Source organism: Vigna umbellata, chromosome 1 (assembly GCF_029865625.1).
Source record: "Vigna umbellata cultivar VRB3 chromosome 1, Vumbellata_1.0, whole genome shotgun sequence".
Taxonomy (NCBI): Eukaryota; Viridiplantae; Streptophyta; class Magnoliopsida; order Fabales; family Fabaceae; genus Vigna; species Vigna umbellata.
The window spans coordinates 31,919,915-31,992,003 of NC_142165.1; the positions used below are offsets into that span (position 1 = coordinate 31,919,915).

General features: G+C 36.2%; 4 protein-coding genes and 2 long non-coding RNA genes across 11 annotated transcripts; 3 read left to right on the forward strand and 3 right to left on the reverse strand.

The window, feature by feature from the left end:
- Nucleotides 1–9,035: 9,035 nt before the first annotated feature.
- On the forward strand, nt 9,036–12,941 carry LOC148205155 (LEAF RUST 10 DISEASE-RESISTANCE LOCUS RECEPTOR-LIKE PROTEIN KINASE-like 2.3). The gene is made up of 4 exons (XM_088102874.1): nt 9,036–9,948; nt 10,364–10,402; nt 11,250–11,276; nt 11,637–12,941. The coding sequence occupies exons 1-4, from the start codon at nt 9,099–9,101 to the stop codon at nt 12,893–12,895; spliced, it is 2,175 nt and encodes a 724-aa protein (XP_087959000.1). The 5' UTR covers nt 9,036–9,098; the 3' UTR covers nt 12,896–12,941.
- Nucleotides 12,942–15,488: 2,547 nt separating this feature from the next.
- Nucleotides 15,489–17,115, reverse strand: LOC148205156 (rust resistance kinase Lr10-like). Its single transcript, XM_088102875.1, has 2 exons — nt 16,829–17,115; nt 15,489–16,752 (listed from the first exon to the last, which is right to left on the reverse strand). Exons 1-2 carry the CDS (start codon nt 17,046–17,048, stop codon nt 15,656–15,658), a joined length of 1,317 nt encoding a protein of 438 aa, XP_087959001.1. The 5' UTR covers nt 17,049–17,115; the 3' UTR covers nt 15,489–15,655.
- Nucleotides 17,116–18,910: 1,795 nt separating this feature from the next.
- LOC148205157 (uncharacterized) lies at nt 18,911–23,088 on the forward strand. Of its 5 annotated transcripts, XM_088102879.1 has the most exons (9): nt 20,153–20,273; nt 20,418–20,551; nt 20,672–20,744; nt 20,820–20,897; nt 21,332–21,385; nt 21,623–21,712; nt 22,263–22,330; nt 22,442–22,568; nt 22,799–23,088. In XM_088102879.1, exons 5-9 carry the CDS (start codon nt 21,383–21,385, stop codon nt 22,829–22,831), a joined length of 321 nt encoding a protein of 106 aa, XP_087959005.1. In that variant the 5' UTR covers nt 20,153–20,273; nt 20,418–20,551; nt 20,672–20,744; nt 20,820–20,897; nt 21,332–21,382; the 3' UTR covers nt 22,832–23,088. The 5 variants fall into 5 exon arrangements, 4 of the variants coding, with proteins under 4 accessions (XP_087959003.1, XP_087959005.1, XP_087959002.1 ...); XM_088102877.1 differs by lacking the exons at nt 20,153–20,273; nt 21,332–21,385 and adding an exon at nt 18,911–19,769; XM_088102876.1 differs by lacking the exon at nt 21,332–21,385.
- A 34,972-nt stretch (nt 23,089–58,060) lies between these two features.
- LOC148205158 (uncharacterized) lies at nt 58,061–60,601 on the reverse strand. Of its 2 annotated transcripts, none has more exons than XR_015783212.1 (5): nt 60,411–60,601; nt 59,986–60,274; nt 58,790–59,564; nt 58,579–58,708; nt 58,061–58,463 (listed from the first exon to the last, which is right to left on the reverse strand). It is a non-coding gene; the product is annotated as an uncharacterized LOC148205158 (long non-coding RNA). The 2 variants fall into 2 exon arrangements; XR_015783213.1 differs by having other exon boundaries at nt 59,986–60,278.
- Nucleotides 60,602–63,631: 3,030 nt separating this feature from the next.
- LOC148205159 (uncharacterized) lies at nt 63,632–64,615 on the reverse strand. Its single transcript, XR_015783214.1, has 3 exons — nt 64,481–64,615; nt 64,030–64,134; nt 63,632–63,659 (listed from the first exon to the last, which is right to left on the reverse strand). It is a non-coding gene; the product is annotated as an uncharacterized LOC148205159 (long non-coding RNA).
- A 292-nt stretch (nt 64,616–64,907) lies between these two features.
- On the forward strand, nt 64,908–67,026 carry LOC148205160 (uncharacterized). Its single transcript, XM_088103393.1, has 2 exons — nt 64,908–66,864; nt 67,010–67,026. The coding sequence occupies exons 1-2, from the start codon at nt 64,908–64,910 to the stop codon at nt 67,024–67,026; spliced, it is 1,974 nt and encodes a 657-aa protein (XP_087959519.1).
- The last annotated feature ends 5,063 nt before the right edge of the window (nt 67,027–72,089 follow it).

The following is a 72,089-nucleotide window of genomic DNA, read 5'->3' on the forward strand; positions in this document are numbered from 1 at the left end:
GTTTGGCTTCATTTGAGAAAGGAAAGATTTCCCTCTCAAAGGAAGTCCAAACTTAGTCTAAGAGGAGATGGTCCATTCAAGGTGGTCAAAAGGATAAATGATAATGCATACATCTTAGATCTCCCTGAAAGTTATGGTGTCAGTCATACTTTTAACATCTGCGACTTAATTCCTTTCATAGGGAATGATCAACAGGTTGAATCAGATATGAGGACAGATCCTTTTCAAGAGGGAGGGTCTGATGGAAGACCATCTAAGACACACATTGGACCTCTTACTAGAGCCATGGCAAAGAAGATTCAAGAGGAAGAAGGATCACCTACCATTTTGCTTCTATGGAAGGTAATTTACATTAATTCTTCTTTCCAAAATTAAAAGCACATTTTTTTTCTTTGCTTTGTAGGATTAATAAAATTGGAGGGAGCAGCTGCCAACATAGCCTTTGAGCACATGAAAAGAGAGGCTTGGAGGGAGAAGCTTGCTGCCAAAGCTATCAAAAAAGCTCATAACCTAGCTAGCCCAGCTTTCACGTGTGCTGCTGAGTTGGAATAAGAATTCAGAATTGGTGTTGTTTCACGTGTGCTGCTGAGTTGGAATGAGGCATGTTTGGAGCTGAAGCAAATTGGCGCCTTTTCCATTTGCTTTTGGATTGAATTTCATTTCAGATTTGAGGCTCTTATCTTCCTATAAATAGGAGACCTCTTCCTTTTGTAGACACTTTTGAGCTTAGTCTAATTGCTGCATAAATGAAATTCCAGCTTATCTTTGCTCTTGAGTCAACCCAATTCTTCACTTTCTTTCTCCTTACCTCTAGCTTCCTTCCAAAGTAGAAGGCCCTCTGAGCTGAGAGGTTCTAACCCATTCCATTCTTCACTGAAACCATACCATTCTCTACATCTATTTCAGAATTCCGCTACCTTCATTGCTCACTGGAACGCTTGCTGTTTGGCTTTCTGGTTCAATGCGTCTCACCCATAGCAAGCATCCATCACACATCTTTCCAAAATAAAGGGATCTATACACCGAATCTTCTAATTTCTCAATTTCTTATTACTAAGAGGAAAAAGTCTTATTTATAAATACCTAACAGAAGAATGCTTCTCCTGTAGTTCGACTTATCAGTCCTTTTAGCATCAAGAAGAGAAAGAAGGTATACCAAATTTGACAAAGCGTTTCAGACACAAGAGAAACACTTTGAATACATAGTGAATCGAAATAGAAGCAGAGAAGAGTGTTTGTGTCTATTAGTCACTGCCATGTGTGATTCACATCACAGTTCTCATATTCTCACTTTGTCCCTTCTTCCTTTTTCACAGTATCTTTCCCGCATGGCTCAAGTGTTTCTCATCATTTTTCTATCTATATCCATATCAAGGATAAAGGATTTTACTACCAAAACACTTTTTTATTTTGAAATTCTAGAAAATAACTGATGATTGGGGCATGTGTGATGATATTTAGAATGTTAGGCTCTTTAATCATAAGAATGTTAGAGATTATCATTGATGTAATAAGCATCTTCATTGATGTAAAGACGAACCTGGGAGCGTGACCGGGCAGCGGTGGTGGCGGCAATGAACGACGCGCAGGTGGTGGCAATGGCGTGACAACAGCAATGCGTGGTGGCGACAATGAACGGTGCACAGGTGGCAGCAGTGGCAGGACACGCAAGGCGCGATAGCGGCAACCCGTGGTGGCGGCAATGAACAGCGCGCGACAAAGATGAAGAACAAGAACGATGGCGGCAATGAATGGCGAGGAAAAATGCTTCTTGCCCGACGAAAAACCCTAACAATGCTTAGGAAGAAGAAGAAAAGGGTTTTGCTATTGAAGGCCGCGAGGGGAGAAGATGGTGTTTTGCGATTCTAAACAAGAAAGAGAGAATGAAAGTCAAGTGGTTTTGTCCTGGTAGAGCACTTATACACCTCGGTTCCAATAATAACCCAAGCATAAATTGCTTATACGCCTCCGTTATGCCATAACCCAGTACCTAACATGTTCACTAAAAAAATTTTAAAAAAAATTTCACCTTATACGCCTCGGTTTCACGTACAACCGAGTCAATATATTGTTTACGCTTCGATTCCTGGTGAACTGAGACATATAAGTTCTCCGAAATTACAAAAATGATACCACTTTTTGATAGGCTTCGGTTTTGTATAAACCGAAGCGTATTGTGTGAGTTTGAAAGTTAATTTTGCACTAGTGTTACCTACAAATTAAATTCCGTATCTAAATATCGGTAGATAACTCGAATTTTTTTTATAGTTTGTCATTCATATATTGTGTTATTATTGTGTGTGTATTGTGTCTATGTTTGTGTTTTGCGAAAATAGTATGAACTTAGTTATATGGAAGTAAAAAATGTTGGAGATATTCCGAATGCATAATAAAGACGCAAGATGATGGGAAAGACCTGGATTTATTTAAAGTTTTTCTTTTATACCATGAACTTTTGAAATAATGTAATTTGATTGTTTATTTTATCGTTATTTTTGTTAATTTTGAATTTTGGTAATTAGATAATTTTTTTTTAATCACTATGACTTTGTTCGTTTTAAATGTGAGGTTTTTTTTATGAACACGGTTTCCGCTTTATAGAATATTTTGGGCCGGCACAGGCTGGAAGCACTAGTACAAGCAGGAGAAAAGACAGCGGTTGTTTTTCATTATAGGCACCGGTTCTCGAACAGAGGCATATGCAGACGAGGCAAAAAGTGTACCACTTTTGGCCTCGGTTTGAACCGAGGCATAAAGAGAGACGATTTGGCATCGGTTCAAATACAACCAAGGCCGTATGTTCCACCTACTGCTTCGGTTGTAGTCTGAACCGAGGCAGTAGAGGTTTTTTTTTTTTATTGCACCCTACTGCCTCGGCTGTAATCTGAACCGAGGCAGTAGAGGTCTTTTTCTTTTTACGCAATACTTTCGGCCTCTCTTGTGGTCATAACCGAGATCATTCCACTCTACTGCCTCGGTTGTACTCTGAACCGAGGCAGTAGAGTTCTTTTTTTTTTTTTACGCAGTGCTTTCGGCCTCGGTTGTGGTTTTAACCGAGGCATATATCGCTTTTCTACCTCGGTTGTGACACCAACCGAGGCATATATCACTGTTTTTTTTTTTAAAATGAGGTCTGTTTCTGCGACATTCCCCACAACAGAAACAAACCTGCATATATATTTACAGCCAGAACAGTCGAGAATAATCCAGAAACGTATATTTTGAATGAAAATTATAATAAAACATAAATACATTCAATTGAATCATAAATCAACTTCTTATAAGCATAAATCAATCAAATTATAATCCTAAATCAAGTTTGAAGCATAAATAAAACTGAATGTACAATGTTAAACTAATAATAATGTAGAAAAACATCAAACAACTTAGAAACATTAACTTAGAACTTAGTATATCTTAATATCTAGTATATACTATTATATAAATGAATTACATATTTAGCCAGTGCTTTCCTCACAAGTTGAAGTGACTTCTCCGGAATTGGAGCAGTCCTATTGAATTTCTGCATAAAATACAATGATTTAACTTAGTGTATTTGAAATCTAAACTATAGGGAAAATAAAATTGAAACCTAAATAATACCGTTTCCCATCCACTGGTGTAATGTGCACGAATAATGGTCATCATCCAAAACATGACGTAGTAACCACATTCATATGACCCCGTTTGTATATTACACTACAATATATCATCATAATTATAAAATGTTAAGTAACATCAATTGAATGGAACCAAATGTAAATGAGTATGGACTAAAATACCAAACCTTAAGGGCAACCCATGCAAGCTTTTTAGCTGTAGCAGTAGATCTCCCAGATAACATCATATGTGTTGCAAGGGAACTATTAAAAGCAATTCCTTTAGCATACATTTATATATAAAAAAAGTAGAAACATTGAGATTCTTACCAATCTACTACATGTCTAAGAGAGCTGGGAGGAGACTTCTGCAATGAACAAAACCAGACAGCAGTGTTCTCCGGTATGGAGATCACAAGTAGCTGCCAATGACACCTGAAATTGGTAATAACTTATGAATCATATACCAAAATTAATAAATGAATGTGTTGAAGTTAACAAACTTCACTTACCCATGTATATAAGGGAGAAAATATATCTCCTTCCCCATTCCAAAACAGGTGCTGATGTATGTCTGGATATCATCAAATTTATTTCTTTCATGAGTCATAGAGGGGTCAATGAACCCATATACATCGTTGAACCCCTTCTTGTTACTAACATCAGACATATACCTAAAATGAAGAAATAATATGATATAAGTAAGTTGATAAAATAGAATTGTATAAAAAAGTTTTCATAAACTTACATCATCCACAGCTGAATGAGTGTAATATTAATTTCTTCTCTACCCGACGCAAGCTCCCTAACATCTTGATGATGCAAGTACAATGGGATCTGAGTTTCTCTTCCAAATGTAGTAGAATCCCAGTGTACATTCATCGGCACATTTGAAATGATTTTAGCGAGCTCGTCTAACGCACCAAGAGGGTCATCCTCAGATAAATGAGTCTTCTTCGGTGGAGGACTTCCCTCTTTACCTATCTGCTGTTAAATGCAAAAATGGTTATGTTATAACGTCAATTAGAAGTAAATATTAAAATTGAGAAGTATATAGTACAAGTGTTTACCGGGGGATTAGATACATCACCAACCAAATGTCTAGGCCAGGCGACAAAGGACTTAAATGCTTCTTCCACAGTGAAGAACTCATCTGTAGGCACAGGAAGAACAGCATCCGCTATGACAACTTCATCCACCGTGACCTTGACCTCATCTTTTTAAACACTTATTTATCAATAACGTTTTGATAGTATGAATATAAAATTATTTATTAGTCTAATTAGATGTGTTATAACACTTTAATTTTCATCTACTATTTATACTAATTTTTAATAAAATAAGTAAATTTAATGATTTCATATAAATATGTAAGTTGAGTAAAATGCCTTTTATAATACCATAATATATATATATTAAATTGAAAAAAAAATTATCCTTAAATAAATTAAACTACCAATCCTTAAAAAACAGTATAAAATAAACATTTGATTTTATAAAAATTGATGTCCAATTTATATGTTAGTATAAACATATGCATATGAACTTAATGAAAAATTAATTAGAATGTACCGTGACTATAAAGTTTTCGATGCTATCTGCCATTTAATTTTATATATAATTAAAAATATTGAATTTTTACAAACTTTTTTAAGAAATATATTTCTAAATTGATTTTGAATGGATTGTATTTACACTAACATTGTAAAAATTAAAGTCATAAATAAATTACGCAATTATTTTAGTATGAAGTATTCAAATTATTTCTTTCGACCCCTGATCCATTCTTTCAGACAAATTCTTACCGCAATTTCATAAATTAAAGTCATATGTTTATGTGCACTTTGATTTAGAATTGTGGTTGATTGTGTCTCATCCTTACAGGCATTTTCCCATCCTTTAATCCAATAATTGTCCCTAAACAGAGGAATGTTTCTGACAGTGTAATAATTCATCCTAACACCTTTTATGTTTACATATGCTTACTTTAAGGTATCTATTTGTTTAGGCGAGTTAATACTCTACTCTTGCTTTTTGGCATATTATTTCCTTTCGGTTTTCCTGATGTCATTACTATAGAAGATGACAATGCCATTGCAACAAATTAATCAGATTATAGCAGATAAATTGTCGTTAGTTTGTGAATCTTATTAGTGATGCCTCTGCTAGTTCTTAATCTGGTGCCATCAATTATGACAAATGTGATGTTAAATAAGGACAATATATGCTTGATCCAACAAAATTTAAAAAATCAACTCAACCAATACATACGATTTGATTCTCTTCCAGAAACAACAATTATTATCAGCAAGAAACAACAATTATTATCAGCAAAAATACAATCAACTAACCTCAATGTAGACAGGAAGAATGAAACAGCGTTGGAGGCAGTACCGGCGGAGGCAGCAGTGGCGGAGGAAGCACCGGCAGGCGAGAGCACTGGCAGAAGCAGTGGCGGAGACCGGCGACGTACCAATGACAGCAGCAGTGGCGGAGGAAACACCGGCAGGCCAACGGTGACGCGTAGGTGAAGGGCGGAGGCGCAGCCAACAACGAGGCCTGAATGCGCGAGCACTGACAGCAGTAGTGGCGGAGGTACACCTACTTAATATTCAACTCTAAAATTATCATAATAACTTAACATTAGAAGAATTTGAGTCAGAATAATCAACTTAATATTATTACAAAATAAATTTTAAAGAAAAAAATGCAACAATTACAGAACACGTCTAACCTTGCTTTTATTTTATTACCCATCTTGCATTGGCCATAATTTATTACAGAATAATTTATCCAGGCAACTACAAATTCATGCCGATAGCTATCTTAATTATGATAAAATTAAATCAAATTAACTATCAATAATTAAATGACTTTCGTCAAATCTTCTACTAAAAAAAATTTCATGATTTTTAAATCTCAGTTCATTAAATCGATAAATTGAATAATAATAATAATAATAATTAGTTTAAAGAGATAAACTAATATAGATTAGAAAGATTAATATAAATATGAAAATTTTCCAGTGATCTAATAAAAAAACATGTCTGTTCCAGTGCAACCAAAAAGATAAAATGAATCAAAAAAGAAAAAAGAGGGTTTAAATATGACAAACCTAATATACTGGTGTGACAGCTGGGCAGCAGCTACAAGTCCTTTTCAATGTGCTTCCTATATTCATCCAACGTTGTGGCTCCAATACACTGCAAAAAAAATTTCACACTTCCTTACAATAGTTCCAAGTTCCACTAACAGTATGTTTAGTATAAGCATAATTCTTGTACCATTTAACCAAAATTGAACTGCTGACCCTGCAAACGGAAATTTTTGAAGATAAAATTCCAATACTAAATATTAAAAGTTCACATTATTTAATTCAACTAACACGCCAAGAGCAAATGATCATTTATCAGAATTGCTAATTGATATATGAACTTACCAGATCTGTTAGTTACAGTCAGTTTTTAACTACTTACAATTTAAAACAAAAGTACTTAACAACCAAAAGACTAGGTATTCCTGTATCTAAAACAGACTTGCAAATATAGCCTAAATGTATGATTATTGAAAGCAAGTTGGCAACACAGAATAGAACAAGTCATTTTATCCTTTAGTATTTATGTTTCAATGGCAATACATGCACCAGGTATTCTTTTCTCTAAAACATATTTGCAAAAATAGCCTAAATATATGATTATTGACCAGCAGGTAGCAACACAGAAGAGAACAAGTATGCTCCAAATATCAAGTTCAGGGTTCACAAAAAATTAATAGCAATGAGAAAACAATGTAGTAATACGATTAAGTAAATAATAAATAATATCATTCTACAGGAGCTAAGCAACAGCTGGTCACAAGAACAAGCATACAACAAGTGATGCAAAACTACTTTCCATGGCATTCAAGAATATCTCTTTTTTTGGTTTGCAAGGAAAATAGCCAACAACACTATTTGAATTACAAGAATATATCCCACAGATGAAAATAAAATAAAAACAAAACAAAGGAGAATAAACACACAATGTAGTTATAAACCAAGTATTGAATTAAGAAAATCAGAAATAATGAATAGCATTCAAAATCAGCAACAACCAATAATACAACAAATTAACAAACCAGAGATTCTTCGCCTTCTCCATCCACAAGCTCTGCTAGAAGAGACAGAATGTTAGTCTGAGATGGCAAAAACCGCCGACTGTTGCTCCGAACAAGCTGCAAAACACTTAACATCAGAATCAACACATTGCGTACCAAATCAAGGACAGAATAACTCAACAAAATTATCAGCAGTTTAATACAGCAATCAAAATAAAATTAATCATAAAGAACGAAACAGCAACAAACACCTGCTAACAAAACTAATCCAAGACTTCAAATGTGAGAGTCACCACCACAAATGTGAGACCACTGGCAACAGCAGTGGCGGAGACCGGCGACGCACCAATGACAGCAACAGTGACGGAGACCGACGAGGCACCAATGGCAGCAGCAGTGGCAGAAACCGGCGAGGCACCAATGGCGAGACGGCGAAAGCAGGACGCAGGCGAGAGAACTGGAAGCGGTGAAGCGGTGGCGCGGCGACAGAAAACAAAATGAATACGAGGAAGAAGAAGTTGTCTGATTTGGTTGATGAATAAGAGCTACTACCTCGGTTACTTAAACACACGATGCAATAGGTGCTGGTTTAGGCACCGGTTGCCTACGAAACCGAAGCAGTAGGTAGGCGTTCTGAATTTTCAGTTACCAGAAGGGGTTTAAGCTTCGGTCACTTACCAAACCGATGCCGTAGCTACGCCCAACGACCTCGGTCCCTTCTGAACTGAAGTAATAGATGCTGGTTTAGGCACCGGGTGCCTCAAAAACCGATGTCGTAGCTATGCCCAACGACCTCGGTCCCTTCTGAACCGAAGCAGTAGAGCCTGACAGAAATGTCAGGGTGCCGTGTAGCAGGTGCAAGGAGCAGAGTTTTAGGCTTCGGTTGCGTGGCAGAACCGAGGCAATAGAGGCTTATCAAAAGTCAAATGTCTTATCGGACAGAAATGTCAGGGCTGTGCAGAGGTATATGCTTCGGCCTTGTCTTAACCGAGGCAGTATGCGGATTCCGCTTCGGGCTCTGTTGCAACCGAGGTATAAACTGTTATATGCTTCGGTTTTCTCATAACCGAGGCATATATGGCGCGTTTAAATCGGAAATTTTTACTAGTGAAGGTGACTTATGCGTGTGGTTTCGTTTCTTTTGGGAAGAGAGCGTGATCACATACAGGAAGAGACAGATCACGGTCGAAGTTAGTCCAAGCCCGCGTTTTAACTTTTGAATGTTATTGCACAACTTTTTAAAGGGAAAACAGCGTGATCGATGTGGAATCGCACTTTAGTTTTTATATTTGTTGATTTCTTCGCAGGTGTAGAAATTCAGATAGAAACTTGGTCAAAAATACAAGTCTGCGTTTAAACTTTTAAATATTGCCACACAGATAATCCTATGTGATCCAAGTCTTAATGTCTCCAACCATGGTGATATGGAGAGAGATGGTGTTATTGGTGATGTTCTTGCTGTTTCTAGTCCAACAGGTATGTGCTACGAAAGAGCAAGAGCATGCTACAGACTGTCTCCCTTCTTTCTGTGGGAAAATCGCAAACATAAGTCGCCCATTTCGATTGAAAGGTGACCCAATACATTGCGGCGACAGAAGGTACGAACTGAACTGTGAAAATAATGTTACGGTGTTAAATTTGTACGGGAAAAAATATCATGTGCAGGCAATCAACTACGATAATTTCACAATCCGAGTGGTTGATCCGGGAGTTGAAGAACCAAGTTGCTCCTCCCTTCCACGCTATTTCCTGTCTCAATCCAATTTCAGTGATACTTATCTTGATACTTATCTTGCTCACAACGTGGATCCATACCGAGTCACTCAATCCCAATTCTCTGAAGTTATTGGTTTTTACGAGAAGAGTCTTTTCAAGCACATAATCTACCTGAATTGCAGCCATCCAGTGAGTGAGAATCATAGGTACGTGAATACTACTCCGTGTGTGAAGTGGGAGTCAAAGGGGTATATGTATGCCTTCGCCGGTAACTTAACAGCAGCGAGCTTTGAAGTTGGTTGTCGTATAAAGCTGGTTTCTCCGACGTCTTGGTGGGGTTTGGACGAAAATGAATATTCCTACACTGTGATGAATACGGCGCTACTTTATGGATTTGAGATGTCGTGGTTGCATTTCGCCTGTGATGATCGATGTGGAAACTCATATTATGGGGGCGAGTGCTATATGGACTCTTCCACCCTCAAGCTTCAATGCTCGCTCTCCTGCAATATATTGTCATCACTGCTAACTGACTGTGGTAAAGTTGTTCAAATGCAAGTTAAATTAATATTTTAATCAAACGAAACCTTATATATCATCTTCTTTAACTTTTTTTTCAATATTTAAATTTCTTCAATTCTCATTATACGTGATAACTATTTATTTACCAATGATCAGCAAAACCATCTGTCTTTTGTTAACACTAATTTTCCATGCAAAGCTTCCCATGTCTACATTTATATATTTTCTATGATTAATACGTCATTCTATTCATTAAATTAGTTTTTTTTATGCTTTACAAGAACATTGAAGATATATACGCTTTAACAGCTTTAAATAATAGTAAATTTTAAAAGTTGTTAAAGGGTATATAACCTTAGGTCCTGATGCAATATTCTTCGTCTGGGAGTGATAAAAGGAATTCTGAAAATCATATTTTCTTTCACTTTCAGGAAAATCGACATGGTTACAGAGGATAGCTAATGGAGCATGTAAGAATAGTGTCATCTTAATTTACCTGCGCTTTGCTTATGACCATATCAATTGATTTTTACGTGTTATTACTATATTTAACCATATTCTTTACGATAATTTATTAACTCTAAAAATATATATATAATTTGATATTTATTAATCATGTAATAAAATATTACTAAAAATAATAATATATTTTAAAATAAATAATGATAGAATGACACAGGATTACATATATTTAATATAAATTACAAGAATAATATAATTACAAAAAAAATTTATATTTTTTAAAAAATAAATAAAATAGAATAAGGTCAAATAAATATGAAAAATATCTGTATATAAAAATATAATTTTTTTTTAAATAATTCAGTACAATAATTGACTTGTCAAAATTTTAAATTATAATAGTATCGTATTAACCTAATTTAACAATGTCAAATATAAAACAGTTACCTAAAATAAACATAACCTTTCATTTTAACCCTTTATACAACAAAAAATATATTTATACATTATTTTTTACATCTAAATATTAATTTAGCACTAAACGAACACCAATGAAGACATGAAATTTACAAAATGTAGAACCATAATAACTAAATTTATTGATTAAGTTAGAAAGAAAATTTACTTTTTTTAATGTTGTTGTTATTATTATTATTATTATTATTATTATTATTATTATTATTATTATTATTATTATTATTATTATTAAATTGTCGTCTACTATCAAATTTTGGAAACCAAATTCATGTTTTATTTTAACAAATGTATTACTTATTGTTTCTCTTGTTAACTAACTTTCTTATCAAAGATATCTTTTTCACGCTATTTACTTATTCAAGTTTGCTTTTCTTGCAGATTATTTTGTGACTTATGTTGGGGCAGGTGTGTTTTCCAACTTCTTTACACTGAAAATAATATTAGTCACATGCTTTTATACTAAAACATTTATTATAATAGTTTGTATACATCTAAAGAAACTTTGAATCTTAGGAAACTAGATTTCACACTATTTGTGCACTTTAGAAATAAAGTGTACTAATTGATTAAAAATCAACAATTGAAAATTATTATAAAATCCAATGCTCATATAACAAACTTTAAAATTATTTATATAATTATTATACTTTACCTTTTAGCATGCACTCTTCTCACTTTAGAATAGACAAATTCAGGAAGCTATATTTATGTTATTCCACTTACATCTTTCTTTCTTCACAACTATATTTCTGATTTGACTTTTAGGACTGTTTCAAACTATCAAAGGAAACCTAAGATTTGAAGTATACATCTTCAACTTTGAATCAGTATCATGGATCAACTTTGAATCAGTATCATGGATGATTGGAAGCTTTGGTCTACCATTATTCTTGCTAGTCAGGATTTTGTTTGGGGTGACATTACTTATTGTGCTTCTGATATACAAATGGCGGAAAAGGCATTTGTCAATGTATGAAAATATTGAAAATTATCTAGAACACAGTAACTTGATGCCTATTAGATACTCATATAAGGAAATCAAGAAGATGGTTAAAGTTTTCAAAGAAAAATTGGGTGAAGGTGGTTATGGCTCAGTGTTCAAGGGAAAGCTATCTAGTGGAACTTGCGTGGCAATAAAAATGATGGATAAATCAAAAGGCAATGGACATGATTTTATAAGTGAAGTTGCAACTATTGGAAGAATTCATCATCAAAACGTGGTACAATTAATTGGATTTTGTGTTGAAGGTTCAAGACGTGCTCTTGTTTATGAATTCATGTCCAATGGATCTCTTGATAAAATTATTTTTTCAAAAGATAAAACTATAGATTTTGATTATAACAAAATATATCATATATCAATCGGGATAGCTCGTGGGATTGCTTATCTCCACCATGGATGTGAGATGCAAATTCTGCATTTTGATATAAAGCCCCACAATATTCTACTAGATGATAATTTCATTCCAAAGGTCTCTGATTTTGGATTGGCTAAACTATATCCGGTAGATAATAGCATTGACACCATGACAGCAGTGGGAGGAACAATTGGATATATGGCTCCAGAATTGTTTTATAAAAACATTGGAAGAATATCCCATAAGTCTGATGTTTATAGTTTTGGGATGCTTTTGATGGAAATGGCAAGCAGAAGGAAAAACTTAAATTCCCATGCCGAGCATTCAAGTCAAATTTTCTTTCCTTCTTGGGTTTATGAAAACATAAGAGAAGAGAAGGATATAGAAATGAAAGATATCACAGAGGAGGAAAAGAAAATAGCAAAGAAAATGATGATAGTTGCACTTTGGTGTATACAAATGAATCCAAATGATCGTCCCTCCATGAACAAAGTGGTAGAAATGCTTGAAGAAAAGATGGAAAACTTGGAAATCCCTCCAAATTTTTCTTTATATCCATATGAAGCTAGTGAATACTCCGAACAAACAATTGTAAGTGAATTTGTTAGTTCTTCTAGTTATTCTACCAAAATTTCAATAAATCCTACAATAAAGAATAGTAGTTGATTTTGTACGATGGTTATTTATTTTCATCTACCTTATTATATTGAACATTTCCTCATCTATAGTATGTCATTTGAATATATTACCTTTCCTTGTTTTTATAAGTTGAAAAATTGGTTTCTAACTATAAAATTTTGTTCAAATTTCTACTTCAATCTCCGTACTCATTCACATATTTTAAGAGCAGACAAACCGTGATGTCTCTGTTACCTCTTGTTAGTGCAGGTTGTGCTATTATGATAAATCATGTCTCTAAAACGTATATTATTTTCCAATAATATAAATACTTATCCTTCAAGAAATGTGGCTTCACATGAAGTTTTCTTACATTAGAAAAATTGTTTTTGAATATGTTTATTAGATCAAAGCTAGCTATTAATTTATTTAACAAATAAGTTATTTTGATCAATTTAATTTAGTAAGTATATGTAATAACTTACTTCATAAGTCATACAAATAAATTTTGATCAAATACCTACAATATAACATAATAATTAATCTGTAATATATTTAATAAAAAAAGTCATACAAATAAATTTTGCAATTACTACCGGAGATGGTTGAAATATGGAAAATTGTGAAGTCAATGGACCTTAATGATTTTGCAACAAAAGTGTCTTCATTGCCTTCATGATGTCAATGAAGATACCTATAATAGAAAAATTTATTTAAAAAGTAAGAAAAACTTTGCCCACGTTGTACCGAGTGATAACAACGATTATCACCATAGGATCATCCTACTTAGGGTCAGGAACATGAAAATCCTTGTCCGAAAACGTGATTGGTGGCATCGAGCGTTTCTTGACGTCCACCCTATGCATACTTTTCAAATCTCTCAAATGCCTCTTTCTCGACGAGGTTGTTGACCCTTCTCCAGCAAAGCCTCCAGAGATTGTATTAGTGTGATCGCGCAACTGTGGATCTTGACTTCAACTTCTGCTGCGACGCTCAGATCGACGCTCATCTCTACGGTCGTACTGTCCAGATCTTCCTCTTCGTTGCGAGCTTCTTTCCCCCCGCTCGTTTCTCACATACTTTCTTAAGAGCCCTGCTCTTAACAACTCATCAATCTTGTCTCGAAGTGCACTCTTCAGTGGTATGCCCCATATTCTAATGATAGAGGCAGTTCTTACTACCATCCGCATTCTTAGGCATTGGTTTTTTCTTCAACGGGGGAGGAGATCAGCGCCAAAGCTTCCTCTAGAACTCTTGCTCTCGGTGCGTTAGAGGGGTGTACTGATTAAATATGGGTCCTTTCGGACCATCTCTATACTTGTTACCCTTATGGCATTCGTCCGGAATGAACGCGTCTTTGCCCTCCTTTCACTCTTAACCTGTTGAGGATGAAGCATTGTCCTCAATGTGTCTTTTCTGGACAGCACGCAACTCCTCAATCCGGATGAACTCAACAGCCCTCTCCTGCATTTCTCCCAAGGTTAAAGGTGGTCGCGCGAACAAGTTGTTCGCAAAGGAACAAGGCTTTAAGGTTGTGGCCAAGGTGCTCATGATGAAAGTTTTGCCAACATCTTTTACTTGTCGCGCTGCCTGATTGTATCGGTCAATAAAATTCCTCATGCTTTCATCTTTTCTTTGTCTAATCTTCGTTAGCTCCATATAAGTTAAGGTTTGTCCCCGGCTAGAAGCAAAGTGCTGTTCAAACAAAATTCTCAACGTACCAAAATCGTCTACGGTCTAAGGGTGAAGAGAACGAAACGATGCTAGAGCCTCTCCTTTAAGGGATAAGGAGAATACCCTCACCAAACGAAGTCATTTGGCGAATATATCGTCATAGCGTCCACAAACAATCTCAGATGCTCTTTCGGATCCCCCGATCCATCGTATTTGTCAAGAGCTAGAGGCATCTTCTCCGACATAGGCTCTTCCATAATAGCCACTGTGAACGGGTGAAGCGCACAGGCCCGTCCAGCATTAGTCGAGCGCACCGTATGGGTCCTGTAACTGTTTTCCTCTTGTGCAGTTCCCTCGGGCTCAGTTTGAGCAAGCTCCACTGTAGGAGCATGGGTGGGTACCACCGACTGCTGATTTGATTGATCCATCTGCCCTGCAGCACGCTCTGCTCGAAAGGTCAAAATCTCTTCTTGCATGGCTTGCATCTGCCTTTGCATCTCCTTAACTAACGCCAATGAGTCTGATTGTCCTGTCATCCTTATGTTCTCGACTGGGTTTGTTCTGCTATCCTCGGCCCCACGGTGGGCGCCAAAATGTTTCTGCTGGATTAAGACGATGATGGATCCTAAACTCTCTTGTCTTGACGAACAATTGCTCCTCTCTCTACTCCAGATGACCGATCGGTTTGAAAGGGGTGACCTACAGAAGATACTCTGACGCTCAAGTCAGATATCTTTTTTCTGAAGGTCTAAAGTAATTAAAATATGAAAAGTGTGTCTTACCCCAAATTAAACCTCTACTCATAGAGTTTAAAAGAATAAGACCTATTAATCTACCTCTTAATAGTCATTAATGGCACATTGATCACTCATCAATAGTATTGACTACCTCTTTACCTCTACTCGACTGCTATCTTGTCCGATCCACTATGAAGTTCTTTTCCGTTTTAAAAAAATAGTTATTTGTCTTTTTCACCTTCGTATTTGATAGATCATGTAAATTACAACTGTTACTTTTTCTATAGGGTAAAATACAGCTGTTACTTCATCTACAACTTAAAATACTCATTTCCTCCGTATGAGAATAAATCAGCAATGTACATATTTGTCAATGTAACAAGTCATAACTATTCTCTTACTCTTGAATTGCTTCCAACTCCAAAGGTCTTCTTGTTGAATTGAGACTGGCAGTAGCTGAAGTGGTTGAGTGAAATGGATTAGGAGGCACAGTTAACTGGTCTACCTCTTTAGTTTCTAGCATTTGTATAACAGATTTCATGGATGGGCGGTTCACTGGCTGCCACTGAATGCACCAAAGTCCAACAATAGCCAACTTCTTCGCAATTTTAACATGGTCTTCATCCTCAACTTGGATATGTATGTCTCCATCAACCAGATTATGGATCCAATCTGGATATAGAATATGGATATTTTGCGGGGATGACATGTCTACATTCTTCCTTCCTCCAACCATTTCCAGCAACAACATTCCATAACTGTAAATATCTGACTTGTAAGACACATTTCCGAAGTTCCTGGAGAAAACTTCCGGTGCAATGTATCCCAAGGTTCCCCTAGCAGCTGTCATGGACACCAAACTTGGATTCTTGGAACACAATTTGGCTAATCCAAAATCAGAAATCTTTGGAGTGAAGTTGTCATCAAGCAACACATTGCGAGGATTTATGTCAAAGTGAACAATGGGATTATTACAACCTTGATGGAGATACTCAATCCCTTTAGCTATACCAAGAGCAATGTGTTGCATCTTCTCCCAGCCAAGGAAATGGTCCTTGTCATCGGGTGGAAATATGAAGCTTTGTAGCGAACCCTTTGGAAACAAATTGTAGACAAGAGCACGATGGATTCCTTCGGCGCAAAAGCCTAGCAAACGAATCACGTTGATGTGGTGGATTTTTCCCATAATTCCAACTTCATTGATGAACTCATTCCCATCTCCATCACTATTATTGATGATCTTCACAGCCACGAGAATCTCATTCGAAAGTTTTCCTCTGAAAACAGCTCCGTGAGCTCCTTCCCCTAGTTTTTCTTTAAAACCACCGGTGATTCTCTTGACATCTGCGTACGTAAACCTTGTAGGCTTTTCTGCTCTGTAATCCTCTAAGAACTTGTCCACTCTTGCTTGGTCTTCTTCCTTCTTTCTAAAATAATGGAAACTCTTAAAAGCCACAATGACCAGCAGGCCCAAAAGAACTGAACCTACGATAACTGTAGGAGACTTGATTAAAAAGAGTGAGAGAAATGAAAAAGTTTAGTGAAGTAGTGAGCAAGAATCTGATCTCACCTGTAGTAGAAACAATAAAAGATCTCAAATCCGTGATTCTTTTCTGGAGGCCCCTTTGGTTATAGCAATCAAAACATTCGATAACTTCGGTGCTGTTGTTCTTCCATTTACATCTTTTGCCTTGCGCTTCGCACGCAGTACAAGCTGGTTTGGACCACGTCAATTTTAACTGATTCTGGAGTATGTCGAATGCCGAAAAAGGTGCAGTGACGTCGAACATCTTAGAACAGAATGTCAGGTCCCATTCCAAGACACTTTCCTGAGAATCAGTGACGTAAATCGGACAGGAGATCTATTAAAGTGTAATGCAAATTCTAGAAGAATGTAGAAGCTCCTTAAATAGAAGAATTGAAATGTAATACAAGTTCTAGAATATTCTAGAAAAACCTAAGATAGGAAGAAAAATCAAGAATATTCTACATAGGTAAAAATCTAGAACATTCCACATAAGTTGTGGCTAGTATGTTCTAGAATAATCTATGAGTCTATAAATACCCATGAACTCTACCATTTGATGTATGTAGCCAACATCTATCATTTGTATGAACCAACATCTACTACAACTAAAGACAACTACAACACTTCTTCCAACTACTACTTCTACATTCTACTATCTCTACATTTTCTCTACCACATCAACTACTCCTTTCACAACCTCAAAATACTAACAGTGGTACCAGAGCTACGTTCGGTCATCTACTGGGCGTAGATAAAATTTTCAACTACCTCAAACAAAACTATAACTCATTCTACTACTTCCAAATATATTCTCAACACATGGCTACTACTAATCAAACATCATCAATTCCAGTACCTATTTTCAAAGGAGAAAATTATGATTTTTGGAGTGTCAAAATGAAGACATTCTTCCGCTCTCAAGATTTATGGGATATCATAGAAGAGGGATTCAATATTCCAGAAGACACCTCTACTCTTACTGCAGCTCAAAAGAAGGAGTTGAAAGAAAACAAGCAGAAGGATTCAAGGGCTTTATTTGTTCTTCAACAAGCAGTTGATGAGACAATTTTTCCAAGGATAATTGGTGCCACAAGTGCAAAACAAGCTTGGAATACAATACAAGAGGAGTTTCAAGGAAGTGACGAGGTACGCAATATTAAACTTCATTCTCTAAGACGAGAGTTTGAATTATTAAGAATGAAAGAATCTGAGACCATTAAAGACTACTATTCTAGAATAAAAGAAATAGTTAGTCAGATGAGAGCCTATGGGGAAAATATTCTTGACAAAAAGATCGTTGAGAAAATTTTAATTTCTATTCCCCAAAAGTATGATGCAATCGCAACCGCGATTGAACAAACAAAAGATTTGGCTACATTGTCAGTCACACAACTAATGGGCTCTCTTGAAGCTTATGAACAAAGATTGAAAAGGCATGAAGAAGACTCGGTTGAAAATGCCTTTCAATCAAAACTAAAATTACGGTCTCAGAATAAAGAATATGAAGGAAATAAAAGTAGAGAAGAAATTTCTAGAAATAAAGAAAATCCTAGAAGCTTCTCGAAGACTCGTCAAGAAAAATATCCTCCATGTGGCATATGTAAAAAGACAAGTCACTTGGAAAAAGATTGTTGGCATCATGGAAAACCTCAATGCCACTATTGCAAGAAATTTGGTCACGTAGAAAAGTATTGTCGTAATAAAAATAAGTATCAAACAAACTTTGCGGAAGAAGATAATCAAGAGAAACTCTTATTCTACGCTAATCAAGAATCTTCTGGTAGAGAAGGAAGTTGGTACTTGGATACACTACAAGAAAAATGAGAATTACCTACTGATATTTACATACGGATTTTGATCCGTATGTAATATAAGTATTACATACAGATTTTATATACGGATCACAAAAAAGGAGTTAAATACCGATTTTATATACGGATTTTTTTTATGTATATAAAATATGTAATGTTGACGCGTTAGACGGAAAGATTACCTGAAGATATAATCCATGTGTAACCATTTAAAATTGGCATGTAATACCTTCTAATATTACTTATGGAATTTTAAAATGAATTATTACAAATTAATAAAAAGTAAAACTAAAAGGATAGGTTTTCGTTTTTCTGTTTTTCCTCCATGCTTCTTTCATTTGTCTCCAAGCTTCTTTCATTTGTCTCAGTGTTAAAAAACCTAGGGTTTTAGGAAGAAGAGCGAGGAGTGTGACGACGACACCATCCATCTCTACGACCTCTCCACCGCCTCCTCCCTCAGTTCCCTCCACCAACACTCTGCCTTTGTCACCGCCTTCTCCTTCTACGCCCCTACCAATCTTCCGTTCCCCCGCAACCTCATCTCCGCCAACGTCGCTTGCTCTCTCACCATTTTTTACGCGGACGGCTTCGTCCATCTTACTACGCTTTTCTTCCACTGCCACGCCGCTATCAACGACCTTGCCCTGAACCGTTCGGTGAGTGCGCCCTCACGTTGCTTGTGACAACTGCCTCACCATCATCAACCTCGTCCGCGGCCGCCGCAACTGCTTCTTGCGCCTCGACAAGGAAGCTACTCTGGTCAAGTTTAATGTGTCCGGCGACCACTTTTTTATGCAAAGAAGAAGGTTTCTGTCCACCACTTTTTGTTAAGCTTTATGGGATTCTTGTGATGCATCTTTAGGAGATCTTCATTGTGCTACCGGTGTTGCGTTTAGGGGGTGTTGCATTTAGGGAAGATTCAGAGGGCTTTTAAGGTATGTTTTGTTTTATGTGTTTGGTGATTGAGAATATTATTGAATGAGTCGCAAATGCAAGATCACAGGTACAAAATGGTAGAGCAAAATCTTATCAGTGAGAAGGTGTTTTCCTTTTTGTTGAATGGGGATCCAAATGCGAAAAAAGGTGGTGAAATGGTTTTCGGTGGTGTTAACCTAAAGCACTTTAAAGGAGACCACACTTATATTCCAGTTACTAAAAAAGGTTACTGGCAGGTTAGCAAAAACACAATTTATTTGATTAGGAATTCCTTTTAAATACACAGACACATATATGTATGTATGTTGTATGTATGTATTCACACCAGAAAATTCTTGAGCATGAAAGTTATCTTTTGCAGATTGAAATTGGAGAGTTTTTCATTGGGGGTGCTTCTACAGCTGATTTTATTGTTCCTCGACAATAAAAACTTCTATTTTGGGATTTACTAGTGGAGTCATTGAGTGGTTAAGATGCTTTGGAATATGGTATAAGGAGTGAATCTAGACTGAATTTTTTACTTCCTAATACTTGAATTTATTTTCAAGAAATGCAGGGTCAAAAAACTATATCTTTACATCAATGTTTGTGAAATGAGATTCTTTTTCTCCTATTTGTTGCATATGCTTTGATTAATGTGCGTTAAATTCTGAAACATATCAATGTTCTTTTAGGTTCTTTGTGAGGGTGGTTGTGCTGCTATTGTGGATTCAAGAACATCTTTGCTTGCTGGTCCAACCGTATGTGCTTCGATAGTTATTATACCTTAGGCTGCACCGCTATCCTTGGGATTTTATAGACCCTAATTTTTCTAATGTTTTGTTTTCCTATATTATTTGATGCTTTGCTAAATGAATTTTCTCTCTTCTTTTTTATTTATATAGCTGGAAAATTATTCAAAAATTGAAGAGGCTAAAATAGAGGAGCTCATGAAGGCAGTAGCAGATTCTAGTGCCAAAGTGATTGTCAATGGAGGAGTAGTTGGAGAGATGGCTTTGCATTTCTGTGACCGTTAAGAGTGTGTGAAGTCTTTTATCCCTTATGGATGGTTTTAGTTGTTTCTCGCTATTGAATTAATATGAACATTATAAGTATTCAAGTCTAGATTGTTTTCTAACTTAAATATTATTGCATATAGGCTTATGGTTCTGAAAATCAGCTCAAAGTTTGAACTATGACGATTTTGCAGAACAACTGGTTCTGTTGCTATGGTTTGTGTTTTTGCTTATTTGGTTATGAAAATGTTTTATGCTTTCCGTCTAATCAATTTTATTTTCCTGCTATAGTTGAAACTCAGCCAACCGAATGCAAATGATCTTGGATATGTGGATTCTGTTTCAGTTCAGGAAATTGGTGGTGTCAGGGTATGTTCAAACCTGAATGAGCTCTGTTGTCTTCTTTGTTCCACGTTTCTTGTTTATACTAGTAAAAGAAAATATGTTATGCAGGAGAAAATACACTGGTTTATTCCAACTATGGTATGCACTTAATTGATTGGAGGCATTTCTTTTAAAAGCAATTTAATGCTTAAGCTAATTGAAATAAGGATTAATTGTTTGGAGGCACGTTTTTAGAAACAATTGAAATATGGATTGATTGTAAATAAATTAAAAATGTCATCTAATTATAACTTCTATGTAATTATAATGTCAATTGTAAATAAATTAAAAATATATCATATACAAGTATACTTTGATACTTTAAAGTTTTTCAAGATTTAAACCAAAAGAAAATACAAATTTTGAAATAATGCTTTCAATTACATTTTAGGAATTAATTTAATTTGATATTTTTGTAGGAATTAAAGATGAGACCTTGGTTATGATGAGAAGGATTAGATTTATGATGAATGGTATGAGTAAAGATATCCTTGATTTCTTCTATTTATTTTTAGAGGCAGCTTGGTTTCTACTATTTAACCATTTAACCTATTTAGATTACTTAGTGTGTTTATAAAGAAATTTACTTATTGTGTTTCACTTCAATCATTTCTATAAGAATAAGAATCAATTAAAAAGAAAAAAGGCTTTATCATTTTTCTGTTAACTGTTCTAACTATATAGTATTTATAATTTGTCTATTAATGCAGGTGCTTCATGCTACAATGATGAAGCGGTTTGAGATTGTAGAGCTGGTGGAGAATTTGAATGCATCAAATAGTCAAGTAAATTTCTTTTTGGTAATATTTTACATTCTAACATTTTATATGTACCAATATTTTACCCTCCACTTAATACTTTTTTATATATAAGCTTTTCTCAGCTTTGCAATCAATATTATCTACACATTTATATTGTAATTAATTTATTAATTTGATTTATGTTACTGGTTTGATTTTGAACCCAGTAAGTTATACATATTATACTATTTGCCAAAGAAATTAATTTTAATGTTTGAATACTAAATTAGAAATTAATGTGATTAAATAATTGATTAATTATTGATCAAATGTTATTACATTATTTGTTAGCTCTAAAAATATAAATAATGTGAAGATGCAATATTAGAAAATATTTTAGTTATGACAAAAGCTTTGGACTTAGTCAAAGTTGTTTTGATTTTGATTATGGTGAAGAAAGTCCGTATAGTTGATTGTCTATGCAGACCTACATAATTATCATACTATAATATTACAAATCGTTTTCTTATATATTAGTAGTAAATGTTCAAATTTTACTTTATTACGTTCACTAAAAAAACTTACAGATTGTATGACCTTTTGTTTTTAGATTGGCAGTTTGATGTATCAGCCTCGACATCTTCGTTGCCTCCTATTAGTGGTGGTGATATTTACACGGTGAGATAGACTCACTAAAAGAACTTTTCAGAACTTATACCACTGAATCGACTCACCGAGGCTTTGGAGAAGTTTATATCTCATCTATATCATCTATTGGTTTTTTTGCAGAAGTCAAGGAAGTCTTGGTTTCAATTTCAGTCTTCTTAGAAGCACTTCTTTCAGTAATTCTTTTCTGCATCTGAATCATCATATCCTCCTTTCTCTTTCTATTTTCCTCCTTCTACAACATACCAAGGTAAGTTGAACTATAAAGGCAATGATTTTAGTTTATAATAATTATTTGTCAATGGAATTTGAGATCACGTCTATAATCATTATTCATAAATGATATTGGATTGGTTTTAGGCTTGTTAGTTATCTTGTAAGTTCATAATGAACTGTCATCATTATATTATGATGGATGCAAATCGTTACCTTAAATATTTTTGTGATGAAAACATGTTGGTTGGTGTTATACACTATAAGGGTTGGAGGATGAGCAACATACAACCAGCTTAGCAGAATGAAGAACAATGTCTTTTTTGAAGAATATCAAGGTTCTTTCTTTCATGAAGCAAACAAACCTAAAGATGAGCATGACAAGATATTCATAGTACATGGAGTCTCTAGAAGCAAAAATAGAAGCAAGTGATACTTTTGTAGTCTTAGCTGAACTAAATAAATCTACTACTGTCTAGTATGGTATTTATCATTGTAAATGGTTTTGACATAGTGCCAACTTAGATTTAGATTGATAAGTTTGTTTATTATGAGTATATATTAAAATTGTGTTGTTGAATAGGTAACACATTATAATAGATTTATTAATGTAATTGTTCAAGAGTTTGTTAAAGAAAAAGAGTTGTACTTGTTTCTTTGAATTCTATTTATAAAAGATAATTCTTACTATTTGAAAATTTGGCAACTGTATTTGATATTTATCAACTATATAGAACTTTTAATTATTGAGTGCATACGAGAAATCAGTTTTTTTTTTTTTTTGTAAAATAAAAAATTACATACGGATTTTTCCGTATATAATTATATATAAATTTTTCTTATATAATTATATACGGATTTTTCTGTATATAATTATATACGGATTTTATATACGGATTTTTCCGTATATAAATTATATACGGATTTTTCCGTATGTAAATTATATACGGATATATCCGTATATAATTTAGCTACACCTTTTTTATATACGGATTTTTGACCGTATATAATCCGTATGTAATATCATGTTATATACGGATTTTTGATATTATATACGGATTTTGACTGTATGTAATTTGAATTTTTCTTGTAGTGATAGTGGATGCAGTAATCACATGGCAAAAGATCAAAGTATCTTCAAAGACATTGATAAATCTGTCAATGTCAAAGTTCGGCTAGGAAATGGTACCACAGTGGAGTCTCGAGGCAAAGGAACTGTCATGGTGGAGACAAAGAAAGGTACTAAATTCATCAAAGACGTTTTACTAGTTCCAAATCTTAAAGAAAATCTTTTAAGTATTGGCCAAATGATGGAGAATGGATATTCTCTTCATTTTGAGAAAGATACATGCAAAATTTATGACAGTAAAATGATAGAAATTGGCCAAGTAAAAATGGAGAAGAGAAATAGAAGCTTTCCTATAAGCTTCAAACCTGGAACTAATATTGCCATGAAGGTAGAAGTTGATGACTCATGGCTTTGGCATAGGAGATTTGGCCACTTTAACACACATGCCTTAAAGCTTCTATATACGAAAAACATGATGAGAGATCTTCCATGCTTGAAGGAGAACAATGAATCATGTGAAGGATGTCTCCTCGGAAAACAACATCGATTACCATTCTCGACAGACAAAGCATGGAGAGCAAAAGACTTATTGGAGTTGATTCATACCGATGTTTGCGGACCGATGAGAACACCTTCACATCATAACAACAGGTATTTCATCCTCTTCATCGATGACTTCTCTAGAATGACATGGGTCTATTTCTTAAAGGCAAAGTCAGAAGTTTTTGGAGTATTCAAGAAATTCAAGGCCCTTGTTGAGAAGCAAAGTGGAAAACAGCTAAAAGTACTTAGAAGTGATCGTGGCAAGGAGTACACATCTCACGAGTTTGACAAATTCTGTGAAGATGAAGGCATAGAGCGACAACTTACAGTCGCATATACTCCACAACAAAATGGCGTGTCAGAGAGAAAGAATCGCACAGTTATGGAGATGGCAAGATCAATGCTGAAAGAGAAAAGTATGCCTAATACTTTTTGGGCTGAAGCAGTTTACACTGCAGTTTATATTCTAAACAGATGTCCAACTAAAGCAGTCCAAGATAAGACTCCTATTGAAGCTTGGAGTGGGAGAAAGCCATCGGCTAAACACCTACGAGTATTTGGGTCTATCTGCTACATACATGTTCCTGATCAAAGGAGGCACAAGCTTGAAGACAAAACTATACGAGGAATATTCTTGGGATATAGCACACAATCAAAAGGCTATCGAGTCTACAACCTACAAACGAAAAAGCTCATCATCAGTCGCGATGTTGAAGTTGATGAAAATGCTTCTTGGAATTGGGAAGAAGAAAAAGTTGTTAAAAGTAACATTTTACTTCCAGTGCAACAATCTCAAGAAGAAACTCAAGAAGAGGAAGAAAATTCAGGTACGCTTTCTCCACCTGCACAACAAGATTCTTCACCTGAATCTAGTCCAAAAAGAGTAAGATCTTTGGTAGACATATATGAAACTTGCAATATGACCGTGATTGAGCCTAACTGTTATGAAGAAGCATCAAAGCAAGAAGTATGGGTCAAGGCTATGGAAGAAGAGATTAAAATGATTGAGAAGAATAACACTTGGGAACTCGTAAATTGCCCTCATGGAAAAGACATCATTGGAGTCAAATGGATATATAAAACAAAGCTCAATCCTGATGGAACTATACAAAAGCATAAAGCAAGATTGGTTGCCAAAGGCTACTCACAGCAACCAGGAATAGACTACAATGAGACATTTGCTCCAGTTGCTCGCTTAGATACAATTAGAGTTTTAATAGCTCTTGCAGCACAAAAAGGATGGAACATCTATCAATTGGATGTCAAGTCAGCCTTTCTAAATGGGGTGCTCGAAGAAGAGATTTATGTTGAACAACCACAGGGCTTCATCAACGAAGGCAATGAAGGCAAAGTACTAAGACTTAAAAAAGCATTATATGGCCTGAAGCAAGCTCCTCGAGCATGGTATAGCAAGATTGATAAATACTTCATCGATCAAGGATTCAGGAGGAGCAAGAGTGAGCCAACACTATATATTAAGGCACAAGGTCAGTACCATCTCATTGTCTCTATATATGTCGATGATCTTATCTATACAGGAAACAATATAGAGATGATGATAGAATTTAAAGAAGACATGATGAAGACATTTGAAATGACTGACCTTGGCTTGATGAACTATTTCCTCGGTATAGAGGTGAAACAAGAAAAGGAAGGTATATTTATCTCTCAAAAGAAATATATTGAAGCTCTATTAAAGAAGTTCAAGATGAATGGTTGTAAACCTGTCACTACTCCACTGGTGGTAAATGAGAAGCTACAGAAAGATGATGGAGCACAAGAGGCAGATGCATCGTGCTACAGGAGTTTAATTGGAAGTCTTCTCTATCTCACAGCCACACGACCAGACATTATGTATGCTACAAGTCTTCTATCAAGATTCATGCAAAAGCCAAGTCAAATTCATTATGGAGTAGGAAAAAGAATTTTAAGATATCTACAAGGCACAAAGGAGTTTGGTATATGGTACAAAACCATGAGTAACTCAAGGATGATTGGCTACACAGATAGTGATTGGGCAGGATCAATGGATGACATGAAAAGTACGTCAGGATATGCTTTCTCACTAGGATCGGGTATTTTATCTTGGGCATCAAAGAAGCAAGCAACCGTGGCACAATCAACAGCAGAAGCAGAGTATGTAGCAGCTGCTGAAACCACAAGTCAAGCAATATGGCTAAGAAGAATACTTGAAGAAATGGGTGAACCACAAGATGGACCGACTATTATCTATTGCGATAACAAATCGGCAATAGCAATAGCAAAAAATCCAGTCCATCATCAAAGAACAAAACATATAGCCATTAAATATCACTTCATTCGAGATGAAGAGACAACTAAACAAATTCGACTCGAGTATTGTCCAACAGAAGACCAAATTGCAGATATATTTACGAAGGCATTACCAAGACCAAGATTTGAACTACTGCGCACAATGCTTGGAGTTACCGAATTTGCATTAAGGAGGAGTATTAAAGTGTAATGCAAATTCTAGAAGAATGTAGAAGCTCCTTAAATAGAAGAATTGAAATGTAATACAAGTTCTAGAATATTCTAGAAAAACCTAAGATAGGAAGAAAAATCAAGAATATTCTACATAGGTAAAAATCTAGAACATTCCACATAAGTTGTGGCTAGTATGTTCTAGAATAATCTATGGGTCTATAAATACCCATGAACTCTACCATTTGATGTATGTAGCCAACATCTATCATTTGTATGAACCAACATCTACTACAACTAAAGACAACTACAACACTTCTTCCAACTACTACTTCTACATTCTACTATCTCTACATTTTCTCTACCACATCAACTACTCCTTTCACAACCTCAAAATACTAACAAGATCATATCTTGGTACGATCCATATGAACTTCTGAGTTGTCTATACCCAACTGAAGAACAGTCAAAGAAGCTCCAGCTGCTTGATACGGTAAAGTAATAATCATTAAAAGGATTGTAATGATTTAGAAGAGTTTTTGGAAGGCAATTGTTCGGATCCTTCAAGTAAATTTGCAACGTTTGGTAGTCTATGTATTCGACCTGGAGTTTTATGGTAGGGAGGAAAAGCATGGTGTTGTTTTCTTGAGTACAATACAGACAATAGCCACGATGAGCACATTCATGTATCCCCTTGACAAGTTGGAAGGGAAATCTAATAGGTGGTTGATTTGGCCCACAAGACAATTCCCCGCAGTCGTCATGATAGCTGCTACCTTTGATAGGAATGAGCTTATGGAATAGCATTAGTGTGATCAATATACCATAGCCATGGAGAGACAGTGTGCTGGACTTTGCCATCTCAAGTCAGTGCGATAAGAACCTAATGTTAGAGAGCCAAACTCGGAGCATTTTCAATTTATGTTTACACTATCCATACTTTTTTGTCTGTTGCAGTCAAAGTCAGCGTAAGTCTACGTTTTAACTTTTAATTATCATCGCACAACTTTTAAAAGAGAAAAGTATTATACTGTGGACAACGTGATGAATATGGAATCAACTTGTAAGGGCACTCCTGCACTGGTTTATCTTCTATTGGGTAGAGATCGTGATGACAGACAGAAAGACACGGATCACGAACAAAGTCAGTCCACGTCCGCGTTTTTAAGTTTTGAATGTTGTTGCACAACTTTCTAATGGAAAAACAGCGTGATCGATGTGGAATCGCACTGTCAAAAAAAAATTGTTACAAGATAGTTTTCCGTTTTTATATTTGTAAATTTCGTTGCGATGTGTAGAAATACAGATAGAGAGTTGGTCAAACTTCAGCGATTCATATCAGGGAGTTGAAGATCCCTCTTTGAAAATATTTTATGTGGGCAAATATTTTGATAAGTAGACTCACTCACTTGCACTTGTCACAGTTTTTACCACTTTGTACCATCGTATTAACCTAATTCAAGAAAAATATGTATAATATGAACATGTTATACCTAAAATATAACCTTTTATTTTAATCCTTTGTACAAAAAGAAATATATACTTATATTTTATTTTTGACAACTAAAAAAATTAATTTAGCACTAGACGATTACTAATGTTGACATGAAATGGACTAATATGTAGCAATACTAAGAACTAAATTTATTGATACAAATTAGAAACAAAATTTACTTTTCTTTTAATGTTACTAAGTTGATGGTTAGTATCAAATTTTAGAAACCAAGTTCATGTTTTATTTTAACAAATATATTGCTTATTATATTTGATGTTATTAACTTTCTCATCATATTTTTATTGGAAACTAACTATGCTCTACCATTATTCTTTCCAGTCATATTTTTTATATACAAATGTCGAAAAAGGCATCTATCAATATACACTAGTGCAGAATTGACCTTTAACGTCACCCCGTAGACGTCAAACCACAAAATAACTAACGTAAATTATTGACCGGTGGCATTTTCATAAATAAGTTGGACACACAGACGTCTGTTAAAGGGGGCACCGACGTCTATAACATTATAGACGTTGGTGCCCCTCCTAACAGACGTGTATATGTATGACAAGTAGATGAAAAGTTCTTTTTTTCCGTCATATAGACGTCTGATCCTGCCCCCTGTCACCGACGTATATATGCCTGACAGGTAGGTGAAAAGTTGTTTTTTCTGTCATATAGACTTCTGATCCTGCCATCCGACGTTTAAATGGCCTGACAGGGTAGGTGAAAAGTTGTTTTGGACGTCATATTAGTGAGGGCCCCGACGTCTAGGCGAGAATAGACGTCGTTGCCCTCTATGTTCGACGTCTTAGTTCCTGTTAAATCAGAAATCGAACCCGCGGTTACGCGCACTTCATCGTCTTCCTTCTCGCATTTTCTCTCCGCGACATTGCATTTCCAGGTGCGTTTTGTCTCTTTTGAACCGTTTAAACTTACGTTTACTCTGATTAAATTATTCTTTGATGGATTATCTTCCATTTGAACCGATTAGAATGAGTTTTTGTTGTGTTTTGGTGTAGTTTTTCTCGTGTCTTTGGGTAGCGTAGTAGCACATTCTCCCTTTGCTAGTTTCCTCGTAAGGAAAGCTTGTGTCTTTTGGATGTCTTATAGCATTTGAACCCAAAATCGAACCTGGGTCCTTGCCTAGTTCTCATGTCACCGTATTCGTTTTCATTGCTGGTTGGAATGGAACTAGGCAAGGACCCATATTCGATTTTCGGTTGAAATGCCATAAGAGGTCCAAAAGACCAACCTTTTCTTATGACGAAACTAGCAAAGGAAGAAGATGCTACTACGCTACCCAAAGACACGAGTTGCAGTAGACGTCGATTAATGTCATGTTCGATGTCTATAGAGCCCTTAGACGTCGGTTAATGCCATGTCCGACGTTGATAAAGATGTCGGACCTGTAGAGTCTGACGTCCCATTAACGTCACCCAAAAAGACATCGGATCGGAATCAGACGTTAAAAACCCAAAATAATAGACGTCTAAAGCCCTTTCTGCACTAGTGATATGAAAATATTGAAAAGTATCAACACAATAACTTGATGCCTTTTAGATATTCATACAATGAAATCAAGAAGATGGTTAGAGATTTCAAAGAAATGTTAAGGGAAGAGGCTATGGCTCTGTGTTCAAGGGAAACTTATCGAGTGGAACTTATGTGGCAATAAAAAGTTAGGTAATTCGAAAGGTAACAGTCATGACTTTATTAGTGAAGTTGCTACCATTGGAAGAATGCATAATCAAAATGTAGTGCAATTAATTGCATTTAGTGTTGAAGGTTCAAGATGTGTTGTTGTTTATGAATTCATATATAATGAATCCCTTAATAAAATTCTTTTTTCTAAAGACAGAAGTAAGGATTTTGACTATGACAATATATAATATATCAATTGGGGTAGGTTGCTGGCTTATGATAAAATAGCAGAGTATAAAATTGACCTAAACATGTTATATTAACATCACAATAGCACATTCAGATCAAAAAACAGCGGAAGCAAAATGAAAGAATAATGTGCGTACCTCTTGCCATTGCAATTTTGTAATCCAAAAACAAATAAGTTTGTTTTTCTAAACCTTAACTCACTCAAACTCGATGGTGTGTTTTCTGAATAAAAGAGTAGGCTTAGTGATCAAAACTTAGAGTAACCCATTCCCTTATATAAAATCTAGCCATCACAGTTTCAAAATAAATGGGCTTTACGTTTAAAAATTAGTAACTGCTTCATAACCTCTATGCAGTTAAAAAGATAAAATAATGGTTTAATGGACCACTTTATGTTCCTTAAAAATAGGAACTGAAAATGCTATAATATTTATTTTATATTTAAAATAATGCTAACATTCTCCCACTTGGTCCATTTATCCAATTATTAATCACAACAAGTGACAGAATATATGAGTCATAGCGATAGGTCCTCTGATAGTGAGTGTCATCTTCCATGTACCACAATATATATTTCTCTCAACATTAGCTCTCAACTTAATGCATAAACCATATGTTTATCTAAGATCAAAACTAAATGATATCTTCTCAAAATAAATGTGCACATAAACATATGTGAAAAACATCAAACTGAATAAGAGTTTCATTGAAAATAATAAATGTACTGATAATGAAATTACATCGTGGAACCAAGTCCCATTTGCACTACATGATCCTTAAAATTCTTTGGTGGCATGCCTTAGTTAAAGGATTAGCAATCATCAACTCAGTGCTTATGTGTTCAATGACCACTTTCTTTTCCTTAACACGTTCTCTGATGGCTAAGTATTTGATGTCAATGTGCTTACTTCGACATCCACTTTTATTGTTCTTAGCCATAAACACCGCAGTAGAGTTGTCACAGTACAACTTTAATGGCCTAGAAAATACAGTCCACAACTCTAAGCCTAGAAATGAAACTTTTTAACCATACACCATGCGAGGTAGCCTCAAAACAAGAAACAAACTCAGCTTCCATAGTTGAAGTAACAGTTAATGTCTGCTTGGCACTTCTCCAAGATACAGCTCCACCAACTAACATAAAAATATAACTAGATGTTGATTTTCGTGAATCAACGCAGCCAGCATAGTCTGAATTGGAGTAGCCAATCACTTCCAAACATTCAGTTCGTCTATATATAAGCATGTAATCTTTTGTCCCTTGAAGATATCTCATTACCTTCTCTGCAACTTTGCAGTGGTCAACACATGGATTACTCTGATATCTTCCCAAAACTCCAACAACATATGCAATGTCAGGTCTAGTGCAAACCTGAGCATACATAAGGCTTCCAATAGCTGAAGCATATGGAAAATTCTTCATGTGTTCCCGCTCAAAATCATTTTTCGCACATTGATTCAAATTGAGTTTATTACCCTTCACGATGGGAGCTACACTTGGTGAACAGTTCTTCATGTTAAACCTCTCTAAAACTTTGTTGATATAGGTCTCTTGAGACAAACCCAAAATGCCTCGAGATTTTTCCCTATGGATCTTAATGCCAATGACATAAGATGCCTCTCCCATATCCTTCATGTCAAAGTTCTTTGAGAGAAATTGTTTCACTTCATATAGCAAACCCTTATAGTTGGTTGCAAGCAAAATATCATCCACATATAATACAAGGAAACAAATCTTACTCCCACTGATGGAAGACCATCTAAGACATACATTGGACCTCTTACTAGAGCCATGGCTAAGAGAGTTCAAGAGGAAGAAGGATCACTTAATATTTTGCTTCTATGGAAGGTGAATTATCTTAAACCTTCTTCTCTTAATTAAGCATGTTTACTTTGTTTTGTAGGATTAAATAAATTGGAGGGAGCAGCTGCCAGCATGGCATTTGGCACGTGAAAGGAAGGCCTGGTTGGAGAAGCTTGCTGCCAAAGTCATATGCGCCCAGCCAAAACCCCAAAATAGCCCAGCGTTGGATGAGAAGATGCTTCAAACACGTGAGGAGCTGACCTGGAGCAAGGCATGGGATTTGCTGGAAGGATTTGGCGTTGCTGTTAGGCTTCCCATTTGAAATTAGGCGGGATTTCATTTCAGAAAAGAGACCCATCTTCACTTATAAATAGGAGGGTTTCTTCCTTGTATGGGTACTTTAGAGCTATGCCCAAATGCTGAGAAATATATTCCAGTCTTGGATTCTGCTCTTGAGTTAAAATTGCTTGCTAATTCTTCATTTTCTCTCAAGCTTCCTTCCATTATATGAAGGCTTTCTGAGCTGAGAGGCTTCACTCATTTTACCTTGCTTCATTCAAACATCTCCATCACCATTTACTCCATCAATTCCGCTGCACACCAACACATCTACCACACCTCTGATCTGGGAGCTTCAGGCCACTGGTTTCCTCTGGAATTTGGCTCCATCACCCACTGACCTTTTGGTATATACATTGATCCATGATGTTTTCTTCAAAACCAAATGAAGTGATAACATCATGAAATTTTAGATACCATTGGCGGGAGGCTTGTTTTAATCCATAGATGGATTTATTAAGCTTGCAAACTTAGTGCTCATTCTCTTTAGAAGAGAATCCTTCAGGTTGTTTCATGTAAACCTCTTCTTCCAGATGACCATTAAGGAATGTTGTTTTCACATCCATTTGATGTAACTCAAAATCAAAATGAGCTACTAATGCCATAATTACTCAAAAAGAATCTTTCTTAGATACAAGAGAAAAGGTCTCTGTGCAGTCAATTCCTTCTCTCTAAGTGAACCCTTTGGCAATAAGTCTTGCCTTATGTCTCTCAATGTTGCCTTTTGAGTCTTTCTTGGTTTTAAAGACCCATCTACATCCAATGAATTTTTCACCATTAGGCAACTGAACGAGATCCCACACCTTGTTGGATGCCATAGAATCCATCTCATCTTTCATGGCATCATACCATAGGTCTGATTCTTTAGAACTCATGGCTTGTGAAAACGTTTCAGGATCATTTGCAGCTCCAATATTGTAGTCAACTTCTTGCAAATACACTACATAATCACTAGTACTTGCTGGCCTTTTAACTCTAGTAGATCTTCTTAATGTTGCCTCATCATTTTCTTGAGGAAATTGTTGCTCAAGCAACTATTCAATAGGTTGTTCAATATCATCTTGTTGTTCCTCATTAGTAACTTAATCTGTAAGGTCATTTTCAGCAGGTTGTGAAGCTTCAATTATTGTTTTCTAACACCCATTTGTGTTTGAGGGGTGTGAATGACAACCAATCTATCACTTGAGCTAGAGGGTTGAGCTTCATAGTGATCCCTTTCACTCCTAATGTTTGGAAACCGATCACTCCCACTAACTAAGTCATTCTCAAGAAATTTTGCATTTCTTGACTCCACAATCCTAGTGTTATGCGATGGACAATAGAATATATATCCCTTAGACTTTTCAGCATATCCAATGAAATACCCACTAATAGTCCTTGGGTCTAGTTTCTTCTCTTGTGGATTATAAATTCTCACTTCAGACGGACATCCCCAAACGCGTATATGTCACAAACTTGGTTTCCAACCTTTGAATAACTCAAATGGTGTCTTTAAGACGGCCTTGGTTGGGACTCGATTTAATATATACACAACCGTCTTTAGTGCTTCAGTCCACAAGAATTGAGGAAGTTTTGAATTACTCCTCATACTTCTCACCATGTCCATTAAAGTTTTGTTCCTTCTTTCTGCCACACGATTCTGATATGGAGAACTAGGCATAGTGTATTGGGCAACAATTCCATGTTCTTGAAGAAACTTCGTAAACGGACCAGGTGCTTGTCCATTCTCCGTGTATCTAACATAATATTCTCCACCTCTATCTGATCTCACAATCTTGATTTGCTTTCCGCATTGTAGCTCAACTTCAGCCTTAAAAATTTTAAAGGCATCCAAAGCTTCATCCTTAGAACGAAGTAAGTAGAGATACATATAACGTGAGTAGTCATCTATAAAGGTGATGAAGTATTTCGGACTACTTGCGTCCATATCTGGACAACAAATATATGTATGAATAATTTCTAGTAAACTTGAACTCCTCTTAGCACCTCTTTTGGACTTGTTAGTTTGCTTACCCTTTATGCAATCCACGCAAGTCTCAAAATCAGTAAAATCCAAAGTACTAAGAACTCCTTCATTTACTAATCGCTTAATTCTCTCAATGGAGATATGTCCCAATCTACGGTGCCATAAAACAAAAGAATCCTCATTCATAACAAATCTTTTTAACCCGGCAGTAACGTGCATAGAATCATATGCAATATTATTTTGCAAAATAATGGAATAAAGACCATCACACAATTCACCAAAACCAACAACTTTAGATTTATTCATTAAGGTAAAACCAGAATCTGAAAAATTAAAAGAAAAACCCAAAGGTATGAGTCTTGAAACAGAAATCAAATTCTTAGAAAAACAAGGAACATAAAATGTCTTTTCCAAATGCAAAACAAAACCACTACTTAAAACTAAGTTGCACGTTCCAATGGCCTCCACATGTGAGCTCATCTTACTCCTTGAGTAGATATATTGTTCACTTCCCACTGGCCTCCTTAGGTTTTGCATATCCTGCAAGGTATTAGAAACATGGATTGTAGAACCAAAATCAATCCACCATGTGTTATGATTAAAATTAGTCAAATTAGATTCATAACAGACAAAAGCAAATGGAGTACCTTTCTTATCAAGCCAATTCTTAAATTTTGAGCAGTCTTTCTTCATGTGTCCTTTCCTTTTACAAAAGAAATATCTAGACTCATTCTTAATAACTGGCTTAGCAGGAATCTTTCCCTTCCTATTAACTTGGTTCTTCTTATTCTCAAAAGAAGTAGTCAAGTTCACCTTCTCCCCTTCTTCTATCAATAGCCTTTCTTCTTCTTGAACACACATGGTCAATAATTCATTAATAGACCACTTACCCTTATGTGTGTTGTAAGAGATTTTAAAGGGGGCATAATGGTGAGGCAAAGTGCACAAAATATAGTGTACCAGGAAAGAGTCAGACATGATAACTTCCAAAGCTTTTAGTTGAGCCACAATGTCCCTAATGCACATGATATGATCACGTACTCCCGTAATTCCAGTGAGCTTTAAGGATGAGAACTGCATTATAAGGGTGTTGGCAAGAGATGTATCAGATGTCGTAAACTGCTCATCAATAGCCCTTAGTAAATCTTTGACATTCTCATATTGGTCAACTGAAGCCCGGATCCCAGCGGAAATGTTGGTTTTTATGAACGTTACGAAGAGACAATTTGACCTCTCCCATTTTTCATAAAGATCAATGGCATCTGGAGTGCTAGTATCAGTAATACTCGGTGGTTCTGGTTTTCTAATAGCATAGTCAATGTCCATCTAGCCTAAATGAAGAAGAACTCTTTCCTTCCAAACCTTATAATTATCTCCTTTCAACTCGAGAATACCACACTTGATATCAGAAAAATTCACAGATTGAGAAACTACAAATTCAAAATTACATGCTTATTATATAATTTGAGACTAAAATAAATGTCATGTTTACCAATGCAAACATGTCTTTTCCAATGAGTTTATTAACATAAAACTTGCCTCTAGACTAAAGTCTTACTTAATTAGACTCATTATCTTAATAATAAAACTATCAAATTATGTTCCTTTTTTCTTAATTCCTGTAGGTAAATTAAGAAATATAATTTAATATTTTATCCTAATTAATCATATAAATATGAAAAAATTCCTGTGGGTAGATTTTATCATATTAAATATAATTATTTACAACTAATGTTTCTCATGTAGCAAAACTTTATATACAATTTTAATTGATTAAAGATGTTGTGACTACTATTTAATTTATTAAAACTATATTACTACTAAAACATTAATAATATATAAATATTTACATAAAATTCTTAATATGCAAATATAGTAATAATAATGCATATTTATAACGACAAATATATACATACAAATAATATCCATAAAATATACATAACTATTAATCCAAAAACATTTTAATATATACATATATATATATATATATATATAAAACATGATATGTTTGCGTATCATAAACACGTATTATTATAAAACATGTTTTATATTATATGTTAAATAAAAAATAATAATAATAATAATATTATTATTTAAATATAAAAGCACCAATGCATCCATTAACAATATTTAATTTGCGTGAAAAAAGAAGAAGAAGGTTGCAATGCATCATGTCATTGACCTATAAAATAATCAAAACAAATTTGAGAATGTGGCTGAATTCTCCGGTGCGTCGCAGAGAGGATTAACCCTCACTTTCTTTATGATTTTGCAACGCGCAAAATCCAAGAAAAAAAAAATATAGGGTTCAAAGACAAAGCTGCAAGGCGAGGCGCGCTATCTTTATTAGTTTAATAAAGATGCAAACTTAAAAAGACCCAATTCTCCACCACGAAAATTCTACAAAAACTCCTTCTTTATTCCCTTCAAGCAACAGCACAGAGCAAAAATGGCCGTAAGCAGAAAGGATTTCAAACAGGACAAAACATTGCAGAAATTCTGATGAAGAAGCACAAACATAAAAAGGTCGCTCACCAACAGGTTAACAAAAGGGTTCATCGTCAATCCGAGAATCCTAATGACGATCTCACTAAAATTATTCGCTTTTAAAGGTAAAAGTTCCGTTTAAGATTACAAAAAAAAATTGTAATCAAGTTTAACATTAATTTGGGAATTTTTTTGTTTGGATTAAATGAATCAAAATAATAAAACCCATAAATATGAAAAACCAAACGAACGAAAATATGTAAGGCGGAGGAATAAATTTGCTCTTATACCAAATGATAAAATAGTAGAATATAAAATTGACCTAAACATGTTATATTAATATCACAGTAACACATTCAGATCAAAAAACAGCGGAAGCAAAATGAAAGAATAATGTGTGTACCTCCTACCAATGCAATTTTGTAATCCAAACACAGACAAGGGGTGTGTTTTCTGAATAGAGGAGTAGACTTAGTGATCAAAACTGAGAGTAACACATTCCTCAAGCTTTGTAGTCTTCTCAATTGGAGTAGGTTGTTGATGCCACTGTTTCTGCTGCTTTTGAACCAATGAAATATTATATATCTCTTGTGGTAATAAAGAAAGCTTCTTTGTCACTTCTTCCAACTATTGAGTAATGATTTTATTTTGAGCTAACAAGGCATCATTTGATTACAATTGTAGAACTCCCTTCTATTGAATTGGAGCTCCTATTTCATTATGCATCTCATTATCATTAGTAGCCATGTTGTCAATCAATTCAGTGGCTTCCTCTCGAGTCTTGCATTTAATATTACCTCCAGCTGAGGCATCTAGCATTAATTTTGTTTGTGAACCAAGACCTCCAAGAAAAAGAATGACTACTGTTGCTTCGTCAAAGCCATGAGTGGGCGTTTTTTCTCAACAAGCTCTTGTATCTATCCCATGCTTGACCTAGCGTCTCCTCCATGCCTTGTCTAAAAGAAGAAATCTCTTGCTTCCCTATGTTAATTTTGGATTGTGGGAAGTACTTGTTTAGGAACTTTGAAACCACGGCTTCCCATTCAACAAAGCTACCTTCCGAAAAAGAATTCAACCATAACTTAGCATTGCCTCCCAATGAGAAAGGAAACAAACTAAGCTTTATCTCTTCATCCGGCACACCATTGATCTTTACAGTGTTGCAAATCTCGTTGAATGTGATGAGATGATCATATGGACTTTCATGTGATAGCCCATTATATTGGTTGCTTTTCACCAATTGTATCAATGCTGGTTTCACCTCCATGTTTGCAGCATTGACCCTCGGCCTAGCAATACTATTAAAGTGATGAGGGCCAACAACATTGGTGTAATCCGCCAGAGTACGTCTAACATTGTTCTCTTCGACCATCTCTTCAGTGCTCTGGTTAGATCTTTGTGATGAGGGTTGTAGAAGTGTTTCCAAAGAAGGAAATAATTCTCTAGAAGTTCGGATCCTCCTTCTCCTTCTACTTTCGTCCAATCCTTCAAGAAGAGGTTCCAAAGTTTTCTTGCTCCTAGTCCGAATTATATCCTGCATACACAAGAACACAAAACGCTAGAAACAATTGTTAGCACGAAAAGATAGAAAAGATAAACTAAAAAGATAACAAGAAAAAAGATAGAAAGATAAAAAGATAATCAAAAAGATAAAAAGAACAAAAAGATAAAAAGATAAAAAATCAAGTCAAAGTTAATAAATAATCACACAAATAGAATAGTTAAACCACGAGTTCCCGGCAACGACGCCAAAAACTTGTTAACACTCGGCAAGTGTACCGAATCGTATCAAATAATAATAAAATGGTAGGACCAAGTATCATTTCCCAAAGGACTCACGGCCTAAACAGTTATGTGATTTGTTGATTAAATTAGACTTGTAAATGAAAACATTGTTGTTGAATTACGAAAAATAAACATGAATGCAAAGTTTTGATCAATGGACTTGAAAGATGCAAAAACTATTGATGTATAATATGAATGATTATGTTGTTGGGGTTTCCGATTCATCCTATCCACTCTCATGTATTGAAGAATTCATCTTTCTTCATTAATGTTAATGCCACTTTCTAATTTACCTTAAACCCGATGTCTCGGTAAAGAAAGCCTACTCCTAATCACTAGTTTAGAATGTCTTGTCTCCCTAGCAATTATTCATGCATTACATTCACATAGAAGCTTAAAGACAACCAATCCTCCTATCCCTATGTCTAGGAAATATTGCTCTTGGAAGAATTTCTTCAGTTGTAGATTTACTTATATGTGTCCATACAAATAACATCATGATCATGCAATTGAATGAGTTAAACAAAGCATGCATAGAGTATAGAATAAAAACCCTAACAATTAATGAAAGAAAGCATATCAATTAAAGAATCAATTCAATACATGAGAGTTTCAAAGGATTACATCGGTTCCCCAACAACAATAAAGGTTTAGTTCACCATGGTGAAGCTAGATGAAAAACAATGAAAGATAGAACCCTAGAAGTGAAAGAATAGAGCTTGAACATTCAAAATCCTCCTCCAAGGGGTGAAGAAAGTGTGATTTCGCCTCTTTTTGTCCAAAGATACTAACCCTAATTCGACTAAAACCTTATATAGTTTCCTAAAAATTACAGAAAATTGGCCCAAGGCCCAATAAAATGGCGCTCAACGGTAATTACCGTTTAGCGGTAAGTGCGATTCTATTTTGACGCTCAGCTACAGTTTTGTCCCTCAGCATTGACTGCAGGACTTCAGAGTGGCGCTTAGTGGTAAACGTGGCGCTGATCAGTACTTGCGACTCTTCTTTTGTGCACTTTTTCCTCCTTTTCTGAGTTCAACTTCTGGCTACCTCACTTATTTCATTTACTTTATCTTAAAACCTGCAAAAACAAGGAAAATCAAGCATAAAACCTATCCAACTCTCTTATTTCCAAAACATAAGCAAAAACATGATTTCAAGCTAATTTTTAAGTCATAAAGGTTGTCTTTAAGACCAAAATTAAGTATAAAAATAACGGTTTTTCAACTGTTATTAGTTAACAAATATAACAATTTAGGATAATAGACAATTAGTTCAATAGAATTATATATATATATATATATATATATATATAAACCTTTGTTTAAAACTATTTGTATTAAGTGTTGTTTTTAATACCTCAAACTTTTGTCCTGTACTGTCTAACAAGAAAATAGATTTTTTATGTTAAAATTTATGTAGGATTGTGACTTTCAACCAAAATATTACTTACCTTTATATAAAGATAAAATCACTTATTATGACGACGAATATTGTAGGAATTGTCGTCGTCGTAACATAACATTTATATGAGTTTTGTTAAGAACCATCTGTCAATCTGTAGTAAAAAAAAATAGTTCGCTTTTCATTTTTCTGTTTTCGATGATGGATCTCATGTAATTGTCATTAATTTTTGTAGTTTTAATTACAGCTGGAATTACAACGGTCTTAAAATCATCGTTACAGTCCTATTTTAATCATCGTTTTTAGGACCAATTTACAGTAGTGGTGTTAAGATGAAATTTCTTATACAGTTTTAAGGTGAAATATAACAAAATGATATCGATTTTTATTTTTGGTACCATTTGATAAAAAATAATTTATTTTAATACAATATATATAATTTTGTTTGGATTATACGTGTAATTATTGTTGTTAAATGATCAATTAGACATTATCACACACAGAAATAAGTGATATATATATATATATATATATATATATATATATTAGTATTTTAGTTATTTATATTTAACTATGGGTCTTTTAATAAATTATTTTTAATTAATATAATTTCTATATATAGCAAAACTACAAATGTAAAAACTATCTCATTAATTGTGCAATTAAGTAACTAACCTTTCACCTTTCTTTTCCATTTGTAAATATCCATATATATATATATATATATATATATATATATATATATATATATATTCATTTAACATTAGTGAAATAAAATCTTTTTATACAAGTTAAAAAAAGTTTTTTATATACAGGAATATAAAATATATTGATTTTTTATATTGATTTTAGATATGTATAAAAAGTACCGATTTAACCAATATAGAAAAAATCATCTAAATCAATCTAAAATTTCAAAGTTTATATTTCTTGACTAAATAAACCACATAAAAACATAAACTTTTATTCGAATTCTAATTTCTTCGTAACAGCAGATACACAAGAACCCAAATTCACATAATTTATTATCTTCGTCAGCACAACGATGAACAACCTCAACAATCATTATAGACACGACTCCAGGCAAGCTTCACCAACGTGAAATTATTGTTCTGCGAATAAATTTGCATTGCGCATGAAGGAGATCTACTACCCCGAACAACATATGAAACTAGATCGCCTTACGCATCGCTGCGAAACGCAACCTCACTAGATCTTCAATGCGCTAGCTGCCTTCATTAGAAAAGGCAACACCTCCATGAAAGTGACAATACCTTCTATTCAGATCTGGTTAACACTGTGCCAAATTGGAAACCCTCTTATTACAGATAAACAAATTATTTTCTATACTAGTTATAAATTTTTTTTATTTATTATAAATATATCACCGTGTCCACTTTTTATATCAATTATAATTAGAATCTATAAAAATATCATAACGTTCCACTCGTGTATAACTAAAATTACTATAGAATCTTTCCTTCTTTACTATAAAAATATCACATCATTCATTATCTTCTAAATTTGTTATAACTACAATAGTATAAAAAAGTAATATTTTATTTAAAGTTATTTCACCACTTCATTTTTTATACCTCATTAATTATAACCGGTATAAATAATAGTTATAAAAAATACTTTTACATTAGTATAATATCACTTAATAAATGAAATTCTAATTTTTGTAGTAAAATGAGACTTTTTGTTTTGTTAACTAAAATTGAAAATAAATGTGTAAAAAATATATTTTACCCTATTTTTAATTCAGCGGAATGGATATACCAGTTAAGATCAAGGCCATGAGGTTATATTTACACAAGTAGAATAAGTGGAAGCATAAAAGGAATGAATTTTGCGTTACTATTCAATCAATACAAATGTTAGAAGCAACAAAAATAATGTCTGTATAATGTGAGAAGCAACAAAAATGTTTATATGGGTAATAATTAAACTATAAAAACTGTTGATAAATCTTCAAACTCCTATAAATATATATACAATTGAAGGAAACTAAAAGTGATCGACACTGTTTTCTTCTATTTCATGAATAACCTCCAACTCAAAATTTTGACGTCTTGCCGGAACAACGGTATTTACTGTAGAAGAACCAGAAATATGAAAAGGAGAAAGGGGTGCTACTAACTCACATCCATCCCCTTCAAGCATTTGTACCACAGTTTTCATGGAAGGACGATCTGCTGGGTTCCATTGAATGCACCAAAGTCCTACAATGGCAAGTTTCTTGGCAATTTTAGCATCTCCCTCGTCCTCAAGGCTAATTTGAACATCTTTTCCTTCCACCAAGTTATGGACCCACTCCGGATACAGAACTTGGAAACTGTCCTTAACTGAGACATTGGCATTCTTTCTTCCTCCAACCAAAATGTTCACGGTCTACTGCCATCCAAAATTGCAGACCAACTAAGCTCAATCTGCTCCAATCCAAGAGTCTATTGTCATCCAGTTCCCTCAATCTACCTCACGGTCAAACCCAACACAGATGCAACGAGCTCTAAGCTCTCAAAGAAACCCATACGCAGCGAACAGACCCAAATCTCACCTTCTCATACCGAGACATTCTCCGCCACAGAGACACCAGCGACCACCGAACAGAGCCGCTTCTCCTCCTCCGCCGCTTCTCCTCCTCCTCCGCCGTCATCAAACCCTAATTTGCACCACCACCATCAACATCAAACCCCAATCGCACTCACCTTTTTCACCAAAAAACTCCATTGACACACCAGCACAGAAAACACTCCGTTCATCACCACCTAGCACCGCCGCCACCATTGACGCACCACCACCGGTTGCTCTTCCGTCCAAAGGCGACACACTCGCAGGAGATTTTGGAGGCGAGAGCGAGGGGAGGGAGGCGAGCGCGAGAGCGAGGGGAGGGACGCGAGAGCGAAGAGAGGCGAGAGCGAGAGCGAGGGGCGGGAGGGAAGCGAGAGTGAGGGGAGGGAAGCGAGAGTGAGGGGCGGGAGGCGAGAGCGAGAGCGAGGGGCGGGAGGCGAGAGCGAGAGCTAGGGGCGGGAGGCGAGAGCGAGGGGAGGGGAGGCGAGAGCCAGGGGAGGGAGGGAGGGAGAGCGAGGGGAGGCGATCGAGAGCGAGGAGGGAGCTAGGTTTTCCTTCAACTTGGGGAAAATTTTGGGGAAATAAGAGAGGCTTATATGCCTCGGGTCTGAGGCAGTAGAGGCTTATGCCTCTGTCCTTCCTACCAACCGATGTCATATAACTCTTCCACCTCGGGTTTCTCTTAAATGCGTCTGAAACCGCGTCAGACACTGATAATTAGGCACCGGTTGCCTTTACAACCGAAGTGATAGCTCTTTTTGGCACCGGTCTAGTTTGAACCGAGGCCTATAAGGTCTTGTTAATTACGAAACTGCCACCGTGTATGAATAGGCAGCGGTTTGGTATAAAGAGAGGTCTATTGTGCGAGTTTAAAAACATATTTTATACTAGTGCGACAGTCATCGACACGGTGCTCTAATTTTTGGGACATAGCTTGGCTCAGCCAAAATCAGTGATTCTCACAATACCATTTTCTTCATCCATATTATTGTATTTATTGCTTAAAATTAACTTTTAAGGTTAAATTAGATTTTTGGTTTCTAACCATTAGAAAAAATTCTACTACTAATTTTATATACATACATACATATGTATGTATGCAGACACGTTACATAAAAAAAACTTAAATATTACATGTTTAGGAAGATATGCAAAATGTAAAAATATAAAGTAACGGATACTTTGATATACAAGTTTTTTACATTCATTTTTTATAGGCTTAATTACCTACTTAGTCCCCATGTTAGGAGGTAATTTTCTGTTTAGTACCCGGTTTTAAAAATGTAGGCATTTGGTACCTATGTTTTGAAATTTGTATCAATTCAATCCTATCCAGTTAACGGCGTTATAATTGATGCGAGAAATTAAGGACGTTAATGATAGCCTGGGTGGAATAGCTATCAAATGTTTGAATGCATCTTCATTAACGTCCTTAATTTCTCGCATCAATTATAACGCCGTTAACTGGATAGGATTGAATTGATACAAATTTCAAAACATAGGTACCAAATGCCTACATTTTTAAAACTGGGTACTAAACAGAAAATTACCTCCTAACATGGGGACTAAGTAGGTAATTAAGCCTTTTTTATATTATCTTTCACTATCTTTTACTCTTTTTTCTTTACAAATACAAAAATTCACTTTTTTTATCACTATTTTATAATTATAAAGTGTGTCAAATGAATTAAAAGTATGTCAAATTATAAAGTGTGTCAAATGAATTAAAAATATGTCAAAGTATTATTACACAAAAACATATATACATATATAAATCTATTACATACTATAGTTTCAGTGTTTCTTATCATTATTACTTGCATAATTCTCTCCTCACATATAATATACCATTATCATGAATGTCATAGTACTACAAATACAAAAGGGTATATTATTGAAAATTTAACATTACTACCTAAAACAATATTATTATCAATTCAAAATCAAATATTTATCATACAACTAATCGATTTAATTTATTTTCCTCCTAGGGAGATTTATGTGGCATTATGTTCCACCCGCTATCAGGTCGCTATTGGACCACCCATTAATTCTACCCTTATGCTCGAGATATTTATACCTCGGTATGAAGGAGGTGTATTGGAAGTCTCACATCGACTAGAGATAAGACCAATTTATAATATATAAGTAGATGCAAACCTCACCTTACAATCCGGTTTTGTGACGTTGAGTTAAGCTTAAAATCCACTTTCTACTTTGGTACCAAAGTCATGGTTAAAGCATATCCTATCGAGATCTATGTGGCATTCTATTCCAACCACTATCTAACCACCCATTAATTCTACTCTCACGCTGTCTATACCTCGACGTGAAGGGTGTGTGTTAGATAAGACCCAAAAGATGACTTAGAGACAAAATTCTATCTCAAAGAAGATAAGCAAATGAATGCAAATCACTCTTATATTCATTCAATCAAAGGTGAGTACAAAGGAGAACCCCTAGGTTGCTTATATAGCTTTTGGAATGACTTTGGTGAAGAGTTTCAAGAGATGTGGGACTTGAATGCTCCAAGGTCTGACTAGCAGTATCCCTAGGTGTTTCTTAGTGCCACATTGCTTAATTCTCTCATTCCAAAAGGGTTTATAAGCTTCCTAGCACTCCTAGAGTTCAAAAACGAAAATTAGCTAAGACTACTTGCACTACAAGCAACAAAAGGAGAAAACCTATTTTGTTCTTCTTTTCTTTTAAGTCCAAGCTTTGTACTATAAAGAAAAGAAGAGTTTATAAGCTTCTCTACAACTAAAAATAACGAAAGAACAAAAAAGGCAAATACAAGCCAATGAAACCTATTTTATTCTTTTTATGCTTGTTGTCACTTTGAAAACTCTTCATTATTGCCCCACTCAAACAGCAGAAAAATTGGCTCAAAACTCATGGGTTTGTTGGCTAAAACAAAGCAAGATCATTCCACTCAAATGCACTCTTCACTCAAGATAGTAAGGTGTCTCTCAAGTCAGATTTTTAGAACACCAAATCAGGGACAAAATTAAGTGGAAAGATGTACAATCCAACCTCAACAAACACAAGGAATCAAACTAAGAAACATGCACTTCAAGAGGCCAACAAATTCAAGTGAAACTACTAGACAAGTGATGGAAAAAGAACCTATGAAAGCAAGAAAATTGGCACACAAAAAATGGCAGCAAGCTAGATGATTAAATGATATAAAACAGCAAGGAATTTAAGAAGCAAAACAAAGGCACATGTGAACAAGACAACAGCAAAAAAATTGACACAACTAAGGTAATTCACACCTAATTAATTCTATGCATACATGAAGAGCAAGATCTAAAATGAATAGAATTAATTTGGCAAACTTCAAACCTATATATTTTGTGATTTAATGAGAAGAGAGGCTTCAAAATGAGCTATCAAACACACCAAGGCAGTAGCAACTCTCGGCCCAGGCCAGCACACAATATCAAACAGTTTTGATGTTGATTTCAAAAGTTTTTTGAAGCATGCAGGTTGGCATTCTAGTCTCGGCCAAACAGAATTTAATAGATGAAGTGTGTTTGATTAAAACCACAATTTTAGTTGGTTAATGCCTCTACTAATGCAGAACAGATAAGCAAAGTTTACACGCTTGAATCCTCAAGAATCAAGATGCAAAGAAACTCTTAAGAAGTGCAATTTCAAGAATTATGTGCTAGAAAACTCCTAAGGAGGAAACACAAATGACTCGGCTAAACAAGCAAGAAAAGACTCATACAATCCAGCCAAGACAAGAAATAGAAGCTGGAAAAGGCAATCAAAAAGGAAAAAAGAAGCCTACTTGTTGAAGACTTCCAAGAAAATTTGTGTTGCTTGTGATGGAAGATGTTGGTGGAAGCCTCTGGACAGCAGCGTTTAACCTCTTCTATGCACTGGATTGAAGCCTTTTGATCATCCTTAAGAGTGTGTGGATGTTTTATAATGTCCAGGAGATGAAATCCAGCCACCAAAGCTGTTAGGTTCTTTTAGGCAAAGAGCCGTAACAGATAATTCTCCCTTCTCACAACACTCAAACAATAACCAAGAAATTAAATGTATGAGTATTTCATTAATTCTGTAAAGTATGTCAAACAGAATGACAAGTAAGAATCCCAAGGAAGCCTCCCTTCCTCCACTGGAAAATGTCCAGTCTAATTTCCCAAGAGTAAAATATCTCATAAAAAAAACCCCTCTCCACTTATTCTACTACTATTTATACTATCTTGCCCCTCTAACAAACTTCTAACAGACTTTCCCTCTTAACTTCCTTTCCCGCCTTTATTTCTCCTAACATACACTTTTATTCCTCTATCAATACCCCCCTCCATCTCAGCAACCTTGTCCTCAAGGTTGAAATCCGGAAACTGGTGCTTGATGTACCGTTCCTCTTCCCAAGTTGCTCCTTCTACTCCACCCTCCTGCCACTGGATCAGAACTTGGGACACCTTTTCTCCTTGTTGATCTTTGTCTCGCCTCTGCAATACCTTCAAAGGTCTGTATAATGGACCTTGCACCTGTAATTCTTCCGGCAATTCTCCTTCCACCTTATTCTCCCCTACAGCTTTCTTCAATTGTGACACATGAAAGATCGGGTGTATTCTGGCTGTTTCTGGCAGCTGCAATTTAAAAGCCACTGGACCCACTTGTTTTTCAACCAAGAAAGGTCCGTAATAACGAGCAGACAGTTTGGGATGCAACTTGGTTGGCATTGACACTTGTCTATGGGGCCTTATCTTAAGGAAGACCCAATCTCCTTCTTTCACACTAGACTCCTTCCTCTTTCTATTCGCATACTGCACCATCCGTTCTTGCGCTCTAGCCAAATGATGTTGCAATTGCTTGAGAGCTTCATCTCTCGTTTGTAAGTCCTGTGCCACCGCTTCTACCACCGTTTCTCCTGGAATGAATCTGTTTAGTGTAGGTGGGGCTCTGCCATAAACCGTCTCAAAAGGAGTGCATTTTGCTGCTCCTTGATAGCTGGTATTATACCAGTATTCAGCCCATGCTAACACGGTGTTCCATGCCTTCGGTTGTTCTGAACAGAAACACCGTAAATAGGTCTCCAATATCCTATTCAATACCTCAGTTTGGCCATCCGTTTCCGGATGGTAGGCAGTACTCATTCTCAATTTGGTGCCCTGAATTCGAAACAGCTCCTTCCAAAAAATGCTAATGAAGAGAGGATCCCGGTCACTAACAATTGATACGGGTATCCCGTGCAATCGCACCACCTCTCTTACGAAAATTTCTGCAATTACCTTTGCTGTATAAGGATGCTTGATGGGGATAAAGTGCCCATATTTGCTCAACCTGTCCACCACCACCAGTATCGTGTCGAACCCCTGAGATTTTGGCAATTTAACCACAAAATCCATACTTACTTCTTCCCATATTGCCTTGGGGATTGGCAATGGTTGTAGAAGCCCCTGGGGAGATGATGCCATATATTTGTGTTGCTGACAGATCAAACAAGCAGCTACATAATCGGTCACCCTCTTCTTCATACCCCTCCAGTGAAAAGCCTGAGCGAGTCTCCTATATGTTCGATATACCCCTGAATGGCCCCCTATAGTCGAATCATGGAATTCTGCTAAAAGCTTGGGTATCCATTCAGACTTCTCTGAAAGCACGAGCCGTCCTTTAAAATGTAATCTCTCGTTCTCCATGGTGTAAGCGGGATGGGAGTCAGGATCTTGTTTTATCTCTTCCATTATTTTTTTCAGTCCTTCATCATTCTCTACTTCCTCCAAAAGCTCTTGAAAATCAGGCCAATATGGCCTGGATATACCTTGCAGCATCTTATCCCCTTCTCCCCCATCTTCACCTTTTCTAGATAATCCATCGGCCACTCTGTTTGAAGCTCCCGTTCTATAATAGATATCAAACTCATACCCCATGAGTTTTGCTAACCAGTTCTGCTGGTTTTGAGTGGTTATGCGTTGCTCCAACAAATGTTTCAGGCTTTTCTGGTCTGTAAATACACTGAAACGTCTTCCCAGTAAATACGGACGCCAGTGTTGAATGGCTAGCACCAGTGCCATCAACTCCTTCTCATACACCGACTTGCCCAATGAGCCTTCTGACAATGCCTTGCTGTAATAAGCTATGGGCTTCTTGTTTTGTGACAATACCGCTCCTATTCCTTTCCCGGAAGCATCACATTCCACTTGAAACGCCTGTGAAAAATCAGGCAGAGCTAGTACAGGAGCAGTAGTGACTGCCTTCTTCAATGCTTGCATGGCTGCCTCCCCCATTTCCGTCCACTCAAACTTCCCCTTTTTTAAGAGATCCGTGAGAGGTCTCGCGATCTTCCCATAATCTTTTACAAATCTTCTATAGTAACCGGTGAGTCCTAAGAAACCTCTCAGCTCTTTGATACATCTGGGCGCTGGCCAATCAGTCACCGCTGACACCTTCTCACCATCCATCTCAACTCCTTGCTTTGATATCAGATGACCCAAATAGCGAATCTGTCTCTTACCAAATTCGCATTTTTTCTTGTTTGCAAATAGCCTATGTTGCCGCAGCACCTCCATCACTTGTCTGAGGTGATCTTCATGAGCTTCCCACGATTTGTTGTACACAAGGATGTCGTCAAAAAAGACCAACACACTCTTCCTCAAGAAAGGTCTCAACAGTGAATTCATCATATCCTGGAAAGTGGCCGGAGCGTTTGTGAGGCCGAAGGGCATTACGAGGAATTCGTAATGTCCCACATGAGTCCGAAACGCTGTTTTTGGGACATCGTCTTCCTTCATCCGTATTTGATGGTACCCCGATTTAAGGTCCACCTTGGAAAAAAAATCTGCTCCATGAAGTTCATCTAATAATTCTTCAATCACGGGTATGGGGTATTTGTTTGGGATGGTAACTTTGTTTAAAGCTCTGTAATCAATACAGAAACGCCAGCTCCCATCTTTTTTTTTAACTAAAATAACCGGGCTAGAATATGGGCTGTTACTGGGCCTGATAATGCCCAAGCCCATCATCTCCTGTACCTGTTTTTCTATTTCAGCTTTCATCAGATGAGGGTATCTATACGGTCTTACGTTTACAGGTTCGGTGCCTTCTTTAAGGGTTATCTGGTGATCAACCCGCCTGACAGGAGGAAGTCCCTGCACTTCCTCGAACACTACCTCGAATTCCTGCAAAATTTCCTCTAAATTTTGTTTTTGCATGATGGTTAAGTCTTCTTCCCTTAGCTGTCCCTCTGCTGTTTCAGCTTTATACATACTCCATACCACCGCCACTGTCTCTATCTCAGCTTCCTTTTGCAACATTTCAGGGGTAATTAATTTTTTCATTAATGTGCTGTCCCCCCTTAACACCACCTCAGCATCTGCTGACCCATACTTCAATGTCATCTTCTTCCAATCCACCCTTATCTCTCCCAATTTTGCTAACCACGCCACTCCCAACACTACATCCACTCCACCTAAATCAAATATGTAGAAATCCTCTCGCACTTCCGCTCCCTCCAACGCCACCGACAGCCCTTTGCAACACCCTTGTGTCTCCTTTCTCTGGCCATCTCCCAAACATACCCGATAGGGTGGCGTCTCCTCTTTCTCTAACCTCAGTTCGTCGACCAAGTGAGCTGAGATAAAATTATGACTCGCCCCGCTGTCGATTAATACGATGATCCTCCGCTCTCGAACCCATCCAGCCATCTTCATGGTGTTGGATTGCGTCACCCCCCCGGCTGAATAGACCGACAGCTCCATGCAACACTGTTCTGCTTCTTCCATCGTCTCCGCATCTTCCTCGTCGTCATCGGCTCCCATAATCATCACCTTAAAACTCCTCTCTGCGCAGCGATGCCCGGGACTATACGGTCCGCCACAGTGAAAGCAACGGCCCTCCTCCCTCCTTTTGAGATATTCCGAATATGGCAGTGTTCGCACTCCGCGATTCGACCCGCCACCACCGGACGTACTTTCGACTTTCGAACCGGCGGTTCTGGTCGTTGCCTCTTTCTTCTGACCCATACCTCCATTGCTGCTTGTGCGTCCCTCCGATGGCCCCCGATAGATCTCCGTGCTAGCCACTGTTCCCCCACTGACAGCGTATTTTCCCCACGTTGGTCCTCCTTTACTCCCCGCGCCTCCTTTGATCACCCTCGATATCAGCCCCGATTGTTCTACGTCTCGTGCCCTCTCCATTGCGGTTAATAAATCGCGAGGGTCGTATGGTCGGACAAGATCCCTTAATTCCTCTTGGAGTCCCGCAAAGAAATACCCCAGCAACTGTTCCTCCGTCACGCCATCCGCTTGAGCCACCAGGATTTCGAACTCCCGAACATATTCCGCCACCGATTCTCGTTGTCTCACTGCCGCTAATTTTTCGAAGATCGTTCCCCGGTGTCTACCTCCAAATCTCCTGACCATCGCCTCCGTTAACGTCGCCCAGGTATGTTTCTTAACTTTCTTCCGCCAAAAACGAAACCAGTAGTTCGCTTCTCCCTCCATGCAAATGTACACCAGTTTCATCTTCTCCTTTTCAGTTACACTCTGTATTTCAAAAAACTTCTCTGCTCTCGCAATCCATCCCGTCGGATCGATCCCTTCGAAAGTGGGTAATTCCACTCTCTTCATCCAACTCTTCTGTACATCCGCCCTTTCTTCCTCCGATTCATCCTCCGATTCGTCCTCCTCCGTCTCTCGACTTCCATTAACCGAATGACTGCCCTCCGAACTCCTTCCCTGGTTCCTTCTTCTCTCATGTTTCCCCAATCGTCTTCCACGGTCGCGATTCCCGTCTCGAGCCCTTCCTCTCATCTCCTCTCGAATCTCTTCCAACATGGCTTCCATGGACTCGAACTTTCCTTCCCACCTTTCCTCCAGTGCATTCATCTTGTTCTCCATCGCGCAACTCCTCCGATCTGGATCCGGCAGGTCGGACCAAATCTGTTAGGTTCTTTTAGGCAAAGAGCCGTAACAGATAATTCTCCCTTCTCACAACACTCAAACAATAACCAAGAAATTAAATGTATGAGTATTTCATTAATTCTGTAAAGTATGTCAAACAGAATGACAAGTAAGAATCCCAAGGAAGCCTCCCTTCCTCCACTGGAAAATGTCCAGTCTAATTTCCCAAGAGTAAAATATCTCATAAAAAAAACCCCTCTCCACTTATTCTACTACTATTTATACTATCTTGCCCCTCTAACAAACTTCTAACAGACTTTCCCTCTTAACTTCCTTTCCCGCCTTTATTTCTCCTAACATACACTTTTATTCCTCTATCAAAAGCACACCAAACAGCAAGCATACCAAGCAAACAGATTAGAAGTACAGAAACAGTAAGCACTGGAATGAACACTGGATGGAAAAGAAGTAATTGTACATAGTAGACGAATGAATTGAAATAAAGTAAGAGTTTTACATTTTATTATACATCTGGACGAAACTTTTAAAAAAAGTTGCACCTAATTCGGATAAGAAATGAACCAGAACTGGAGCAAACAAGTTGCACCTGTAATCAGCGTTTTTCTGAGCGCAGGAAAATGAGTACTAAAAAAAAAAACAAGAATTAAAAAGCTTTTCTTTCTACTCTAACATGCAATTCCTAAGATGATCAAACCAATGGCTCTAGATACAACATTATGTGGAATAGCATGCTTAGAGAGAAATGTTCTAATGACAATTAAGAAATGAAAATTGAAAAGATTTAAAATGGAAGAGATAAGAAAGAGAGAACTTATGAACTTGAGGACAGACCACTTAAAATTATCCAAGATAAGTGTCAAGGTTGGATCGTCACTTGCTTCTCACAAGATAAGACCCAAAAGATAAGTTAAAGACAGAATATTTTGTTGAAATGTCCTATATAATGTTGCACTGACCAAATAGCGATTGGGCGAATACATGTCAACTTAGTAGTTCGACATGTACTCATCCAAAGATGAGACCTATACTAGTATGATCAAGGAGTACTCGGCCATATATGGTACAATTGGAATGTTACCCACTTGTTGTAGTTCAAGTTTTTATACCAGCTTTGAAGTATATGCAATAAATACAAGTCTAATCTAGCTACTAAAACAATATTTGATTTTACTTGTTAAAAAAGGGTTTTCTATATCGATTTTGGAACCGGTATAGAAATAGAGAGTATATAAAGTGTTGACTTTTTATATTAGTTCTAAAATAGGTATAGAAAGTGTTACTTTTTATACCAATTAAAGGTACAACTAGGATAAAAAAATCTCTCGCCAATCAAAATGTCGGACCTTCTTCTTGCCTCGTCGAAAAAGGAAATTTCGAAGGTCTTCCACCATGAAACACCATCTCCTTCTCACCCTCGAAATCTCTCATCAACCTTACTATACTACCCCACCAACACCTTGACCACGAAGCCATAATCCACAAACATCAATGGTAAACAATATTTTTTCAGCCCTATAACCTACATTATATAATTTTACTTCTCCTTATTCTCAAACACTAAAAATTTTGCTACTTTCTGTTTTGGAGATGTAGGAAGGTCAATGTCTTGTTATGAAGAAGACAAACACTAGCCAAAGACTAACAACATGCTTGTCTCACCGGAAACCCAATCGACAATTAATGGCGCTACGACCCGAACTGGGCGACAAACCGATAGAAGTTGGCAAACTGCAGCGTTGTGTTCGGCAAAGACGCCATGGGCAGGAAGAGCGAGCATACTCCGACACGCCATCATCTAAGACAAACCTCTCTAAATCATTTTTTCCGCTAATATGACCATTAACCTAAAGCATGACCTCATCTTCAACAGTTTCAAAATCGTCAACGGTTGTGATGCTAACGTCCACGTCACAGGCCACAACTACATCACACTCCAATATGTCTCCAACATCATCATCATCCACGTCTACCACTACACGGCCTTAGGGAACACGAACATACGCGCTAGTCCAACAAACATGGGTTGGAAATTAAAATTGGATGACATTTTCATCTTCGACTCCCGAAATATTTGGATTGACCACTGCTTACTCTCTTACTAGGCTAGGTTAGGCATGTCACCGTCTTCCCCAAATCAAAATCAATTCTCTATCAACCACCATTCGAGCCACAAAACCATCCAAACCTTCACGAAACATACATAAATTGAACTTCGTCACGAAAGGAAGAAGAAATGTCATTTTGGATTGAAAGTAAAAAACCATAATTGGAAACCACTTTCTATACTGATTAAAATGAAAATTGGTGTAGAATTGTTTTTTGTATATACAATTATGCCACCGTGTTAACTCTGTATACGAGTTATGATTAAAATTGGTATATAAAATTTTCTTATTTATTACAAAAATATCACTGTGTTTCTATATCGAAATATTTAATAAAAAAATTAAATATTTCGTGTAGAACATGTATGTTTAAAAGCTCACCTGTGGATCAGAAATTATGATTCCATAATATAGGTCAATAAGTCCATCAAAGACTGTAGTGAGTTCTGGACAGCCCCAACAATCAAACGATTAGATTCAGGAACAAGATCCTATACCAAAAAAATTAATGAAAGAGAAGTGAGGCCAAGATGACTATTAAGAAGGTCGTAGACATTTTTAAAATAAAATATTTAGAAAAATTTGAATAACATCACGTAATAAAGGTGAACTTGCATGCATTTGTTGAAGCAAAGACAAATCAAACATCCACAATCCAAGGCGAGAAATGGCTACACTTCCCATAAGAATATATGATGATAGAAAGCCCCTATGGATTCATATTGCAGCTATACATGGAATGAGGCAAATCCACTGCAATTGAATGCATAACATACATAAACAAGGGCAACAGAGATCGGTAGGAATAACCCATTTAATGAAACGACCTATATACTATTGGTATATCAATAATACATTTTTTTTTCATTTCACATAAAATTGAATAATACTTGACTAGTACTCATTTTGCATTGAAAGTAGAAAACCATAATTGGAAATCACTTTCTATATTGATTAAAATGAAAATTGGTGTAAAATTTATTTTGTTTATACAATTATGCTACCGTGTTAACTTTGTATACGAGTTACAATTAAAATCGATAAAGAAAATTTTCTTATTTATTATAAAATTGTCATCATCTCCGCTTTTAATATTGATTATAATTATCATCGATGTAAAAAGTGTTATTTTTATTTATAATTATATCACTACGTCACTTTTTATATCTGATGTATAGAAAGTTATTATAAAAAATGTTTTTTTTTCTAATGTATTTTGGGAATAGATTTGACTTTTCAAAATGTAATTTTCTGGAATGTGTTGCATGGTTTTGAACCGGTCCCTTCGTATTTGCATCTTTTTCCTTTTATTGGTTTAACATTATATAAATGATCGGACTTGCCAACTTGGTTGGAATGACAACATTTATAGTGATGCAAGACATGTTTATATATATATATATATATATATATATATGTGTGTGTGCGCGCGCGCGTGCGTGTGTGCACGTGCGGGCTCGTTTTTTTCAAATGGTACATTTTAGCAACGTGTACCAAAAATATTCTCATATATTATGAATTCTAAGTTTTAAAGTCCCCAAACCTTTACTCACCTCTCTCATTCTTCTCAACCCTTTCTCTTTCATCCATCTCACTCCAATCTTTTCTCTGTCATCCTTAGTATAGCCCCAACTGAAAAAATAAAAAACATTCGCCTAACCCTAATCCACCTTCCTCACTTATCCAATTTGTTTCTCTGTCATCTCCATACTCTCTTCCACCCACATACAACAACCTTCGACACCGCAATTTGTTGCTCTTACTCTGTTCCACTAGTACAAAAATGGTTTTTTATACCTATTAAAAAAGGCTTTTTATACCTATTTTGGAGTAGGTATAGAAGCAAGGGGTATAGAAAGTTTATAATTTTTTATACCTACTATTAAATTGGTGTAGAAAGTTTTACTTTTTATACTTGTGTTGTGCATAATAGGTATAAAAGTCTTATATTTAGTTAGAGAAAATTTTTCTTTTTATACCTACTGGTGCTATAATAGGTGTAAAAAATAAGACTTTTTATACCTGCTGTGGCTTTGACTGGTGTAAAAAGTGATGTTTTTTTTTAAATATTTTATTTGTATGTACTACTATCCATATCCAGACCTGCATAAGATTCAATCCCATAATACAATTTAAATAATCAATAACAAGTAAAATAATCAATATTGTTTTCATTAACACATCAAAATGTAATATTTACTTAACAAAGTTCCTAATTATATTTACCTAACATAGTTTCTTAACATATTACACATAAAATAGTTCCTAAACTCAAAATGTAATATTGAAACATCTAATGATTTACAAATGGTTAAAAAAAATGTAGTCCACTGCTCCCGAACATCCTTTATGACATGTTGTTCCATTGGAGACGTGTCATCAAATATCTACACAATGAATAGTTTGAGTAAAGTTATAATATTAATGGCTTAAAATCTTAGTTATAAAATGTTCACGTTACCAATTTCCATGAGTCAACGACATTTGCAGATATAATTTTCTGCATGTGCCTCATGACATAATATCCGCACTCAAAGCTTCTCGATTGACGTGAGCACTACAAGTTAAATTATGATTCTCAAATGGAAACAAGTTGAACTACTCCAAACAAGTACAAAGAGTCTTTAGCTAATCAAATTAGAGTCATTCTAAGTAATTGTTTCAGATGATTGATTGACTCAAATCTAAAACATGCATTTTTTTTCTTTTTGTGTTAAGATGAAACAATATTAAATACTTAAGTATGTTCTTTAAATACATTTAACTCAAGGTAAAAAAAATACTTTTTCCATTAATAAAAAATATTATTATTCATTCATATCCATAATAGTCGGTTTTACAAAACAATTAAACGAATTATTAATTTTTTAATCTGTAGTGTAATTTTAAAGGAGTTATTCCTTGTATATACTTCTTTTAGTTTTTTATATTTCAGCATCGCAATTAAAATTTTCTTCCTTCCTATTAATTACATGAAGGATAAAATTATAAAGATCATATTATTTTGAAACTAAAAGAAATTTACAAAACAGATATTCAAGCATCTTCTACCTGCAACAATAAACAAAGATTACACTGTGACGTCAATTAGTTAACTTGTATCCACAATCCTTGCAAGTTTGTTTTTCTAAAATATTGTATAAATAAATAATAATAATAATAATAAATAAGAATAATGATAACTCACCATGTGACCACACCCGAAGGCCGAGTCTCTTGGATTGGTCAAACAAACAGGACAAACCTGTAGAACAGAAGATAGAACACCAAATCAATCGTAAAGAACTTCAAAGTTGATAGAACTTCAATTGTAATGTTTATGTATTTAAGGTTACACTAGTACATTAAGAGGATATGACACCGGTTTCTTTTGGTTATTGACACCGGTTCTACAACCGAAGTATATACCAACGAGGTAAAAAAGGGTAAGTTTTATGCTTCGGTTGTGAACTGGGTTAAAAAAGATAGGATTTATGCCTCGGTTGTTGAATAACCGAGGCAGTAACGTGTTAGTTTTCTGATTCTACGGCCTCGGTCAGAACCTAAACCGAGGTAGTAGGATTTTTTTTTTCAGTTCAAACTCCAGAACCCCAAACTGAAAAACTGTTAAAAATGAAACAGAAAGCCAGAGATGAAACAACAAATTAAAGAGATGAAACAGCAAATTACATAGATGAAACAGCAAATTACATACTCAGATGGGCGTGCCCTGATGTTGGAGGCGAGAGGGCGAGAGGGCAGAGGGCGAGAGGGCGAGAGGGCGAGAGGCGAGAGGGCAGAGGGCGAGAGGCGAGAGGCGAGAGGGCGAGAGGGCGAGAGGGCAGAGGGCGAGAGGCGAGAGGGCAGAGGGCGAGAGGCGAGAGGCGAGAGGCGAGAGGCGAGAGGGCAGAGGGCGAGACGGCGAGAGGCGAGAGGCGAGAGGGCAGAGGGCGAGAGGCGAGAGGGCAGAGGGCAGAGTGCAGAGTGCGAGAGTGCGAGATGGCAGAGGGCGAGAGTAGAGGGTTTACCTATTTTGTGGTAGAGGTGGCAGTGTGTATATGCTTCGGTTCTGAGAGAGACCGAAGCAGTATACCTATTTCGTAGGGTTTATGCTTCGGTTTTCGGAGTAACCGAAATAGTAGACGTGGTTTTAGACACCGGTTTTGAGAGCAGCGAGGTGATATCACCATTATGCTTCGGGTGATCATGAAACCGAGGCATATAAATTGAACTTATTTTCAATTTTGCCATCGCGTTTTATTAGGCACCGGTTTGTTATAAACCGAAGTATAAAGTGCGATTTTAAAAGCAAATATTCTACTAGTGTTATTAAAACATACTGATTGGTTGTTGTCATCAATGGAGGAAGGTGGTGCAGTGGTGGGAAGACGAGCTAATGATGGTGCAAGCCTAGAATATGGTAGAGGAGGAGCTTTTGGAACTATTCTGTTTGCTCTTCCTGTCACACGTCTATTTTCCAAAACCACAAAAAATAATCAAACATAACATATTCAAACAAAAACTGTATATTCGTAAAATAAGGTAATATGATACAACAAAGGGAAATTCTGCTTTAATAATTAAATCATTAATTAATTTGAATTATTTGAAAAGAATTAAAGGAATCTTTTATTTTAAAAGTTTATAATTATATTTCTAAATTAATTTTAACTAAACTGGAGAAATCAGAAATTTAATTAAATTTGAGAACTTTTTATCTAAACTCTTATATTGTAAACTATAAAAGATGGCAAAGAGGAAGTTTTAAGAAGGCCTGGACTTCAATATTACTATGATGTTTAGTTTTACACTTTCTTTTAAAATAAAAAGATCTTTTGAACATTATAATTGAAGACCGTAGCAGAGAAAAGAAAGTGTACCCAAAATATAATATACATCTCTAATCCTCGCTTTATTTATTAATTATTAAAATAGATCACAATAATTATAAATAACATAAGTTATATTTTACTTTTTCTTCTTCTTCTAATTATTGGGTCTGGCATAAGCAGGAAGGAAAGTTATATCGACAAAATAAAGAAGAGCAAAATGAGGTATGCTTACCTCCATGGCAATTCATTGAATTTGGTCATATGACACAAGAACAACTCTCTTCAGTGAGGAAGGCAATGCAGATACTAGATTCTTCACTCCAACCCAATCTTCAATTTAAAAACTTAGTCAAAATTAAAATAAAAATATCCATAAGTGCATGAAGAGTAGATGAAGATTATGTTTTAGGCAACTTTCAGTAAAAGGCATCAGTATTATGCTTACATTTTCCACTCTTGAATCTTCAGATAACTAATCTTCTATTGCATTCTAGTTATGACATCAAATGCTGCAGTAAATCAATGCTTTAAGGAAATGCTATTGTTCCTGTGCAGCAAATCACGTGTGTGACACCCTAAAAATAAAGTAAATAAAAATAAGAAAAGCAAAAGAAACAAAGTTAGTGCCAACAGATGCATATATATGACATACTAACCTGGTGATGAAGATTTTCAGTCTTGTCTACCAGAAAGTTAGTGCCAGGAAGTTTTCCTAGAATTTCTGTGCTTGGTCGAATTGAGATGAGAATGATCTTTGAAAAAGATATAACCACCTACAGATGAAGAAACAAAGTAATCGGTATACAAGATTATTTACTTCAGGATCAGCAGACAATCCAGCAGTGTCCCATCCATAGTCCCCTGGGAATTCTCCAGTCAAATAAGAGGGAGTCTGAGCCGAAAAGGGTCCCAAGTATTTCACTCTGTCTGGACCATACCGCAATTCATTTCTCTGCTCACTCATCAACACAGATAACACTACATATAAGTCACACAACACAACCCAAAAAAACTAAAACCATTGAAGCATGGATCCAGCAGAAAACAAAATCTGATTGCATACAAGCTACTGCCCTCACGTCCATCAGAATTTCTTTCCTAAGTTAGTTTCCCAAACCAGAATAAGAAGCTATCAATACTACAATCAGATTTCAAATCAGATTAAAGAGTTATAATTAGTCCATTACTGTAAAAAGGATTGAATGAAAAAGGACATGTTTACCTATTAAAGAGTTCCACATTGATGTATTGAAAAATTTGATTAAATAGCTTTTGAACTAGAACAGTAGGGACCTGGGGCAAAACATAAAATCAGTTTGCTCTATAACATTAAAAAGGACTTGGAAAGAAACCAAAGCAATTGCTGACAGCTCTGCAAATGTTGCACATATAATTATTGGGTGGAAGACCTTTTTCAAGCTTGATGGCAATCTGAAAACAAAGGGATAAGAAAAGGTATAATTATAGTTAGTTCTAATAAAATGCAAATACAATGTTGCATGACAATATAACATTTTTGCTCCATCTAAATGAGCCATCAAAGCAATCAGCCATAGAGGTTGCTAATGCCGTGAAGAATCAAGCCAAAGAACTTGAGTAGGCATTATCTTTCTATAATAGGTACCAATAGTATAATTAAGGATAAGCTGGCACAATTTCTCTTTCTATATAAATGCATTTATACACGTAACGTATAATGTATGATTCAATTTTTTTTATCTTCTTATCTGATTCTTTTGCAGAAATGTAACAAGAATGAGGCAGAGATAGTGACTCTAAATATCCAAGGACTAAATTTAATGTTGAGTACTGTATGAGTTGCTAGGGTGATATATATATCATGCAAAGATACCCTTGTCTCCAAGTTTGCGAGGAGGTTGCTGCTGGAAGCAAATCACAACTGCAGACAAATTGTCTCCACTATTTCTCTTTAAAGCCTTATCAACCAAATCCTTACTGCACAAGGTTCGGTCATTATGGTCCTGGAGCATATGTCAAGCGAAATCCACCGCAATTTGCCTCCTATATCCACTAATATAATCAACACTTATCGCAAATGCTATCTGAAAATATGCTTCAGGAAATGAAGATGAGCCACGGTGCTCATCAAGCTGGAAGCGCAAATTTTTGGCATCCACCACCTAGCTGAGAAGAAACTCGATCAAAAAGAGGCCATGCTTCACAAGCCATGATTTTATATACCAAGGAAATAATAACATCTATCATTATATAAGTGGAACCCTAATCGCCCAAACATAACAAAAGAGAGGAATTAACCTTCTAGAGGAGGCGCGGTCCAAGAGCACAAGGGTTTTGACGAGCAGATCGGAAAAGAGTCGCGGATTGGCGGTTTTGAACTCTGCCATCAATGCCATCAATGCGAAGGAGCTTGCGGAGGAGAAGAAGACGCCAGAGAGAACTAAGAGAAGAGAAGATGTGAAGCAAAGATGAAGAAATGCAGAACCAAGAGGAAAGAAGAAGAAGATGCGCGCAGTGAATTGTGAATAGAAGGGGTGGCTAGAATATTAAATATTCCACACCGGTTCTAAGTAAAATAGGTGTAAAAATTATTTTTTACACTGGTTCTGAGAATATCCGGTGTAAAATTATTTATTATTATTACAATTTTGTCATTATATTATTTTTTATACCTATTTTTAGAATAACTGGTGTAAAAAAGTTTTCTTTATTTACTATTTTACCATCGTATTATTTTTTATACATGAACAGGTATAAACAGACGCTATAAAAAGTCTATTTTGCATTTCGTTCATTTGTTTTCCATTTTAATAATAAAATAATTGATGATGTTGATTTTTTATTGGAGGACTGTGTTATATCTTTTTTCTTCTTATTGTTATTAAATTTGTAAAAAACTAAAGTCTACAATAATTTCAATAATTTCAATAATTTCAAAACTATAAAAAACAAGAACCCCCACGAAAAGACGTTTGCATTGACCCATAATAGTTGCAAAGCATTTAGTTTCTTAATACCAATTTTGATAAAATCATAGAAATGAAAGGAGTAGAAGTTAAACTATGAGCGCGATGGTAACAGATTTATTAAGTTTAAATTCCAATTTCAAATTCAGTGCGTTTTGTTTTTCTTAACTTCACTTATGCGGCAAATTATAAATCAGAATGACAACATCATGTTTATATTGACCAAAGAAGTTGGAGATGTGAATTGTTTAAAATAAACTTACATGTTACTTTGAAAAGTAATTTTCTGGTCCAACTAAGAGCTAAGAGGTTCATTATGACTAGTTTACTAATTTCTGGTTAATTTTTAATTAGTTGATATATCAATGCAGTTCTTTTTGGAAACTACTCAATATTTTGCAATTTGCTCAAATATAGAAGAACATGTGTAATTTCTTAGAATATTTTTATTCTTTTTACAAAAAGTAAATGAAAATATGCTTATCAATATGAAACATTCGAAAGGGAACTAACAGTGGTCTCTTTTTAAGGGGAGAGAGTCAACAACAACAATTTTCTCGTTCATAACTCTCTTCAATAATTTTTTCTGTTAAATCATTTAGTACATGTATTTTGACGTTGGTTATATGCATAAAGGTAAAAAGTATATTCTGAAATATTGTTTTTTGTCGAAAATATGTTTTTAGAATTATTTTTAAAAGCTGGCTTCATAAAACAAGTTTTTGGACAATGACTTATCCCTTCCAGAATTTCCTTTTCACATAACAATTTTTTCTTTTGGAAAATATTTTCGAACAACTTAATAGTCAAAATATCAAATCTTCCCGAAGATAAACTACTAATTCTAAAATTTAAAAACGAAATTTAATAACAATCAGAAGGAAAAAGATATAACACAATCCTCCAATCAAAATTCAACATCCACATCATCAATTATTTTGTTATTAGAGTGGAAAACAAATGAACGAACAAAGCAAGAGCAACAAATTGCGATATCGCGGGTTACTGTATGTGGGTGAGAGAGAGGATGGAGATAAGAGAGAAACAAATTGGATAAGTGAAGAAGGTGGATTAGGGTTAGGTGAATTTTTTCAGTTGGAGCTACATAGAGAAAAGATTGAAGTGAGAGAGATGAAAGATAAATAGTTGAGAAGAATGAGGGAGGTGAGAAAAGGTTGAGAAGAGTGAGGGAGGTGAATAAAGGTTTAGGAGTAGAGCTGTCAAATAAGCCCCAATAATCAAACTTGTCCCTAGCCCACATGGGTTGGGGCCAAAAAAGCCCACAGGGCCAAAAAAAGCCCTTTATTAAAAAAGCCCACAGGACTAAATACCCCCAAAGCCCTATGGGTCAGGGCTAGCCCATGGGCCTTCCTTTTTACCAAATTTTATGTAGAGAAAAAAAAATTATGATCAAGATACAGATGAAAAACAGAGAAACAAAAAATTTATAAAACAATTGGTAAATACAAAGATAACTGTTGGTTAGTCCCAATAAAGACACAAGCATTGGTGCTTCCTTTTGTGGTCTACTTGAACTTGTATTTTAGATAAAAGTGACAGGGTTATCTATGTTTATTATCATACTATTTTATCACTGCAACCATGTGATTCTGCATCTGTAATGGTGTACCCTTTTTGTCCTTAATTAACTCACTAGTAGTTGGTGTTGTCTTCTCACATCAAATTTAAAAACTTCAGCAATATTTTTACTTCAATAGCAAAATCACTTACAAATTTTATATATATCTCACATGTTGCTGCATTTTTTTTTACACTATATATCTGCATAAAGAATAGTTTTTTTCACAACTACTAGGAATAAACAGAAATAATTTGACTTAGTCTGTTGGAATTGTAGATAAAACTGTAGGCATTTTTTTCTTAGGAGTTAAACGTGCTGACTGGATTCAAATTGTTCCTGCAGCATTCAACGCATGAAACCAAAACTGCACTTATATTCAAAATTTTGCATAATTGCATAGAAACTAATTATTAGACCCTTATACTGATATTAGGGTGGATCTAGAAAGGCCATTTGAGACAAGTAGGGTATCTTTTGCATAGAGACATGAGCCAAAAAAAGTTGGACCCTTTGCATATTTTCAGGAAACGGTAGAACTGGAGCAAGATTGAATACAATACAACAACTTTATTCCATGTGAAACTGCAATATCAACCAAAATACAGAACAGACAACACTTTCAATTCAACAAGTATTATTATTTTTATTTAGAACATCATGGATAGAAAAAAGTGCTTAATTGGTAAACTATAGTGCAACATAAAGAGCATGATAGAGGGGAAAATAAATTTGGAAAAGATAACTGCACCCAACTGATCCAACATGTTTATCTTATAAGCTATAGGAACCATCTAAAGAAACCATTCACCTTGCGCTGAGTCTTCCAACCAGGTCTGGTGCACGTGCACCAAATTGAACCAATACGAATTCTGAAACTCAAATTTCATTCTTCGCAGCAAAAGGATAAAAGATATCACATGAAAACTATAATAGTTGATGCATTAAAACATACCCTATTGCTTAGTATTGAGGTGGAGGCACAAGCCTTCCGCTCTTCACCTGCAATGTTGGCAAGTTAGCAGTAAGTAAAAAGGCCAAAATATGCAATGCAAAATTTAAAAAACAACCACCTCATTCCATCATTTTTCACCAATCCAAACATAGAAATGAACATCACAAGCAATTAAGCTGAACCAAAACTCAAAGAAACAGCAATAAATTCTATGTTCAAAGGTGACCACGACTCATATTGATAAAGGAAAAAGTCAATAAATATATCAATACCAGAGGCCATAAGCACAAAAATTACACAGTAAAAGCAAATTAAAGAAAGAAAAAAACAAGATTATCAGATAAATTCATATATGTTAGTGTCAACAAAAAAGCTTACCAGGACTGAGGCAGAGGAAGAGATGGTATGTCAGCTTACCACGACATGCTTACGAGCAGGCCATGTACTCTCGCTTGCTTCCAATCTATTAATAACATTGCGAAGGAGCTCAGGGGGAAGGCTAGCCACACAGCTTACTACAGCCTGTGAAGAAAGAAGACTAATTGAGACTAAACACACCTGTCGTTGCTGAATGCTCAATTACCCATAAAATCGTAATTACCACAGTGCGATAAAATAGAAATCTCATCTAAACAACATCAAAGCTCATTTATATGGGGTATGTTTGGTTTAGTGTAGTGTTTCCTTCTGTATATATCAGTTTATCCAGAAACACAGTTATATAACTACAACGCCCTAAGTGACATGATGCACAAACACAAAAAGAGAGCTTAATCAAAACCCAATTGAAAAATCCATCCATGGAGCATACACAGTCATGAAAGTATACAACTTTAAACATTCAATTTATTAGGGTATTAGAAATGACCCAGGAGGAGGGTGAAGCGGTGGTGGAGTTGTTGATGAGGCGAGGGAGACGGAGGGAGCGGAGGCGTTGGATTTCGGTGCGATAATGTTTGTGGAGTTTTTCCATTTTGTGGCGGCACTAGACGACGGTTTTGGCAATGGGGGAAGCGTTGGGGCAATGTGGAGTTTTTACATTGAATGCATATTTATTGCTATCCCTGAGAAAAGCCATTGCTCTGAAACTGACTTTGGCATCGGAGAATCTTTTGCAGGTCTCCACCCCTCAGGAACAAGAGAAGTGCTAAGCTTTGAGGAGAGGACCCGTCACCGAAGCAAGACCACAGGAGAATTTAGAGACTTGGAGTAACACTGCCCTACACATCCGAAACATTTGGCGCCCACCGTGGGGCCGTGTGATTTTAAAAAACCCAATGGTGACCACGAGAAACATGAGCATGGACGACCCCGTTGAGATGGTCCGAGCCCTGCAGCAAAAAATGGACGAAATGCAACAGCGTCACGAGGACGAACTGACGGCCGTCAAGGCCGATTGTGAAGCCCGGATAGCCCGGGATGTTGGAAGGGCGGATGGAGGAGAGGAGCGAGCGAAGGGTAAAGGAAAGGCGACGGCGGAAGAACGCACGCCTCAAGACACCGAGCGTGATAGCACCTGGAGGCCTACCGGGTCCGAGGCAGAGGGAAGTAAAGTTAAATCGGTGCACGCTGAGAGCGCTGCCGAGGACGGACGGATGATAGTAAAGTCGGAACCCCCGTCCACTTTATTACTTCCATTCACCCAAAACATAATGAACGTCCAAATTTCGGAACAATTTGTGGCTCCACAATGCAAGATGTATAATGGGACGACGGACCCCGAGTCCCATATAAAGACGTTCTCGAATGCAATGGCATTCAGAACGGGCAATGACGCCATTTGGTGCCGAGCGTTCTCGCTTTCGTTGGAGGACGAAGCATTGGAATGGTTCAACACCCTACCTCCCAATTCCATCGAAAACTTTGCTGGGATAAAACAGCTATTCATCAAACAATTCACGGCCAGTAGTACCCAAGACTTAACCGTATTCGAATTAATGACCCTCAAGCAAGGGAAGGAGGAAACGCTACGGACGTTTATGGATAGGTACCAGAAGACCGTTCGGCGAGTGAAAAGCCTAACGCCGGAGCTCGCCCTTCACTACATCCTACCGGCTCTCAAGCCGGGGCCGTTTAAGGATAGCGTCTGCAGGCGAGCGCCCAAAACGATGGAAGAGCTGAGAGAACGAGCGACAGATGAGATAAGGGTGGAGGAGATGAAGCTCTCATACAAAAGGGAGAGTCAGGAGGCCAGGGGAGAAAGGACGGACGGTAATAAGCCCGGTTCGTCGATGGGAAAGCCGTCCGGTCCCAGGCACAAGGAGCAGAAAAAGGGACCCCGCTTCCAACAGTATACCCCCCTGAACGCCCCAAGGGAGGAAATCCTCCGAGAGGCTTTGAGCGCAGAACTGATACAGGAGCGGGAAGGGCACCCAACTCCGAAGGGAGCCGATTGGAGCAAGCACTGCGCCTACCATAAAAATATGGGTCATACCACCGAGGATTGCTGGACCCTCAGGGATAAAATAGAGGAACTCATCCGGGCGGGAAAGCTCAAGAAATACGTCCGTGACGAGCGCCCACGGCAATCGACCGATCGGCCTGCTCAGGGATCGGCCTACCGTAAGGATAAGTCGAGGAATTCAAGAGCGGAGCGGCCTCGCTCAGAGAGGCGACATAGCCGAAGTCGCAGCCGCAGTCGAGAACGCCCCCTGAGGGGGCACATCAACACTATTTCTGGAGGATTTGCGGGAGGGGGATCATCTTCCTCCGCCCATAAGCGCCATGTTCGAGCCCTCCAGTCCGTGCATTTGGTTGACAAGCCACGTCGCTCCATGCCGCCCATTACCTTTTCGGATGAAGATTTTCACGCGCTCGACCCTGACCAGGACGACCCTATGGTCATAACTACAGAGATAGCGCGGTACGGAGTCAGCAAAGTGCTAGTTGACCAGGGGAGTTCGGTCAACATCCTCTACTGGAAGACCTTCCTGCAAATGGACATCTCAGAGGATCTTATCGTCCCTTATGATGGGCAGATAGTAGGGTTCGCAGGAGAAAGGGTCGATACAAGGGGATATGTGGAGTTTCGGACAAGGTTGGGGACCGGTCGCTCTAGCGAGGAAAAGAGAATCCGATATCTGCTAGTAGAGGCTAACACCTCGTACAATGTACTGCTCGGAAGGCCGTGCTTAAACGCGTTTGGAGCGATCGTCTCTACGCCCCACCTCACGATGAAGTACCCCTCCGAGAAGGGAACTATCTACACGGTCCGGGCAGACCAGAAGACGGCACGGGAGTGCTACGCGACGGGTTTGAAGCTGCACGTCCGACCGATGAGTGCATATTTATGCCCACATTTATGTTTAAAAATTAAAATTTTGATGGGATAATTGTGTTTAAATGGTTTATTTTAAGTGAATTTGTGATGATTGGAATTATTGGCTTTGGAAAATAGAGAGACGTAAAAAGTGAGTTTTAATGCATAAATTATTCTTGGATTTTCTAATGTTTATTTGTGCAGCTGAGAATATAAGTTTTATTGGTCCAAATGACAATTCAAGGCCCAAAGTCAGATTTTATTTGGAAAATTCAGAAGGGGCTAAAGTGCAGATAGAGGAAATTTCAGGGTATTTGTGCAATTTTGGAAAGTCAGAAAATCTAAAAGATAAAATTCAGTTGTTGAATTTAATTTGGGAATATCAACAGAAAATATCTTCCAAATAATTTTATCATTATCTAAATCTTTTAGTTATTTGGAAGATATAGGATATAAGATAATTAAGTTAATATCTATCAAATATTCTTTGAAATTGATTTAATCTAATGAATATTTGAAAGATATAATATATCAACAGAAAATATCTTATCAACAAACTATTCAAAGTCCAAGCCCAATCAAGCCTATATAAAGAGACCCAAGGGAGGCAGAAAAGGGGACTTCACTTCATACATTCATTCTTTCATACTCCTCTCACTTTTCTTTCATCTTGTATTCAACTCCATTCATGGAGAGCTAAGCATCTAGGGCTAATTCTGCTGTAATTCCATTATGGATTCTGAGGTTAGATTGAGTTAATGCAATTGTTTATTTTGATTATTGATTTAAGTTGTTCTCTCTATGTCTTTCATCTCTCTATCAAATTAAAAGCAAAGATTTTTCCATCATAATGTGTTTGAATCTACATGCATATTGATTATATGAGTTCTAGGGTTTCTAGGTTTAATTGAGAATCTACTTTGATTTAATTTAGAAACTTTCATATGATTAAATGGTTTTTACTTTCAATTGAGAATGTACTTTGATTGATTAGTAATAATTTCAACTATAATCAATTGAGAATTTACTTTGATTGATTAGCTTTTAATTTGGTTAGGAGATTTAAGAATAGATATGATTAAACACAATAGAATTTGATTGAGAATGTACTTTGGTTGAGTTTATTGTGAATAATCTAGAAAGGTTTTGCATTTGATTGAGAATTTACTTTGGTTAAATGCATGATCGCCCTCAAATTAATTAAGAATGTACTTTAATTAATTTGAAACTTAAACAATAATCAATTGAACAATTATCCGTGAATAACCGATGATGAATCTATCTTGGAAAAGCAGTGGAATTAGCCTATTTCATCGTAACTGTTTTTAAGTTTATTAATTGTTCTTTAAACATTCTCCAAACATCATTTTTATTCATAAGCATTGCATAACATAAGAGTCAGATATTCAAAAGCAATTCCGTGTTCGTTGGGAGACGACTCAGGGTTACTTTAGCCCTATCTACCTTCTTGAATACTACTTGGCAATACTGAAGTTGCCTTGAAAAGTAGTATTAATTTGATAGCTTCAACGACAGCCTATCAAATTTGGCGCCGTTGCCGGGGAATACGGTTAGTATTTTGAATATTTAATTCTTATTTTTATTTTTATTTTTTATTTTTATTTTTATTTTTATTTTTATTTTTATTTTTTATTTTTATTTTTTATTTTTATTTTTATTTTTATTTTTATTTTTTCTTTATTTTTATTTTTATTTTATTTTTATTTTATTTTTATTTTTTTACGCACATACATTTAATTTAATTTGAGTTATTTTGTAGCCTTTAGTCATTCTTGTTTTATCAAAAATCTTTGTTCTTGTTTTTATTAAGAATTTCTCTTGAGAAATACTTGAGGCTAGTTTGAATACACTCTGGCTAGGAAAGACTTGGTACTTAAGTTGTCCATTGTGACGCACCTCTCTTTCCTGGGAGTGGACCCAACAAGTCTCTCTTATCTCTTATTTGAAATCTTTCTATAAAGCAAGAACAAAGGTAAAAAAAAAAAAAGAGAGAAGTAACATAGAAACAACTTCCAGCAGATTGCGTAGTGCATGACCAGAGCTAACCCGGGAGAATTTTATCAAATTAACCCGGAAGTCGAAAGGAATTTGCTGCGGAGAAGATTGAAATTTGGGTGTTCTACTGAGGGAACACTTCCTACATCTGAAGTCATTCCACCTTCATTATCTCCAGTCACAAACATATCATCCAATCCTTTACCTGATCCTAACCCAAATAATATGGCACAAAGAACCATCAGACAGTTAGCCACCTCCCACAATACAGCTATCCGAAGTAACATTGAATACCCTAATGAGGAGTGGGAGTTGAGACCTGACCTGTTAAATGCCTTACCAAAGTTCAATGGGTTATCAAGGGAGAATCCACACAAGCACTTGAGACAATTTCACATGTTGTGTGAAAATTTTAGATCTCCCAGGATCACAATAGAGAGCCTTAAAATGAGAGCTTTTCCATTTACTCTTCAAGGCGCAGCTCAAGATTGGTGGTATTATCTCTCTGCACGGATTACAAATTGGGAAACTATTGAAAGACTCTTTCTTGAGAAGTATTTTCCTGCATCCAGATTATCAGCTATCCGTAGGGAAATTCAAGATATAAGACAGAGAGATAGAGAGAATCTTAGTGAATATTGGGAAAGATTCAAGAAACTATGTTCTTCATGCCCTCAAATCCAAATGGAAGATTTTATTCTAAGCTTTTATGAAGGCTTAAGTCCTACTGATAGGTCATGGGCAGATGCTGCAAGCGAAGGATCTTTCTTAGACAGGTCACCAGAAGATGGTATAGATCTAATAGAACGGAAGGCAGTAGACAATCAACAGTATGGCACAAGAGAAAATTCAGTGACTTTGTTGAAGGGAGTGCATGAAATTGATAATGGTGCAGTTGATGGAAAGAGGATAGATGAAAGACTGAATAAGCTAGAAAGCAAACTTGACGAGATTGCAAGTTTGTTTAAAACCTCAACTCCACAAATTGCTAAGAAGTGTGGAATTTGCATTTCAACTAACCATTATACTGATGAATGTCCTAGCTTGGTGGAAACCACTGTGGAAAACTCATCTCAAGCTTTTGCTGCAAACATGATTGGAGGAAATAGACCATACCAGAATTATCATGACTCATCCTCCAATAGGTATCAACAGAATAAACAACCTTATGTTCCACCTCAACAAAGGCAGCAACCTCAACCTGAAATGTCACTACAAGATTTCATGAAAACAATACTTGAGCAAAATTCAGAAATCAAGAAATCAATTGTAGAGTTGACTCAGAGGGTGGAAAAATTAGAGGCTAAGGAATCAAACAAATTGCCTGCACAAACAGTGATCAACCCGCAAAATGTAAGTGTTATTACTTTGAGAACGGGTAAGCAAGTAGAAAGCCCTGAAGGAGCCCAAGAGGATGAAGATAAGGAGAAAGAAGGAGCGCAAATTGATGACAATGGAGGACCGAGTGAACCATCACCTGAGACTACCATTGATAAATCCAGGTTAGTATCTTCTAACTCTTCTTCTAAAAATTCTTCTTCATCTTATTCTCCACCTCCTCCATATCCAAATCGGTTGAAGCCGAGAAACAAAAAAATGGAGGAATTAGATCAAGAGATCTTAAATACTTTCAAAAAGGTGGAGATCAATATTCCCTTGCTAGATGCTGTTCAACAAATCCCTAAATATGCCAAGTTTTTGAAAGAAATTTGTACAAATAGAAGGCGTTTTAGGGATAATGAGGTTGTGAATTTGGGAAGGAATGTGTCAAGTTTGATTAAGAAGCATATTGAAATACCGCGAAAATGCAAGGATCCAGGTATGTTTTTTGTTCCATGTGTTATTGGAAATTCAAAGTTTGACAATGCCATGCTAGATTTAGGGGCTTCCATAAATGTAATGCCTTTATCAGTGTTTACTTCTCTATCTTTGGGACCTCTTAAGACTACTGGTGTGGTCATTCAACTGGCCAACCGTAGCACAGTTAACCCTGCAGGTGTGCTTGAGGACGTCCTTGTCCAAGTAGACAAATTAATTTTTCCTGCAGATTTTTATATCTTGGACATGAAGGATGATGAAGGAATCAGTCCAACAACTATTATCTTGGGAAGACCCTTCATGATGACAGCACGAACCAAGATAGATGTGCATGCAGGATCACTGACAATGGAGATAGGAGACGAGAAGGTGCGGTTCAACGTGTTGGAAGCTGGGAAGCACCAGATTAAAGATCATTCTTTGTTTTGTATTGATTTATCAAGTGATGTTGTAAACAATTTTTCTTTTTCAAATATGTCGTCCCTAATTTTGGACGAAAAAGGAAACTGTAAAGCAGGTGATATTGAGGACGCGATATTAATAGATGATACCTTTGTGGCGTCCGAGTGTGATGTTGAGGTGGCTGAGAATACCTTAGGCAGTAAGATGTTGCCATCTGTGGTACAGCCACCCGTTTTGGAGAAGGATGCTAAACCAGTGAGACAACCTCAAGGAAGACTGAATCCTCAACTGATGGGGGTTGTAAAGAAAAAGGACACCAAGTTGCTACAAACAGGTCTTATATATTCAAATTCTGACAGCACTTGGGTGGGCCCTATACATGTGGTTCCCGAGAAATATGGAATCACAATGGTCAAGAACGACAAGGACAAGTTGACTCTTATTCAAGACAGAAGTGGGTCACATAATGTAGTAGTTGACCATCTTAGTAGGATTGAAAAGGGAAAAGATAGCATTCCTATCCAGGATGACTTTTCCAATGAAGTCCTACTAGCATTCCTTCCACCATGAAGGAGGTAAGTTCCCCCATACTTTTTCTTTGCATTTTATATATAAGGCATACATTGAGGACAATGCATAGTTTAAGTGTGGGGGTGTGGGGAAACAATTAATTTTGTTCCCTATTTTGTTTGTCTATTTTGTTTGTTTTAAATAAATATTTGCATTGGATTTGAGAGTTTGAATCAGTAACTGGAATAATCATGAATTCAAGAGAGAAAAAAAATGAGTCATGTTGATATGAGTGGATTGCTTCTATGATTTGCTAATTGAGTTGACTTGAGAATTTCCTGATTAAATCTTTTGTGAAAGAAATTTGAAACCATGTGAGTTTTGGGCTTAATGTTAAGGATGGACCACCATGTGCCATACCTATTTTTTTTGTGTGATTTGCCCATGTTTTGTTGATACTCTAATAGTTAGC

Coding starts and splice junctions, on each gene's coding strand:
- LOC148205156 (XM_088102875.1), bottom strand. CDS start 17,048: ATGTTCGACGTCACTGCACCTTTTTCGGCATTCGACATACTCCAGAAT. Junction 16,753..16,828: donor TTTTATTGTTTCTACTACAG/GTGAGATCAGAT, acceptor AGTCTCCTACAG/TTATCGTAGGTTCAGTTCTT.
- LOC148205157 (XM_088102877.1), top strand. Junction 21,713..22,262: donor GTCAAGTAAATTTCTTTTTG/GTAATATTTTAC, acceptor TTTTGTTTTTAG/ATTGGCAGTTTGATGTATCA. Junction 22,569..22,798: donor TCCTTCTACAACATACCAAG/GTAAGTTGAACT, acceptor ATACACTATAAG/GGTTGGAGGATGAGCAACAT.
- LOC148205160 (XM_088103393.1), top strand. CDS start 64,908: ATGAGCATGGACGACCCCGTTGAGATGGTCCGAGCCCTGCAGCAAAAA.
- LOC148205155 (XM_088102874.1), top strand. CDS start 9,099: ATGTCTCCAACCATGGTGATATGGAGAGAGATGGTGTTATTGGTGATG. Junction 9,949..10,363: donor ATCACTGCTAACTGACTGTG/GTAAAGTTGTTC, acceptor TTTCACTTTCAG/GAAAATCGACATGGTTACAG. Junction 10,403..11,249: donor GAGGATAGCTAATGGAGCAT/GTAAGAATAGTG, acceptor CTTTTCTTGCAG/ATTATTTTGTGACTTATGTT.